Source organism: Epinephelus lanceolatus, chromosome 15 (genome assembly GCF_041903045.1).
Source record: "Epinephelus lanceolatus isolate andai-2023 chromosome 15, ASM4190304v1, whole genome shotgun sequence".
In the NCBI taxonomy this organism is placed as follows: domain Eukaryota; kingdom Metazoa; phylum Chordata; class Actinopteri; order Perciformes; family Serranidae; genus Epinephelus; species Epinephelus lanceolatus.
The window spans coordinates 26907905-26966604 of NC_135748.1; the positions used below are offsets into that span (position 1 = coordinate 26907905).

General features: G+C 40.7%; 3 protein-coding genes across 3 annotated transcripts; all 3 read left to right on the forward strand.

The window, feature by feature from the left end:
* Positions 1–3926: 3926 nt before the first annotated feature.
* LOC117267149 (G-protein coupled receptor 4-like) lies at positions 3927–4724 on the forward strand. The gene has a single exon (XM_078175414.1). The coding sequence runs from the start codon at positions 3927–3929 to the stop codon at positions 4722–4724; it is 798 nt and encodes a 265-aa protein (XP_078031540.1).
* A 3927-nt stretch (positions 4725–8651) lies between these two features.
* On the forward strand, positions 8652–14035 carry gpr65 (G protein-coupled receptor 65). The gene is made up of 2 exons (XM_078175098.1): positions 8652–8790; positions 11858–14035. Exon 2 carries the CDS (start codon positions 11868–11870, stop codon positions 12834–12836), a length of 969 nt encoding a protein of 322 aa, XP_078031224.1. The 5' UTR covers positions 8652–8790; positions 11858–11867; the 3' UTR covers positions 12837–14035.
* Positions 14036–24751: 10716 nt separating this feature from the next.
* LOC117267148 (B2 bradykinin receptor-like) lies at positions 24752–32438 on the forward strand. The gene is made up of 3 exons (XM_033642850.2): positions 24752–24809; positions 27676–27779; positions 31175–32438. Exons 2-3 carry the CDS (start codon positions 27760–27762, stop codon positions 32169–32171), a joined length of 1017 nt encoding a protein of 338 aa, XP_033498741.2. The 5' UTR covers positions 24752–24809; positions 27676–27759; the 3' UTR covers positions 32172–32438.
* Positions 32439–58700: the final 26262 nt, after the last annotated feature.

The following is a 58700-nucleotide window of genomic DNA, read 5'->3' on the forward strand; positions in this document are numbered from 1 at the left end:
CCAACAAAAATCCCGCCCCCCCTCTCAGAAAATAGTTCCGACGTCCATGATGCCGTTAGTTTTGGCAGTAACTAATACTCTACTGCGTTACAGTAACTCAGTTACCGTTACCAAACGGTGTGTTACTCCGTTATTTTTGGCCAGGTTTTAAAACGGTGTGCAGCATGCAGTATTCCTTCACAAACTGAAGATCCCTTTCACTAAAGCATTTTAGCCCTAAACAATAAAAGATAGTCGAGTCAGATAGAGGTATATGAACAATTCTTACCAGAGCATCTTAATGAAACACGTCTCTCGCCATCTCTGAAGTCACTGTCGACCTGCTGGCCTCACCACAGTGCTGCACATTAAGCGGTAGCGCTTCTGTAGATTTTTAGTCCCAGTATCATTAGCCTATATCCAGTGACATGATATCCATTGTTATCCCGAGAAAGCTTTTGTTGTGGACACACAATATCTGCGGTGGGCGACAGACTCAACATCATCATGTAACTCTTCAAATGTTGTCTTTAGCTCATTTTCCATATTTGTATCCAAGTACCGTAGTTGTAAAACGTTTAGCTGCCTGACAGTGAGTGACTCCAATGTAGAAGACGGTTGCATGTTTCCTATACCGTTCAATTGTTTTGTCAAGTTGTAGTCTAACAGTCCCTTGGTTAAACTGCATCCGCTGTCGCTTAGGCGGTGTAGCCACAAGTCAATACAGTTAGGAAATGTTTTGCGCTGCAGGGCTGAGTTTCCCAAAACATGATCCTTCTTAGCAACGTTGTCTTCTTTGTGGCTTAGAAAAACTACACTGCAAAAAAGAAAAGCACCTAGCGCCCTCTAGCTTCCCCACTCAGTCATCTACAGCCAGGACGTACTCAGAGTATAGTTGACACTGGTGCGCGTGCGTCAAGGTCATGGCGTGATGGCGAGCCAAGACGAGAGTCCTAAGTCCAGGGGGGGAGGTAACTAAAAAGTTACTTTTCTCAGTAACGCATTACTTTTTGGTTTAAGTAACTGAGTTACTAACTGAGTTACTTTTTAATGAAGTAACTAGTAACGGTAACTAGTTACTGTTTTTCAGTAACTAGCACAACACTGCTTCTGGCTCCGACAAAACCAAGATAGCAAAAGTGGTAATGCTGAACTCAAGGCTCAAAATCAGGAGTGCCAAACCAATGGGTGACGTCAGGGTAGCTACGTCCATTATTTTGACAGCCTGTAGTTGCATTGACAGGCCACCAGAAATTATTATTCACCTCCAGCCATGCAGTGCTTAAACATTCAAAATTTAGGCCGCACCAAGTTTGAGAGAGACTGAACAAGTAATGATACAAAAAAGAAGTAAGCAACGTAACAATTTCACAGGCTCCATGCTGCTTTCTGTTGTTTACTAACCTGTTTTCTGGCCCGTCCATGATGTCGAAGGTAACACACCAGAGAAAAACACAGAAAGCTATACTCATCTGAGTCCTGCACATAGTTCTGATTTTTTAGCAATGGGAAATAAGTCTATAGCCAATTTCTAGCAGGTTTTCCGGCGTGAAAAAAATGTATACATTTTTGGTGGTTAAATGGTATATGAGAAGCAGAGAGACATGACAAAGCCTGTACATATGATGGCCTGGGGATGAGAACAGGTTGAATTGTGGCTCCAGAGGGAGTTGTGTGAAGTCACTTGAGACAGTAGCCAAAACTATGACAAAAAGAAAAAAAGATTTGTTGATATAAGGGGAACTGTGCTTTTTTTGAACTCTTAGGAAGTACTGCGAAATTATGTGGGAAAAATACACAAAGCCTTTGGTGACTCCAGAGGAAGCTGCGTTAAGTCTGATAAATATCCACATGTGAAGTCACTTGAGACAGCAACTGTCACTTGAGACAGCTTTGGCCGGGGCTGAAAGACTACAAATTTGAACATTTTAAAAAAAAAAAGAAAAAGAAATTTAGAAAGTAATGAGTTTACCAGGCTGTAGCTGGCTCCTCATCTCAGCTGTAAGCTGAAGGCTCCAGGCTATGTTAGTCGTCACAAGAATTACACACCTGAATCTTTAACTGAACTTGAAGTAGCTGAAATGCATTGTGGGAAATGCTGGCACCAGGTTTTGACCAAGAGGCAGCCTCCAGGGTTGAAAAATGAAGCCAACACAGAAGTGCCCAAAACTACAGTTCCTTGAATGGCCACTTGAGGCTGGCTCCAGAAGCCAGTCAATCCCCATAGACCTCCATGTTAAAATGGCCATCTTCTGTTTTAGGCCTAATTGCGCATAGTTAAAAGGCAGGGCTGCTTTGAGTGACGGGCTGTCTGCCGACAGTGTCCACAGCTTGTCAGTCAGGTCCACCTGTCGCTCCACAGCACCAGCCTCTCGCCCAAATATGGTCACTTCTGGCTCCACAAAACCAAAATGACAACAGCCTAAATTTCGATCTCGAGGCTTCGAGATGGGAGTCTGCAAAATAATGGGTGACGTCACGGTAGCTACGTCCATTTTTTTCCCCCCTATCTATGGTTTTCATTTTCATTTTCTTACAGATACAATGTTATTAAAATGTGCAAAACTAGGTTTATGTCACTACTTTGTTTACATCTATAACATGAGCTCACCTTGTAACATCGTTTGTTGAAATGTCTGTATTACAGTGCACTGTATTTTAGTGCAGCCTAGTGAATATTAAGCTGTTGGAAACCACATAGAATGACTCGACTGTGGAAATACACTGTCTTCCCTTTTCCCAGAATATTTAGCTAATATTCACTGGTAGCAACAGTCAAAAGTGCAAAAATAAATGAATAGGAAAAACATCTACACTGCCTTGTCTGTGAATCACATTTATAAGGAGAGACTGGTTACGTTTCACTGGAACTCCAGAGGTTTCAGCAAGCCTTTATTTGGTGAGCTGTGATCTCAAGACACTGGACTAAAACATGACTTAAACCAAATACCATGCCTCCCTGTCCTCCCAGTGGATAGGCTTCTTGGTGTAAACAGTTTCTTGTTGCGGTATATAAACAACCAGATCCCTGTTTGTGTAGTCGTGCTGTCTGGCTGTCTTTCAAAGCCTGCCTTGCTTCAGGAGCACAGTGCTCGGCCAAATTTCAACTTAATGAAACACAACTGAACTGACAGAATCCTCCATTGCACCACATCTGCACTGATAACAGGGACTGATAGGATATGCAAATGCATGCTGTTCCTGGAAAGCCCAGCGCATAAAGTACCAATACCACAATGTAAAAAGTATTATATGGAAAATACATTAAAAGTAAAAGGAATCATCATGCAAGAAAATGCCCCCCATGACTGATGTTGTTATACATTATATATTAGATTGTTAATCAATGTCTGAGTAGAATTCGACAGCCGATCAGTCGGCCCCCTTTGAAAAGGTCAAGATAAATCTGATTTCTGCCACAAAAGTTTGTCATTATATATTGTCTTTTATAAGAAAAGTTGGATCATTTTCCCTCTTTATTATTCAAATTAAAACATCCGACAGGTTCAGAGCAGACATGTTGACAACACAGTATTTCCATTTAGTCACCTAAACATTCAGATGTAGTTTAATCTACAGTATGTACTGATCTTGTTTGAACTCTCAGTGCTGCGTACAGCCACAATGAAAGCATTGGATGCTATTTTGATTTGTAGCACGGCATAGCATGTTCTACTAGGAAACATTTGCATTGCGGGGCTTATCTCAGTTCAACAGAACAGGGCTCTCCATTTCCATTCCCATTCAGGTTTGGACACTGGCACACCAGGATGGACGCAGCTTCTCTAAACCAGACAAACATGAGTGCACCTGCTTCCTGCGGCGTAGAGTCCTTGGTGGAGAAACTCATGTATCCAACTGTCTATTCTCTTTTCTTTATCGTTGGCTTTCCGGCTAACTGCCTGTCTCTGTACGTAGCCTGGATTCTGATGAGGAAAGGGAACAATATGGCGGTCTACCTCGTCAACCTGTCCATCTCTGACCTGCTCTACACGATCACTCTGCCCGTGTGGATTGAGCTGGCTCTGAAGAGGCCCCTGGGTAGCCTCTGCAGTTTGGTGGCTGTGATCATGCACAACAGCTTCTACGTCGGCTCAGGCCTCCTTTGCTGCATCTCCGTTGATCGCTATCTTGCATTGGTCTACCCTCTCCGCTTTCACCGCATCCGAGAGGTGCGGACAGCAGCACTTGTGAGTATTGCTGTTTGGGCTTTGGAGATTGCCATCCACATCATCTTCCTTGACCACACGGGGGCGCTGCAAGCTTTCTCCTCAAGAAACCTGTGTGAGGAGCAGATCCCCATGACACAAGAAGTTGCAGACCTCACCCTCACACGAGTCACCCTGGGGTTTTTGGTCCCTACTTTCATCATGACCTTCTGTTTTCAGCAGATCATGCAGTCACTCCGACGGAGCACCTCCATCCTGACAGAGGAGCGCAGGAAAGTGGGACTGCTTTTGTTTTTCCTTCTGCTCACATACATTGTGGCGTTTTTGCCCTACCAGATTGTCATGCTGCTCAGGGCCATACTGGAGCCCAGGACCTGCGTCTGGGCCGCAAGGCTCAGAGATCCGTACCTGGTCACAGTTGCCACGACCACCATAAACAGTACCCTGGATCCTATAATATACTGTTTAATCAGTGAGAGTGCTCAGAGAGAGATCGGGAATGCTGTAGAGAAATGTCGGGGAGTTTTTGTTAAGAAGAAATGGGCAAAGAATAATGGAATTGAGTCAGTTTCCTAACAATAGAATTACCTATTTGTTTATATTTTCATCCTTAATTTGCTATGTGATTGTGTATTTTAAGAGGTAATATCAAATCTAAGCATTCATATACTGATGCCTTTTTACTGATAATGTTATGCGGATGCAATGTGATGTTATATTGATTATGCCCACACACTTCTGAACCAAACCTACACCACTGTGTTGATGGTTTATTGGTCAAACCATATCTTTTATTACACTAATGTACAATGGTTGACTCTGGAAAAGACTGATCTGATAGTTTATTATTTAATTTAAATAGCAGACGTTTAAAACAGCCTTCTCTGGGTTGTGGGTTTTTTTTTTGTTTGTTTAGTTTTTTTGCATTATTCCATTAATTAAAGATTAGGTTCAGAAGTCTTTCTGAACACAGTCCTTACATGCCCATAGGTACATGGATCTCATGCAAGAAATGATATACAAGCAGATTTTCTGTTTGTTCTTATTTTTGTTAGTGCCCATTGACTTCTGGAATTCACCTGCGTTTTCTTAATTTTCCTTTTCTCTTAGGTAAGAGAAAATTTTATGAGTGGTTGAGAGCACTCTTACCAAAATAAGAGATAAACATCTGCTTTTCACAGTCCACAAATTGTTGTCCAACACAAGGGAAAAATGCGTTTTATGTTTGAGGAACATTTAGAAAATGTATGAATATAATATAATCAATTTTAAATCATGAATTAAAGTAATCCAAGGCTAAAAAATTGACCATTGTACATTAGTATTTTAATTTCTTGCCACTACTTCTACTCCATTACACTTCAGAGGGAAAATATTGTTCCTTTATTCCATTACAAGTGTTTATTATTAAGTTACTAAATAGATTACAAATTAAGATTTTTGCAAACAAACCTCATGAAAACACACAAGTGCACCTGAAACTATAAGTTGATTATTAGGAAATTAATTGACAACTATTTTCATAATCATTTAAGTTAGTGGTTCCCAACTGGTCCAGCCATGGGGTCCAGATTTCTCCTTAGTCATTAGTTCAAAGTCCACACAGTCTAATTTATTCAGCGTCATACTTAGATTTGATCAGTGTTGGCTAAGGGTTACTTTAAAAGTAATCAAAGTATGTTACTGTGTTACTTTCTAAAAAGTAACCAGTTACTTTACTGCGTCACTCCCTGAGTAAAGTAACTCAATTACTTTAAAAGTACTTCCAACGTTACTCCCTGAGAAAAGTAACTCAAACACTTTTAAAGTACTTTTGAGTATTCTACATTTCCTATTGGGCAATGGACCACAGGGCGCTAAGCCTACATTTTTTGTCTCCAAAATTAAAGTTATGGACCACTTGCCCTTCACTGAGATCCAATTCTCCCATCACTGCCGTCACTTTGACCAGTAGAAACACAGAACAATCTGCTGCCGTAGACAACTGTATGACAACAACACCCCAGCATTTTTAATATTTCCTCTAGGGATGTTACCACACAGAGTAAAAGGGGGAAATGATGGTGTGAAACAGCAGAGGCACTTTGTCAATCCGCTGAGTTAATGTTACTGTCATTAGCATCAAGCTAGCAAACAATGGTACATCCTCACGGTCGGACATAAAGTAATAACATTAACAAATAGCGGCGGGGCTTTTACTCACCACAACTGCAGAGGCTCCCAGCTTCATTTGAAACAAACTACATTATAGACGGTCCGTTATTTATTAATCCCTCTGTGTGTTTATATATTTACTTTTTATCCGCTCTGTTGTCTTTGTAAAGTTAACATATCGCACCGTCATTTCAAACTCAACACTTGTTTCAAATTAAAAGCCCCTTGTAACCTCGGCTAGAGAATCCCTCCATTTTCTAAATAGGCTTTTATTCTGAAACATTTGTCAGAACTTCCTGTGGAAGATACAGTAGCTTGATAGTTTTCATATGGCGCTTCAAATGTAGCTCCTGCCATCTGCTGACGCTTTTAGGTGACTACAACAACATGTCGGCTGGCACATGAACAGACATAGTGAGGCATAATGCAAGTCCTGAGTCTGAAATATGTCTGTCAGCGAGTCCTGCTCCACCTACTACCTTAGACTCCACCATAGACAATGGCAGCATTTCTCTGACCACATAGCGAGCCACAAGCTCCGTGGCTTCTTTCAGACTGATAGGTTTAACGTTATCTCCGTTATTAGAACCAAACGACAGCTGTTGCTGTTTCGGAGCTGAAGGACCAGCGTTGTAAAAGTAACGGAAATAACTGATGTCTTGTTTGAAAATGTACTTAAGTATTTGATTACTCAAACAGCAAACTAACGCGTTACGTTACTTGTTACTGCAAAAAGTAATCAAAGTACTCTAACGCGTTACTTTGTAACGCATTATACCCAACTCTGGATTTGACAGCGTCGTCGAGCTAGTTTGCTGTCTCTGTTACGTAGCTTTCCGTTGGTCACTCACTCTACAGCAGGAAACAGCATTTCCAAATAAATTCTCTGTGCCTGAAATTCACTGTACTTAAAAATAAAGTGTGTTTTTACAAACTTGACATGTTTGGGAGTGACTTGTGGCCCATTCAGAATGGACCCGTGACCCATCCATTCAGAAAAAATCATGGTTCCAGCTTCTCAGATATGTTTGTGAGGACTTGTTGCTTTTCCTTTTAATTTCATTAGTTTTGATTTATTGGTTTAAACTTTTCTGCATTGAGTACTTTTACTTTTTATACTTCAGTATTGTACTCACATACTTTTACTTTAGTAAAATGTTAATGCAGAGCTTTTACTAGCAACAGAGTGTTTTTTACAGTGTGGTATTAATGCTTTTACTAGGATCTGAATACTTTCTCACTGATGCCGACACGGCAAATGTTTTGTTATTGTTGGGTTTTTGATTTTACTGTAACACAATTAAAAACACCGTAAAAGTCACGTTTATTTTATTTAAGTTTATGTACCTGTATTTCACTACCGCTGAAGTTCTTCTTCATACAGCTTTTTTATGGTGACACCAATCTTGGACATGTGCCAGAGTCTGCACACACAGCACAACACTAGCCCTTATACAGTGTTTAGGGGCCGTTAACTATACTAATAGGTGATTTATGATCAAGTGATTCACCATCCAGAACACCTGGGTAAGAGCATATGTGAATGGTTAAGATAATTTGGTGCATCTGGAGTTGACTTCTCTTCTATTTTCTCTTACCAGGAAATTAAGAGAAAATATAAGTGACATTTAAGAGAATGTTGCTACATAAGGTCCAGTGTCTTTTTAGCAGAAAATTCTCTCTTTGTGTTTCCACAGACCGACTGTTTCCTGAGCCACGTTAGAGGATCATGAACAGAATGAGCTATATTGGCCGTGTGTGTGTGCACATACAAGGAATTTGAATGCAGTCTTTGGTTGCCTTAATGTACACAAAATAGACATACAGCTAGTTAAACAGGTTGCATACATACAGAGGTAGGTGGATATGACAGTATACAGTGTCCACAGCACGCTCTCATTAGCGGTAGTAATACATAGGAGATTTTGGTGCTTATTTGAAAGAAAGATCTCCATTTAACTTCGCTGAAGCCTCCCATTGACTGAAATTGAAATTACTTTAAGATGGAATCTGTTTGTTGCCAGCATTGGCAATTACAGCAACCAATAATGCTTTTATGTATACAGTACATGGACATGTGAAAAATATATGTACTTATCTTTTAGAGCACATATAGGTTCAGCCATAACAACATAACTATGCTATGGAAACAATTCGTCAAACAGACACGTATTTATTTATCAGACTACCTGAGTCCATTTCGATATTGACACAACAAACACAAGATTACCCAAATTAAATCTCCTGTGCAGTCCTCTAACACCGGTAGTTTGTTCTGTCGTGGCCTGTCACCCAGTAAATGACATACGGTAGTCAGGGATGACAAGGATACATCTGCTGTCTCTTCCTGTTTCCTGAAGCTGGCTGATCAAGCAGTGAAAGACGAGACAACTGAATGTGTCCACTCTGCACCCGTTTTAGTGTTTTTATTTTCATAATAATGAAATGTATGGACAGAATTTGGAGCAGAAGCACAACTGAATAAAGGGTAAGTATGCCTTCATATGAGTTGGACTGAATTTAAGCTTTTCCTTATGAAGTACTTGCTGAGATTAAGTTTGTTTCTAATTGACATTTGAAGACTTAAAAGGATCATTTTACAGGTTTTTCATGTTTTTGCACATTAGGCAGCCTGTTACTGGTGTATAGGCCTGGTCTAAATTATTGTTAATTGAGCATAAATTTAACTTTTCTGTGGAAGGTGGTTTTGAATCATTTCAGCAAAACTAAAAGACAAAACTTATATTTAGACTTGAAATTTGCTCTAGAATACATCACAAATAACACATGATCAACAGTTGTTTTTGTAACACCACGTTTTTGTCATGTGCAGGATGTGTTGTGAAATGACCTCCTGCCAAAAAAGTGCAACATCGGAGATTTTAGAACCAGCTACATGACATGTTAATGATAATGGCAGACCACTTTTAGTAGTCTGACAATAGGAAATAGTGCAACTTAAACAAAAAATAAATAAATAATGATCAAAGTTACACCCTACAAGCTGATTTTCCAAATTTACTGAAATGTAACACCAAAAGTTTCCTGGGAGGTGGAAACAAATCTCTAAGACCGAACATTCAACAGTAAGGTGAAGCAATTTGTAATTAAAGTTGCTAAAGCCAGTAAAACTCCCCGAGTGGTACTTCAAAAAGTCACGTCAGCGATTCAGTACGTTGGGTCAAGCCTAAATCCAGTTCCCATGATGCAACTCAATAGCATCTTTCAATAGAAGTGCTAAATACCCTTAAAGGACCATTTCAGCCCCCAAATGATTTTTTTCACTCTGTATGGTGAATTCATGAAGAATAGTTTGTCTTGCATGCCTCTGAATGAAAAATCTAAATTTTTGACGAACTGAAGTCAGAGTGTTTAACTACAGCTAAACTATATCAAAACATTTTTTATGTTATTGTGTGACTTTGGTTTTTTAAAGGGTTAGCTCAGATTCACCAAAGTCACACAATAACACAAACAAACTCATAAAGGCAGTGGTAGACCAACAGCTCCGTTTTTCAGCGAGATAAAATGACTATTTTTGTCACTAGAGTCTGGTTTCAAAGAGAGCAAAGATCAGGTTTCACTTTTAGTTCAGTTCCTTGTTGGACAAGGCTGTCTGTTTAAGAAGTACTGAGCATAAACTGAAAAAAATGAGACTTGGATTACCCTGCACAAGTTGTGGAAGAGTTTTTTAACTGATACTTTAATATAGTTTGGCTGTTGATACTTATTACTTCAATTCATCAAGAATTTTCTCTGTTTTGGAACTCTGTGTGCAAGAAAAACAAAGGGGATTAAATGTTCCCTTAATTTCCAGACTTTAAAAAGCTGCCAACAACGCCACAGAAGACATTATTCAACTGTTCTCACAGTAAATGAAACTTAAAGGGGAAATACACCCATTGTAAAAATCCATACATGTTATTCCTGTGGTCTAAGATAGTCCAAAAATATTAGTAAAAAAAACTCTCAAATCCAAAAAAGTGTGATGTCATGAAATAAAAAATAACTAAAGTCTGAAGCTACTCCATAGCCTCCGGTTTTGTATGCGTTTTTAATTCATCCTAGCTATTTGGGATCAAAAGGACCCAATAAGTAATAAAAACTAAACACTATCAGTGATAATTAAGCCCCAATGTCCTCAAACGAGACGATAATAACATCTCAATGTCTTTAAACAAGTACTTCCTAATTAACAGTGTCGCTAAACTTGGCCAGATGTGTTGCCATATCAAACTGCAAGCATTATTAATCATAATAAACAAGTTTCAACCTTAAAAGAATGCTGCTGCTCGCCTTTTGACTGGCACCAAAAAACGTGAACACATCACCCCTGTTCTGGCCTCCCTCCACTGGCTTCCCATCCGTTTTAGAATTGATTTTAAAGTGTTATTAATTGTTTTTAAGATTTGAACTGGTCTGGCTCCCCTATATCTTGCAGAACTTATTCAGGTCCGAAATCCTGCCAGAGCTCTACGTTCGTCCAGACAACTGTTGCTGGATATACCAAGATCTAAATTAAAGACTAAAAGCGACCGTGCCTTCTCTGTAGCTGCTCCCAAGCTCTGGAATAGCCTGCCACTACATATTAGACATGCAGGATCCGTGGTGAGGTTTAAGTCTGCCTTAAAGACCCATCTATTCTCCCTTGCCTTCGGATCCACAGGACCCTCTACCTTAGCCTAGTTTTTTCTTTTTTGTGTATGCGCATATGTATGTATATGTCTATATACATTATGTGTGTACATGTATATGGGTGTATGTGTGTGTGCGTATTGACTCTGCGTATATGCATGTATGTATTTTTTATATTTGTATATATTTTTTACTTCTGCACTGTAAAGCACTTTGGCTGACCGTGACAGGTCTTTTAAACATGCTATATAGATAAAAGTGAACTTGAACTAAAATGTTTTGGACCTTGTCCACTTTTGTGTCGGGATCGGCTGCAGACTGACTTGGCAGAGACAGCTGCCATTTTGTTTTTACATGGATTAGTGTACTGTGCTCTTACTACCACTAGATGGCACAAAAAGTGTCTACAATCGAGGACAATGGGTCTGAGTTACGTAGAATAAAATATAGGGTCAAGTCCAAAATGTGATGTCCGGCAAATATGAGGACACAGGGTCTCAGGAGGATAGACCATGAATTGGGGAAGATGTTAGATGACACAGAGCACCCAGGGGAATGCTCTGAGTTATGGGTACATTTTCTGTTTCAGAACTGAGAACACTACAATAAAATAAAGCTCATTTGGGTACAAAGACAAAGAAATCAAACATTTTGTGGGTCCACAAAATCAATCTCCTTTTCATTGTCTATGGAGCAGCTTCAGACTTTATACCCTATGACATCACAGTTTGAGACTTCTCTGGTTTCTGGCCTTGAGAGAGAGTAGCTCAGAAATAATTTAAGTTTCCTTGGCCATGGAAAAAACAGATTGGAATTCTTAATTTGGGTGGTGTTCACCTTTAAAGTGCAAAATCTCAACGTGTAGGTGTTCAGTGCATTTTTGTATTCCATCCTTATTTCCTTCCATGTCTCTCTACAAGGTGTGAACACATGAACGCCACATCCACAATGGAAAACCTAACCCTGGCCTCCAACCATTCAGAATGCTATACGATTGACAGCGAATACAGGAGGAGGCCGTTTCTGTTTTTCTACCTGGCTATCATCGTCACTGCCATCCCATCCAACGCCTTCTCCCTCTACGTGTCCTGGCAGCACATCAGACAGAAGAACGAGCTCGGTGTGTATCTGTTCAACTTGGCCCTGAGTGACCTGACCTTCACTATCGGCCTTTCGCTGTGGCTGGACTTCCTGTGGAAAGGAGTTTGGGCTCACGGAGGCTACGTGTGTGTGCTGTCTGTCTACTTTCTCTTCACTAACTTCTACACCAGCGATGCTCTCCTCTGCTGCATTGCTATCGACCGCTACCTGGCAGTGGTTCACCCATTAAAGTATACTTTCTTGAGGAAAGTTAGCACTGCAGCAGCAGTCAGTGTTGCTATTTGGGTGTTGGTGGTCTGTTTCAACGTCTTCACTGTCACCTGGGAGGACTCATACTATGAGAACAACAAGTTTTCAGTGTGCTTCGATGTCTTCCTCCCACAGTCAGAGAGCCTGGCTCGGGCTAATGTAGCGCGCTTCATCCTGGGCTTCATTCTCCCCGTTCTCCTGGTGATGTTTACCACCTGGGGGATCTGTAAGGCGGTGAAATCCAATCAGGCCACAGAGGAACAGGAACGTAAGCGGATTTCAAAGCTGCTGACGGTAGTTCTGCTCTGCCTTGTGCTCTGCTTTGGACCTATCCATGTTATGATGCTACTCCGCACACTAGTGGAAGACTGCAGGAAAGTTGCATGGCTCCATTATCCGTTCAAGTTCAGCATAGCTGTCTCAACCCTCAACTGCCTTGCAGACCCTCTCCTCTACTGCTTCATTACTAGAACAGGGAAAGCAAATGTCAATCAGGTTGTTCTCTTCTTCCAGGTAAAGAAGAAGAGCAAAGATGAAGATGTGGTGTAGGTAAAATAAAGTATAGGACTTAATATAACTCCCTTGTGGTTAACTTAACAGTTAGACATTAAACAGTAGGATATGACCCAGAAGATAACAACTCAGTTATAGATACTGCTTCAACAACCCAATCTCACTCCGAAGTTGTCAAAATCCAGGGCTTGGACAGTGACTTGCGGCGTCATTGACAAAAAAGCCATCCTTTAACGTCAGCATGATGACACTTTAATGGTGCTTGGCAGCATCAGGGGGAAACGTAACGGGACAACAACGAAAGTTAAGGAAACAAAAGTCTAAGTGGGGTGGGCGGATGGGTCCAACAAACACAGACTTTCACCCGGGAGAGTGGTGTTTGTGTCTCATAGGATTACAAAGCCAAGCCCTGTTCTTTTTTCCTGAACCCAACCATGTATGTTCGTTGTTGAAGGGAAAAAATAATAATTTGCGGTGTTTTATCGCCGTCGTGCCTTTATTTTGAAAGAGACTGTGCGTAAATGGTTCATTTCCTGTGTAAACGGAAGTGTATTTTGAAAGAAGACAATGCATGTAACACCATACCTTGACATGGCATCCCAGAACGTCAACCTCCAACGCACCCAGGGTACTTTTTATTTTGTATCTGGAGGTGGAAAGTCCATGACAAAATGTCAATATGAGACAAGGTCGCAGTGAGAATGTGTTGGCTTCAAATGTGAGGTAATTCTCATTGAGCAAAAGTTTTTGTTATTGTCATCAAATGTCATTAAAGGTCCAAAACCAGCAATCTGTTAGTCTGTCTAAAAACTTTCTGATACCTTGTCTCTAAAACTTTGACTCAACCCCACCAGTGTTGGAGGAAGTGTTCAGATATTAGTTAGGTAAAAGTACTGATACCACGCTACGAAAATGCACCACAACAAGTATGTGTAAAATTTACCTTAAATATCAAACGTTGTATCACTCAGTGGGCCTCATTCACCAATCTGTGCACAGAAATGTTCCTACTCTCCGTATAAAACAAGTGTGCACACAAAACTACTGTTGGATTAATGACGCAAATGTGCTGGCCAATTTGTTCCTACCATCATGGCATGTTTGTAAATCAGAGTCACTGTAATTGACAGGCGCGTGCCCACTATTTGCACACTGCCACCTATTTCTCAACAGGAAGTACAGTATGTGTGCCTGGAGGTGTATCATGGAGAAAGCAATAAAGTTGTGTACACGCACATATTAAGGCCCTGACACCTTAGTGTGGGGCCGTTGGTGAGCATCTGTGAATATCTTTGCGGTCAGAAACAGCTGAGAGGCTGTTAAATATTTTTCTTTATTAAGACATTTTTTGATTAATGCAGTTTTAATATGCTATGGATTTAATTAAAAGGTGTGTTTTTACATTTTCCAAGACAGCAGGGCCTTCACAACTGTGCATACAAAAAGCCTGAGGCAGTTTTAAATTTGTTTGCAATGTATGAACAAATTCAGGTACACACCTATGGGCAAATTAGAGTCACCAATTAACCTGACTTGCATGTAGTACCAGAGTACCCAGAAAGGACCCACACTGACATGGAGAGAACATGCAAGCTCTGCACAGAACAGAGGGGCTCCCCAGTCCAGGAGATCGAACTGCCCACCTTGGGTTTGAACCAGGAATCTTCTTGCTGCACCACTGTGCCACCCCCATGGTCACTGTTCAGTGTTTCACTATTATAAAGGATGTTTCTGGGTTGAATTAACTACTTAAAATACTACTGGGTAGTTCACTCTACAGCAATGCATCATATTCTACAGTATAAATCATCATATGTTTATAGTGTGGCTGTCGTGTGAGATCCACATATGTCCTACAGTCAACTTTTCATGAGCTCAGAAAAAGCAGCCCTGTTTCACCTTTGTGAGGACGCATTTTCCAGCTGATCCAAGAGGGTTTTTAAAGAGTTTATTTATCTTAGAAAGTAGAAGAATTTCCTTAACAGCCCACAAAGGAATACTTAATCCTTTAGTTAATCTGAAAAATTCCAACCAGATTTAGAGATACATGGTTTTTACTGCACATGAAGGCTGTGAAACACCAAAACCTCAAAGGAGACCAGCTGTCACACAAAAATGAGTGGAGTAAATAGCTAGGGCAAAGCCAGATCTTGCAAACAGTCGGGGCTTAGCCCAAACCTAAGGGGGGTCAAAGGCATGCGATTTCCTTTTATGGCAGGAACATGCACTTTGAGATGATAGAATGTCTAAAAATCTGTACATTCTTTAGGAAGCTGCTAGCTGCTGAAGAAGAAAAGTCATCCTGTTGATCCTGCATGGTATTTTGAATGTAATTGTTCCCCAACTGTCTTCATCATTCTGAAACCATAACACAGCAAATATTGAGGATGACTAATTTTCACTGTTGACAAAGAAAAAGAGGCAAAAATTGTCTGACGTTACCATTTTTGAGTTACATAACAATTGTTAAGTAGGAGTTTGGTGTAAACAGCTAGCCTGTTCTTATTCCAAAGTCATCAATTACTGTTGCTTTGTCAGTTCTTTCGGTGTCATACACCTAAAGCCACCTTTCACAGCAGTGTGATACTGGACCAAACCTTTCGCAGTGTTATGATAAGCCACCAGTTGGCCAGACAGCACCTGTCACAGCAGTACAATACATGGACAGGAAGCATCAGTTCATAACATGGTCACACAGCACCTGCTGCAGTGGTATGATACACCACTGGACACTGTCAGGTCATTCTCAGAACCCAAAGGCTGTATTCAGCGTCTGACTTCCGGCAGACGGCGATACAGCCTCTGGGGGCAGACCCCCGATTTTTTGGCATTCCGGTTTGATTTGGGCGGAGGAGGCGAATTTCCGTTTCTAACATTTATATATAAGTAAATAAGCTGAACCATTGCGATGGATTCAGAGTTTGCAGTGACACCAATTATGTTCCGCCTTGTTAGTTCACCGCACGGACCGCTTAACCTGGCAACAACTGCAGCCGGCTCAAACGTCATTGGTCAATATCACGCGGACTACAAACAGCCTAGCACCAGAAACCAGGGCTCTTCCGCTCTTCTTCCGGAGGCAAGATCTGCAGGGTTTGCCTACAGACTCTACATTCACTGAATGTAGAGTCTGTATATAGAGACTACTGTCAGGTTGAAACACTGCCAGCAGCAATGTCATATAAGCAGCTGGAAAATCACAACAGGTTGGGTGGGAGGGATGGTGGATGGGTCAAACAAGCCCCTGACTTTCACCTGGGAGGCTGGTGTTCACTTCCTGTATGAATATACAGCCAAACCATGATGTTTTTATCTAAACCTAAGCACATGCCTTAACTTCACCATGTGCTTTTGTTGACGCCCTGACACTGGTTACAGTGCTCGTAACATGACACAAGAGGAGAAAGTTGGGATATGTGATGACTTGGGATGAGAACGTGCTGAAATAACATTACTAATAGAGAAGCAGTTGAATTGCCAGACTAGTCAGAGAGACTCTCTCCCCTACTGGCAAAAAGTACAATATTCGTCCCTGAGATGTAGAGCAGATGTATAATGTTGCATAAAATGGAAATACACACATAAAGTACAATTATGCTGAATTTGTACTTAAGTACAGTACTAGATTAAATATACTACTTTCTACCAGTGAACCTTAAACATTACCCATGAAAACATCTTTAAAGACATGCAAATATTTTTCAGTTTAATGTATAAATACTGGACACAAGATCCCTCCTAGTTTTAAAGTGGTTGAAAGTCCATTCTCAGTACAGTACGTCTGCCATGTCACACTTGTGCAAGTTTCTATCGGAGCCTTATTGACTGCCAAAATAATTGTGAGGCCACAAAATCATGGTTGCACACTAACATCTTAAACTTTAGTTCACTAGCAAGGACCACGCCAACAATATGTCGTTTGAATGTTTAATTGTAACTCAGGAGGTGTTAGATGTTGAGGACTCTGCACATCATTTTGTCTACCCCCGGCATGTTTAAACTAACTGTTTGTTTTGCTTGTATTCTACATCACTGCTGTCGAGGTACACTGCATGCTGTGTGCCTTTTTTTTTTTGTTATCAGCAGTGAGTCATGGGAAACACCTGTTCCACAGTGGAGCATTTGTCTGATATGACAGTTGATCCGTTCTGTGAAACCTTGTTGAAACAGGTCAAAAGAAAAACACGTTTAAATGCAAATTTGTCCCTATTCATCATTTGAATTCAGTCTCAGTGTGAAAAGATCAGCAGATCAGGGGAAAAAAAGTGGTGTGACTTGTCATTGGACTACATGACGACACATTTGACTGCGTGTTTCACTTCAGTTTTTGTGTATTTTTGTGGAAGTGTGGATCAGATGTCATGGGAAGAAAACAAGATTTTCTCTTTTCCATAAGTGCCATCATCCCATTACAAAACACTGGAAGGACATATCAGGAGATTTATATAAAAGTTAATCACTTACTTATAACAAATTATGACTCAAAAATGCTGTGAATTCACAAATAAAGGGGTCAAGAAGCTTTTCAGTAATATACAATATCCAATCTGTGAATGTCTTTACTTAAAATGAAACTGTATATATTTGAGTTCAATGTTTTTTTGTGAGGAAAATGTTATTTTAAATTCTTGACATGGTTGCAAACTGCTCATGCAATCAACATTTGGCGTTTTGTGCATTCCTCAGAAAAAATAAAAGTCATAAGAAGAGAGTGTGCTTTGATTCTGATAATCATTCCACAATACTGTCATTTTAAAATGAGTAGAGTAAAATATGAAAATATTTTATACAATTCTTCTACTTTATCTGTAGGTCTGTGTGTCTTGTGTCTTCACATACTGCAAGTGCTTCTGAATTCTGGTCTAAGGTGTGGCAGACTGAATGTGGGTTTCTGAAGCCCTCTAGTGGACAAATATGGAAGTGCAACAAATTGTGAATACTGTCAACACTTGGAATAGTTGATCATTTCTGATATGAATCTCTTTTCTGTTGCCTTTCCACAAATTGTTATATTACATAACTTGTGGTGTTTTATTACAGAAATCAAACCTAGCACAGAATACATACATGCTATAAACACTGTCCTCTGATATCTTTGCTTTAACAATGTGATATCTCCCCCTTTTCCCACACATACTCACAATTACCGGTACATACACACACACACACACACACACACACACACAGATTTTAAAAGACTGAGGCAACGCTATCCTACACTCATCACTTTGACGTGAGGAAACACCAGAGAGAAGATAATCAATAGAGAGATAAAGATAGGTGTATAAATTAAAATTCAGTAAATATCTTACAGATGAAAATAATAAAATAAATTATGGCTGTTGCGCAGCGATGGGTCGGGTCCGGGCATTATTAGGCAATTCTGAGCAACAAGCAGAAGAATTGAAAGACATTTAGGAATTTAGCAACACAATCTGCCTTTTGCATCATCGTGCAGGTTTAGCAGCTGTCTATGCATGGAAAAGCAGATTTCAAACCACTGTAAAAAATTCAGTTATCGAAACAAAAATCTGAAAATACACATATTGCATCTAGACAGCATGGAGATGTTGTTAATTTATTTTAACAATGCTTGATTTGCTTCATAAATGAAAAACTGATGTTTAACTAGTTGAGCTATGTGCAAAGTGAGAAGCCTCAGATGGTTACACACTGAAGTATTGACACCGGATCTTTGTGCAAAGTTTGGTTTATTTTCAAGCATGAGAAGGCAGATTTTCTAGCAGAAAAAAAGACTTGAAAATGCTGCACAGTGATCAGTCACGCTCAGGCAATTTTAAGCAATAAGCTGGAGCACAAGAAGATGACTACATTACAATGTGGACTCTGCACCAGTTGAGGCTTGAACCCACAATCTCTGGAACCCAGGACAGTCATCTACCACTCTGAGCTAACTGGCAAGTAGTGGCTGAAAAACTCAACAGTGGCTTCACAAATTGAGTAAGCCACTCACTGTTGTGTAGGAAAGCAGCCATCTGTGCATGGAAAGGCAGATTTGAAACCACTGTAAAAAAATTCAGTTATTAAGACAAAAATCTGAAAATACACATATTGCATCTAGACAGCATGGAGATGTTGGTAATTTGTTTGTAACAATGATAGATTTGCTCCATAAGTGAAAAACTGATGTTTAAAATTGCCATTTTTGCATTGACTCCAATTGCTCACATTAGAGCAAAATTCAAAATGCTGTCAAAAATTAGGTTTTTGAGATAAAATTCTGAAATTTGCCACACATCATCTACCATGACTCTAGAATTTTGTCTTTTTTTCATGAACATTTGAATCATTTCATGATTTATTTAGCAAGAATTTGCATGTATATGTTTACAGTACCGTTTACAGTCAAACATTTTGAAGCACTGTAGGCTCAATTTTTGATAAATCAAAAATCTGAGAAACGTAGTTTTGTAGGACAGTCTGAAGATGCTCTGTAGCAAGTTTGGTGTCAGTTGAGTAAAAATTGTGGGAGGAGATAGGTTTAAGAAGTTTTACAGTTTTTGAAAAAAACAGAGTGATGAACTTCATAATTTTTAATAGGTTTAAATGTATCTTCAGTATTGGGGCTACAGTTTGGTGACAGTTGTGAAGTTGTAGCACATATGGTTGATTTGTTATGAATTTTCAAAGTTTTGAACTTTAGACACTTGCTGTAGCGCCACCATCAGGACTATTGGCTTGAGTTTACAGCTGAGGATATATTGGCATGAGACTGGACCTTTGTGCAAAGTTTGGTGAGTTTTCACCCATGGGAAGTATGATTTCCTTGGAAGAAGAAAGAAGAAAGAAGAAGAATACCTAGAATTACAATAGTGTCCTGGCAGCTTAGCTGCACAGTGCACAGATGAACATTTGGCTTCTGGCGCAGGTCTGGCGGCTGGTGGCACAGGGCGAAGCCAAACACTGTTCATCTGCGCACACTGCGATGCCACACAGCTGGTTCAATATCAGCAAAGTTTCCCTTTATATTCATTGTCTTCTGTGGCAATCAGCAGTGATGTGGTGGTTCACTTTTACGCTGTGATCTGTAGCCTATAGCTCGGCTTTAGCTTCTAACTATCTTTGTCTTTTTAACCTGTTGTTGCTGCTGAGTCAGTTTGACATCCTGGATATATCCTTCAAACACAGACTGTAGACCCCTCTGTCTGCTTCTCTCTGGAATCACTCTTTCATTTTTCCAAAAATATGATAATATTTCTTCAGGGAGTGCAGTTAGTTACAGTGTGGGCTCCATGCTAGCTCCAGCAGCTTGGCAGGCCATCACAAGAAATCGGGGCTTAGCAAAAGGTCAATTGCTGGTCCCGCCACTGCCCACCTGGTGAAAATGATTAGAGGTCAACATTACTGTCTTTTAAGAGACTGTAGATGCTCATTTTTAAGCTAGTGTAAAGAAAGGGGTATCTTATGAAACCATCCAACCTAAGGCATCCATTGGTGCCAACCATGTTGACATATCTTGTTGGCAAAGGAGGCTAAGTAATGTTCCAAATTAAGCCCAAATTTTTTTGAAGGAAAAACTGTCATTGCGGTTTTCAAAGGGGTCCCTTAAACTCACCTCAGGATTCTGAATGAATTAATGAAAACTGGGTCTATGGGTGGGATCTCCCTTAAACTTGAGAAGGCTTGTTACCAATAAATGTTTGGTTCCTTACAACCAATGAATTGCCTAAAGTATATACTGTAGATAGCACAATAGAACAGAACTGTTGTAGAACTCAAAATGATAAATGTACCTGTATTAGTCTAAACAAATCAGATAATTAGTCATATTACAACCTGGTCTCACTCCGAAGTAGATGAATACCAGTACTTGGTCATTGACTTCCGGCATCAGACACTGACGAAAAAAGCTCTTCTTTTACGTTGGCTTAGTACGCAGACAAGTCACCATTATTCTGTAATGGTGGTGGTGGACAACAACGTTAGTTAAGGGGGGAAAAGTCTGACAAGGCTGGGTGGGACAGCCATCGACTTTCATCATTGTATTGGTAAAACATTACCACTTGCGTTCGTTGTTGAAGGGTTACCAACGTAGTAGTCTCGCTCACCAGACCTTTCTCAAGAAAAGAAAGGTCTGGCTGGGCCGACTCTCACTTTGAGATTGGAGAAAAAAACACCCTGGCTGCTTGTACTTCTTTCAGCCAATCACAATCGCTCTGGGCGGTGCCACAGCAACGGTGCGCTTGCAAAAATATTGCCGGGGGGAAACAGGTTTTGGTGTAACACGCCCACAAAAATATCGCCTACAGGACGCGAACCATGGCAGAAAAATGCCTACATCCCCACAAGATCAAACACCGCAAAAGTTAGTAAAGGACGTGTTGAAAACGGTTGAAAACTGCTACACAACCGGAGGTGGTAGGGCGGGACTTCAGCAGGTGGATCGTTCCGCCCAATGAGAGGCTGATCTCTGCAGCGAACTTCCGCCCACTCAGACTACCGACGTAGTGCCCTTATTTTGAAAGAGACTGTATACATTACCTGTGTATTTTGAAAACAGACAACGCATGTAACCGGCAGAAGGTGACACAGCATCCCAGAGCGTCAACAACCAACACACCAAGGGTACCTTGCATGTCATATCTCAACATGGATAGACCGTGACCAAACGCTCATATGTGACGAGATCAGAGTGAGAATGTGCTGCATATCAACACAAATGAGAAATCAAAGTATTTCAGCGTGCAATCCCTTCTTTACTATTCCTGTGTAGCTCATCCACATATAGACCTCATGAAATTCAGTTATGGTTTTTGGTTCTGAAGTGCCACCCCAGATTTTCCAGTGGCCTCATCTGGCCAACCCATTGAAAAACGTCTGGGGGTGTCACCGTTCCTGGTGTGGCTAAAATGTTTTATCTTTGTTCTGACAATTTGCATGAATAAAAACTAAACCAAAATTCAGACAGCAGATGTTTGGACTGTGGGCGCCCACCAGTAGCTTGCTCAACATATTGCATAATGTCTTGTGATGACTGGTTTGTTGATATGAAAAAGGGGATGTGAAATTCGAGCCTATTTTTACCCATGTTTGATTGGCTCATTTTGCAACGCCTGTAGTCCAGAGCAATATAACAGGCACTTGAAACTACAGAGACAAATATGAGGGAGGACACATGGATCACTTTCCAGAACGGCCTCTGTTTCAATAACAGTAAATATTGGGTGGTCTGTGTTTTATCTGCCAGGAACATTTCTACAGCAGTAGGAGCAGAGTTTGAATTCTACTTTGATTTTATTATCATTATTTTCTTTAAACGTGCAATATGTAATTTTCTGCTGCTAGGGGTCTCAAACCAAAACAATAACAGAAGACGGAGTTGGATGGCGTCACAAAGTAGCGTGGGAGTTGTAGTCATATAACAGATACAGATCTGACATTCCTCACTCCGTGAATTTACCGGCATCAGCTCAGCAGTGCTTGCAATACACTGGTGGAAATGATTAATATTTCGATAACATCAGCCAGATGTTTGCTTACCTGTCTAGTAGAACACACGCGAGGTCGGTGTCGAATTGTAGTCCTAGATTTTCACAAAGCTCTCTTCATCTCAGAAAGGCCACACCAATATTTATCCTTGATTTAGCTCTCTTCTTATCCCAAATTCTTCTGTGATCGCTTGGTTGACCCGTATGTTTCCGTTTTACCGGCTTGTTTACCGGGACAGCTTCGGTGTCAGAAGGTGCAGCAACTGTCAATGCATAATCATGATCCATGACGAGTTAGCTTAGCCTAGCAACAGTAACGTTCATTCTCTGACGTCTCATCCGGTCTGCTTCTTCTTCTTCTCCTTCATTTAATGGCTATGGTAACTGGAGTTACGTCGCCATTGCAACCTAATGACACGGTCCATAAATATTTCATATTTATCTGGGTTTGAAAAATTGTTGGAAACATTTCTAATAATCAAAGTACACAACTAAACAAAATATATAATATTGGTTTAGTCATTTTTAGACATTTTTATGTGGAAAAACTACATATTATACCTTTAAGAGATGGTTTATTGTTCCATGGCTGCATTAGTGGTATCACACAGCAGTAAAACCACCAGCGTGCATGTTTTCACTGGCTGTGTTGTAGTAATGTTACTTAGTCATTGTTATAACAGTTCAAAAAAATGGCCTAAAAACAGCAGTCATTTCGGGGAAGCAGCAGTGCCGATAACTCTATAAAAACAGCACAATAAATAAAGGACGTTTCTTCTTCCTCTTGTTTTTGGGAGTAGTTTTCCTTTTTGATTTCTCTTTTGCTCTTTTTGCCTCATGTAATTGGTTTATATTTGTTAGAATATAGCTTTCACTGAACTAATGACACTTCAGTCACAGAGATTTGGAGCGAAAATGATAAGCAAACCGAACCTTACAAGTAAATAAGATAACCTGAGAGGCATGCAGGTCTGTGGGCATGAGAATGTTGGCAGGAGGTCAAATAATCTTTCAAATGGTGTGAACAAACCAGAGACAACAGCCACCACTCATTTTAGATTCAGCATCAGTGGTATGGTGCAAAATTCTAAAGAAAAGAAAACAAAAGAACATATTTGATTGCATAAGACGCCACAAAGACAGCTTTCTGTGTTCATTTTGTGGATGTCACTGATTTGGTTCATTTAAAGATGGGGGAAGTAGGGTGTGGATCAGTTGTTTGTGAAATAAGACAGAAAGGGCCCATTCATGTTCCCAAAGCAACTTATCTTTATATGTCTAACAAATCAAAATAGCTTCATTGTGTAATGCTATTTGTTGTTCAGGTTAGCTTGTCAAAATACATGCACACAGAAACAGATGTAGAATAAGATTTAGAGAGAAAACGATAAGCATACCGAACCTTACAAGTAAATAAGATAACCTGAGAGGCATGCAGGTCTGTGGGCATGTGGATGTTGGCAGGAGGTCAAATAATCTTTCAAATGGTGTGAACAAACCAGAGACAGCAAGAGAAGTGCAGTCTGAAGTCAACATCTCGGGCCCTAGGCCTTTTTGGGGTATTTTTACTGCCTTTACTTTTAAGCTCATATCACAGTCATTATAAAGGCTACATACACATGCTATATCTTGTTTTTTTTTTCAGGACAATCTGGGCTATCCAGATTTGCCATCATTATATGTCCTTCTATGTGCCTGTATTTTATATTCATTTTTATATCAATGAAAAAAACAAATCTGTGTTACTAAATTCTTACATTTTTACATGTATCTCACCATAGCAAGTTGGAAGTTGACATATTCTGCCATATATGAAGAGGGGAGACTCTCTGGAATCTGGCAATATAAGAACCATTTGTGTGAATGTGTGCATTTGTTTTGCCAGCGCGAGTAATTGCAGCTGGATTTTGCCAAATGCCACACCTCAACACTTCTTAGGCACCTAGGAGCGCCCAACCACTTCCTAATATAGGAGCTAACCAAACTTTCAATTCTCTCCACAACTGATATTGGAATTTCATAAATTGACAATGACCACATCAACCTAGAATATAGCCCAAATTGCAAACAACTTCAACTTTCCTGGAAGTTCTGATTTATCTATTCTATCCAATCTTTCTGCCACATCTTTTCTAAATTTCACCACCTGTTCCTCATCATTCAACTCCACATTGTACCACCTACCTAAGCTCTTTACTGACTTTTCCCTAATTGTTGGGATTTCCTCATCATCTATGACAAACTTCCTATCACTTAACTTCCCTCTATATCCCTCTATACCAGATTGTGTGCCTTCATCACAAAATGAACGATTGTTGTGATATATTGAGCTAAGCCGCCCCACTATATACAACTCTGATACTGAAGAAAGCTTGAAACATGATACCAGTAATAATACATTCTACATGTAATGGGTGGGACTTTTTAAGACCCAGGAGATCTAGTGGATTATGGAATGATACATAAGAAAGTGTTGTATCAGTGGGAGGTTCCAAGGTGAAATAAGGGTATGAGAGGCGTCTGTACCTTCACCTCTTGTTGAGACACACTGAGATCCCAGGTAAGACACGCAGCGCCTTTTAAGTGTAATATGTGAAGACAGATAAGAAATTTATAGGAAAGCTGCATATTTGCACTTGCATATAACAGCTGTGGTAGTTCAAGTGGCTTAGGTATGTCATGGTTTAATGTCTGTGTGCCAAGTTGTGATAATATTTACTGTGACTAACAGGAGTTAAGACGATAATCTGCCCTGATTAAATAAGATTGCACAACTCAACACAACAGCTGAGAATCTGGGGTTGCAAATGTATTTTCTGCAGATGTGCTCCATGAAATGGATGTTAAACTTTGGCTCACACGTTAAAGAACACTGTAGGGTTGTTTTTGCTGTGTTTGCTTTTTTGTTTGTTTTTTAGATGACATTCTGTCGAGATGCTTTTTGGCAAGACACACGCAAGCTTGTGAAGACGTAGCTACATTAACAAGCTGCTGGGCAACACTTCAACAGCTGTGATAATGTAGCTGGTCACGCTGGTTTGTTGGCACACTTAAAGGGATAGTTCAGGTTTTTGGACATGAAGTTGTGTGAAACACTGACCATCTGTAGCTCTGATGTGATGGTGTCACTACTGTCAACGAGCCTCCTGCTCTGAGAAATGGCCCGTAGCTTATCGGAGAAGTAGTTCTGAAGATATAAAGGGGATACGTTACCAAAAGGTTTTAAGCTACAAAAAAGTATGCATGTGTTTTGTATTTCAATAATTTTAAAACATCCCCGCATTACGTCAGACCTTGCTATCAATTGGGACTATTTTCTGGCCAGTGTCACTCCACCGTGCAGGCCAGCAAGACAGCACGCGAACAGAAATAAACTAGACAGTTCATCACCACGCCGTGCAGGTGCGCAGGATAGCAACGGCTAATGAAAACTTCATCGGCTGTTTCCAACAGAGAACCAGTAGGCTATTATTAGTGAGGAAAAAGATGTACTAGCCCTATATATACCTACTACTACAGCGTGAACACCGGCTCAGGCTCACGACACACCCTCGTCAGCTGCTGTAGGTAAATATAATAAACTAAATGCCGACGGTAAAACGAGGCCGCGTATAATGTTCTCTCCACAACACAACAGGCTATTAGTTCAATCAAACATTTTGTTTTACAGACAATCAGTTACAAACATCATTATATAGACTGGTATTAGGTAATATATCTCTCTTTGGGCACAGCAGTGCGGAAATTGTGTTTTCTCTATCCGTCGGGATCTGTGGGCAGCTGAAGTGAGCTTGACATACGCGCAGTTGCTTCACCCTCGCCGGCTTGGTAGCGAGGTTCATCCCAATTGACACAAGCCAAAGTTGCCTACGGGTTACATCTGTAACAGGAAACCGATGGAAATGGAATAGCCTACTGGTTCTCTGTTGGAAAACGCCGATGAAGTTTTCGTTAGCTGTTGCTATCCTGCGCACCTGCATGGCGTGGTGATGAACTGTCTAATTGATTTCTGTTCGCTTGCTGTCTTGCTGGCCTGCACGGTGGAGTGATACTGGCCAGAAAATAGTCCCAATTGATAGCAAGGTCTGACGTAATGCGGGGATGTTTTAAAATTATTGAAATGGTCTAACAAAACACATGCATACTTTTCTGTAGCTTAAAACCTTTTGGTTAAGTGTCCCCCTTATATCTTAAGAACTACTTTTTCTCCGGTAAGCTACGGGCCATTTCTCAGAGCAGGAGGCTCGTTGACAGTAGTGACACCATCACATCAGAGCTACAGATGGTCAGCGTTTCACACAACTTCATGTCCAAAAACCTGAACTATCACTTTAAGCCCTGTATGCTTTTTTTCCATTTCCACTGTGAAAATTTTAGGTCCCCCCTCTGTTGGGGTACCTAGCACACAGATCTGGTGCCAGAAGGTGATGCTGGGAAAACTGCAGTCTGTTGATTGGTCAGTAGCAGATGGTCACTCTTGCTGGTGATAAAGAAATAAAGCAGGTGTTTGACGAAGCAGCGAGTGTAAACAACTCTGCCCACATTTAAGAGTACTGTTTGCAGTGGAAATGCTAAGCGGACCTAATGTCTAGGTACCATGTCTGACTTTTGGTTACAAAGGTACTTTACTAAAAGTGTTTGATGGAAATGGCTTAAGTGTGAGCACAGCATAACAGTAAAAGATGTATTTGTTTCTCCTTTCTGTGCTCTGTCTTCCAGGTCTGTTATTATTGCTGCGCGTTCATATAGCGTTCTGACCACTGATAATTTGTGTGTTGTGGGGTGTTCTGATGTCAACACCAGTCAACACTGGGTTTTCCTATCCAGCCACCAGCGCACTCATGTGGAAGAGGGGGTGGGTGTTAATGAATGAATGAAATAGGCTGCTTCATATGATATGAAATGGTACTGAAACTATCTGCAACTACATGACAGTAAGATGTGGCTGGTGTGGATGTAAACGACACTATTATACATGTTATACACTATAACAGAAAATGTAGAAATGTTGAAAATGCGACCCAAACAGTTACCATTGGCCGAGACTTAAATTACATGTTGGTATCACAAGGCTATATGTGACATTAGTACAGAGTATTTGTATTTGTTAAGTGTTGCCAGACTGTTTCTGCTACCCAAATAAATGGTGGAAAGGTAGCCTAGTTAATGACTGAGGTCTATCTGACCCAAATGTTGCATTTATGGTTACGGGAGCCATTTAACAGTGTGTGGATTATTCATAAACTATCATCTTTTTTGCTAGTCCTCCATGACATAGTGTAAAATAGCAACATCATCACTGAGGATGTTTTTCTCCTGACTGACTTAGTCAATCCATGTGAAATTTGGCACAGTGGTAGAGGGTCATGGGAGGATGCAAATGAAGCAATATTACGTCAATTGGCCAATTTCCTTTCTCCTTTAAGGGAGTGAGGCACAGAGCACAGACGAGGAAAGTACTGGAGCAGTGTATTGTGTCTGAATTTCACATCTGGACTTCTTCAGGAAGAATGGCTCTTCTGCCTACAAGGTATGCATGCATGTGTTTTACTAATCATTAATTGTAGTCAGGATATTAACTGTCAACAGCTGAACAGTGTTCAATGTCAATTTGTGCTTAATAACAGTGTCTGTGAATGGCAGTTTACGGACACTTAAAAATGTACTTACCTTTACAAAGAAATCTGGGCCCGTATTCACAAAGAATCCTAAGACTAAAAGTAGCTCTTAGTGATGTCATTCTAAGAAAAATCTTAGAATTCCTCGAATTCTAAGATACAAGGAAAAGTTCAACTGTAGTATATGCACACAGGCTGGGGGAAAAGAGAGACAAATAAAGAGTCTTTCCTACGACTGCTCTTACTGTTTTAAAATAACACTATAGAAACAGGGCTCTTTGTGACTGTGTTTTGCTGTACACGTATTACATTTAATGACATGCACTGTCATGAATGCAGCTTGTCATATGCAAATGTTGTCAGTTTTACCCACAAAACCATCAGGAAATCACAGTGGGTGTCATCTTTCATTGCTCATTGTCAAGGATGTATCTATATCGTTATATGAACATGAGTCATTTTTAACATGATTTTTTTTTTTGGCATGTTCAGCCCCTGACGTAGTGTGAATCTTATAAAAAACGATCCTACTAATTTCAGTTATTCACAATGGCAGTCTCAGTGTCTCATGTCAGCAAACATTGCGCCCTCTGCATGGTTTATTTTCCTGGTCTTCATCATTTTGTCAAGAGTGGTGCTGGCTCACAAAACAGGCCATTATTAATCCTTGACAAATGTTTGAAAAGGATTTGTAAGCACTTCACATGTCGTAAGGCACTTAAAAAAAGAATTATTTATTATTCGATGATCCTCTTGCTTGGGCTTACACAAATGTGAAATTGTATTCTGCAAAAACAGGATTACTTTGATTACAAAATATAGGTAACATAACCTTAAGCTTTATTTTAAAAGTTAGCTCTATTGGTCTTTATTATTTAAAAGAAAAACATAAAACTGAAGACAATCGTCTATAAAACACCATGCTAATGTCTCAGCTATACTTTGTTTTATAGTAACTCATCAAACCTGACTGTAGCTGTCTTATTTGAGGAGTTATCACAGCGGTGTGCCAGAAAGATTACTGTAAATCTGCCTCATATAGGGTCTAAATGCTCCCACCCTTATTTTATGCACAATCAATTTCTCTGGGAACTGTTTAAACATCCAATGTCACTCAGTGTTCAATATATAAAGCTGTAGCTGATAACTTTTCAAAATTAAACTTTATATATCCTGAAACTGTTCATATACACAGCCCTAAATGAGGCGGATAATCATATTCCTCTGTCAACTCTACTGACATGCAGCATGCACTTCTAATGGCCTTACCGCACCTGAACAAAAAAAACAACCAATCAGAGCCGACGCGTCTCTAATGAAGCTGTCAATCATGTCAGGCAGCGCTGATCAAATATGAATCAAGATTCTGTTGCTGCATTGCCTATTTCTAGCCTCAAATGATATCAGAAACAAATTTCAGCGTCCTTTTTAGCTGTAAAATGAGAATGTTTGTGACTGATGTCCGATACAATTAAACAAAATCCCAAGCACCGCCCACTAGCTGGACCAGCTTTCTCATTTCACAGCTAAACAGTGCACTAAAATATGTTTCTGAAAACACGTGAGTTGAGATTTAAGCAAAGCAGTAACAGAATATTCATTCATATTTGATCAGCTCTGCGTAGTTTGACACTGCATTGACAGCTGTGTTAAGGTGCGGACACACCAAACCGACATCAAAGAACTAGCGGCGACGAAAGCTAACTTTTCCGTTGTCTACATCGCATCACGTCGCCCTGTGTCAGCTGCATTTGAACACACTACACGGACTACATCCGATGGCCAAGTAGCACGTACGTTCTGCGCCTGTGTGAGAGAGAGCATAGTGAAAGAGTGGTACATCCTGTCAGCCGAGGGGTTTCCTATCTGTGCAGCCAAGCACCACAGCACCTCCACGGACTATTACATCCAGACGGTCACGGTGTTTCCTCCGCAGGCTCCACTTCACTCAGCTGCCCAATAAACCTGCTGCTTCTTCCCACTTTATCCTGATTAACAAACCAGGGCTCGGTGCTCCAGTTAGATCCAAGTGGAGAGCCGGGGCTAGCTCAGAGACTAGTGGAGGCTAACTGGCTGTGCTTCCCTCTGGTCATGCTGCAGCTAACGCTCCGCTAGCCGCTACCAGCTAGCTCCAGTTTGTTATTCAGGTTAAAGTGGGAAGAAGCAGCGGGTCTGTCAGGCAGCTGAGTGAAGTGGAGCCTGAGGAGGAAGCACCGGTTAGCCCCGGTTTCACGACAGGCAGATTCACTTGCTACAGTGGCGAGGAAATAAAACCTGAACAGCCAGTCAGAGTGATCTCTCTCACCGACAAGCTCCGCTGCCGATTCAACGTGCTCAATCGGCCGAAAAGCCGCCGACGGCAAAGTGTCTTTGTTTTAATCTAGGGTGACCATATTTTGATTTCCAAAAAAGAGGACACTCTGCCAGCCACGACATAGCCTACTTAAATGATACTCGCAGTTTACTCAAAGATGCCTTATCATTTTAATATATTAAAAATTTATATGTATGGATAGAAAATTCAGTTATATTACAAAATAATATCTCTCAAAGACAGAAATTCAGATAGACCCCAATAGGGGACACATACACACACTAGAGTGTGGCGAGTGTGGTACCCTACAGGTCGGGCCGGGTTTGGTCAAAAATGTAGCTATAAATTGTATTCGGGCTCGGGTCGGATTCGGTCAGCTTTCAGTGAAAATGTAGTGTCAAAATAAATAAAATCCTATTGTCTGTCCTGTTTACTGTTTGGGCACTGTGACAACACCTGAACATAACACACACAGACACACATTGGCTGTTTGTTTCTACCTCTCTCCTCGCTGGAAGTCTCGGACCTCCAGCCGCCCGCCTCCGCCTTGATTAAACGCTGAAGATAAAAAAAAAAGAAGGAGACAGGTTTTTCCTATTTTATCTTATTTTGTTTTATTTCTCCCTCTCCTCTCGCTGGAGGCGTCGGACCTCCCGCCTCCGGCTCCCGTCTCAAACACGGAGGTCTCCCTCTCCGCTGAGCACGCCCGGCCTGTTAAATAGCCTGTAACCGTAACAACTGTGTGACACAAACTCAGTGCTGTGGTCATTCAGTAATGTCGGGCTCGGTTCGGGTTCGGACAGAAATATGCGGCCCGTGCCACACTCTAACACACACACACAAACACACGGAAAACCGGACATTATCATCAGTTTATAAAAAAAAAAACCCAGACACCCCAGACGGGACGTGAAAAGTGGACATGTCCGGGCAAAAGAGGACATTTGGTCAGCCTATTTAATCTTCTGTCTTGTTTGCCTTCCTCCTCCACAGCATCCCTGCTAACTTCACCACTGTGGCTTTATCTGGAGATCTAAACAGCACACATGGCCCTCATTGTCCTGGTGCAAAATCCGCGGAATGGCACTACACTGTGCTGCCAGTGTACATCCTGCTCGTCAGTGTGCTGGGAATGGTGTTGAATGCGTTTGTCCTGATGGTTTTCTGCTTCCACAAGAAGGCCTGCACCGTGGCTGAGATCTACTTGAGCAACATGGCCATTGCTGACCTTGTCCTGATGACTTGTTTGCCCTTCTGGGCTGTGTATGCAGCCAAAAAATTCAACTGGCCATTTCATACTCCCCTGTGTACACTGATCACCTTTTCCATCAAAGTGAACATTCACTGCAGCATCTTCTTTCTTGTTCTGATTAGCATAGATCGTTTTTTAGCACTGGTGCACCCACTGTCCCATGGACGAATGCGTAGGCCAAAATGTGCCAAACTGGCCTGTGTGCTGGTGTGGGGTTTTGGCCTGCTCATGGGTGTCCCCACACTTGTCTACAGGAAGGTAGCACATTTCGAAGAGATAAATTCTAGTCCATGCTATCTTGATTACCCAAATACCCATGTACAGCTTGCGTTTGATGTGATGCAGATAATATTTGGCTTCATCATCCCTGTTTCAGTTATTTCGTTCTGCACTTTCATGATTATTAAAGCCCTGCAGAACCGGTCAATTGATGGGTTAAACATCAGGCAGACAGAACAGAAGGCCACTACTCTGGTGCTCGCAGTCCTCCTGGCGTTTATGATCTGCTGGGTGCCATTGTACCTGACGATGATATCAAGAACACTTGTGCAACTTCAGCTCCTGGAAGGGTGTGACGTCCTCGCCATCATAAACACCTGCGGCCAGGTCTTCAGTTACTTTGGCATCTTCAACAGTGTTCTCAACCCCATTCTCTACGTCATTGTAGGAAAAAACTTCCAGAAAAAAGTTAGGGAACTCTTCAAGAGATGGAGCTGTGGTGGCAAAACAATTATTTAATAAGCAGTTTAACCCTATGGGCCCTAGGCCAAAGGTGAAGTGCACTGGACTTGTCATACAAAGTCTGATTTTGTAGACATTTGATCTGTATTTATAGCATGATGGGATGACAGCACAATGATGTGTGTGGTATCACTGGAGAGCTCTGGTCCTGCGCTTTCATGTGATATGCGTGGCATTTCTGTGCAAGTAATCCATCCAAGAGTAATGTGTGTGCAAAGCTGTATGAAAGCTCTGTTATACATAATTGTAAATAATAATAAATAAATGTAACTTTATCATTTTTTTTTTTCGCTGTGAAATTATTGGACTACCGACAAGTGCTTGGTCTTGTCAGAAAGCTGTGGTTCCGCTGTTTCACGTGATATGCGTGGCGGACATCCCTAAGACACAACATCTCTTGAAGCTAGCAAGGACACTTGGTGTGGGAGCCTCCCTGGCTCGTAACCTTTAACCTATTCCCATTAGGCCTCTGCTGTATTTCTCACTGCTGTTACAGTAGGGGTTAAACTGAGCAATATACGTCATACATCATAGCAAGTACCCTTATATAAAAACATGCAGTACACGCTATAGGTGAAAAAAAGTAGTTTAGCATTCTCATGCTAAACCTTGAGCATGGAAAATTCCCTATTATCTAATGACCTTATGACCTACGAGTACTGCCCGTACCAGCCAAACAGCAGTACCACCAGCCTCCAACATGGGAGATGAAAGCCCAGGCAGAAGTCACAGGCCATAAGCACAGGCAAGCCAAATATCCCCCTCCCTATGTGGCGAAGGAGAGGGTAAAAGACTTGTCTGTCTGACTACACTACCTAATAAGGGAAAAAAACCTCTATATGATGAGGACAAAAAATCCCTTATACTAAACTCTAAACTAAAGCAAGATAAGCATAAATGAAAAAATGTCATCTTTAATGAGAATACCCAATAGTAAAAATCAATAAAGGGAACACTGACTGTCAAACAAGTAATAAAAATGGAAAATGAAAAATTGAGTAAATATGGTGTGTAAAAATGTAAAATTGAGTAAATATGGTGTTTACTAATCTAATGTTAAGTGTAATCAATGTGAAATAAGGTAAAATGTGATTAAAAAGTAAAATGAATGTGCAGATGATACCATTGATGTAGTCATGGATCTCACACAGGGAATGATACAACACATAACAATGCATAGCATCAGCAGAACCATCACGACAGGGGCAAACAGATGCATTAATGAAGCTTTCCATCCGCTCAGAGAAAACCAGGACCACAGGTCCACACCTGCTCCGAGCTCAGTGTCACGACTCTTGTCCAGATGTAACAGATCATTAAGATGAGCATCAAATTTTCCATATCGTTACATCCCTACATGTGATGTCAGGGGGGCACCCTTACCACAGCTCGTCTTGCTTTGTGCGGTGGGTAGTAGTGATCATAGTCTGTGTGACAATAGTCACAGCAGGCAGTAACTTAGCCAAGTAGCACCAGCCACACCATCCAGGCTAAAGTGCCTGGTAAACATGTCTGCCACACACCCAGACGTGATGTCTAAGTGATCCATACCCATCACTGGATGGCATACAGACAGCGGGGTTGGGATTCCTGGTCAGTTAAGACTAACAGTGTTTGAGATTTAAAGTTGCAACGTGTTGTGTCGCACCTTTGCAGTTGTCCATGTTGCGATCCCACATCACCCCACACGTAGCCACAACTGTCTGTGCACAGGCAGATGTGCCCAGAAAGTGATCCTCCGCCACTGCACAGTTTCTAGAGAAGCAAACAACTCCTCTCTGGCTCTTGGGGTTAGTGCTCATGACAGGTTGGTATATCTCTTGCTGTGACACCTTTGTCACATTCCAGAACCTCACGGTTGTTCCCTCATAGTTTACTGCACTGACATTAAGCTTCAGCAATGCATTACCCAGAGAGATGGGGTCAGTGCTGTTAGTGTGAGCTTCACATTTACACACAGCAATTTGTTTAGGCAACAACACAGCATCCAAAAGAGCAGACACCAACGCGTGATGAGCAATAGATTTCCCCATTGAAGTTAAGAAATCCCTGTTTTTCCAAATTTGTCCAAAATCATGAACCACCCCCCAAGGCCTGGGAGAGCAAGCAGAAGTTATCACAGCCACACAGTCATGCGGTTCTCCATCAACAGCTGTTGGGAGAAGAGTAGCAGGATTAATTACAGTACATCTCTTTACCTTAATGTTAGGCAATTCCAACAGAACAGCATTGTAACGCAACCACCTTGCAGCAGAAAGACCTTGACTTTATCAATCCCAGAGTGTCCCCCTCAGTACTACAAGATTTCCTAGATGGATTTATTGTATAATTAACTTTTACATGAGTGACCCGTTTGGTTTTTGTTTTCTTCTTTTGTTTGTACTTTGTTTTGTTTGTTTGTTGTTGATGATGTCTGTTTGGTTGTTTCATTGTCCTGCCTGTGTTTTTATTTGAAAATAAATTAAAAAAAAAAAAACTGCTTCACGTCTGAGAGGATATTGATTACGACAGGGTCTGTAGTCTGATTTAGGTGTTATTATCACAGGCTCACAGTTTTTGATCAGACCAACATCATGTTTACTTTTAGCCCAGAGATAAGCGGGAACCTGCTGTAGCTCTGGGATGTCTGCAACGGATTTAACCATGCACATGTCAGCATCAAAACCAGTTTTGTCTGCAAACACAACTGAACGGGAAGTCTCAATGTCACAATTTAGTTTTTCTGTACACCCCCATTTCCTCATTAAAATCAATATGAGGATCAGTTGTAGATTTCCAGCATGGAGTGGCGTTCAGCTCCCGCACCCACAGACCCAGGTCTGTTGGGATTTACCAGTGAGATGTGTGGATCAGAGCTTTGTGACAAAATCAACTCATGCAATCGATTAGGAAGTTTCACCGGGGGGGGAGTATCGGAGTGATGGATGGCTGAGTATCGCGAGACGCTGTGTGAGGAGGTGAGAATCATGATGGCGGCACCCTGCGAGTGATCAACAGACACTCTGCGACTTTTTCTTTTGGACTTTATTTCTTCACCAAACAACACAAAATCCATATCTGAGGCCGTAATCAACAACCGGAACATACTGTGTTCATACTGGCTGATCTGGAAGCGTTTATCGACCACCACTACAACAACTGCCAGATGGATAACGTTAACGCTCCGGAAGATCCAACTAATCCAAACAAACAGAAAAATACTTCCACAGACACCAGCGATCTTGAGACTACAGACATTGAGGTCAGTGTATTGCAATCCATTAACAAAAAACTTGACCTACTGGTAACACTCCATAATGAAATAAAAGATCTTCCCTTGAGCCTTGAATTTGCCCACAGCCATATCATAAAGCTAGAGCAGTCAAACAACTCCCTTCAAACCACCGTCAAATCGCTCCCCGTTAACATGGACTCGGTCATGAAGGAAAACAAAAAAATGAAAGAAACCATATTGGACATACAAACCAGAAGCATGCGTGATAACCTAATTTTCTCCGGCATACCCGAACATCCATCTGACAACCCAGAAACACTGATAAAGGACTTCATGAAAACCAGACTCAAAATCCCCCCAGATACTGTAAATCAGATCAGAATTAAATTAACGACGCAAAGTACAGCTGAGAGGCTGTTAAATATTTTTCTCTATTAAAACATTTTTGATTAATGCAGTTTTAATATGCTATGGATTTAATTAAAAGGTGTGTTGTTCCATTTTCTAAGACAGCAGGGCCTTCACAACTGTGCATACAGAAGGCCTGAGGCAGTTTTAAATTTGTTTGCAATGTATGAACAAATTCAGGTACACACCTATGGGCAAATTAGAGTCACCAATTAACCTGACTTGCATGTCTTTGAACTGAGGGAGGAAGCCGGAGTACCCAGAAGGGACCCACACTGACATGGAGAGAACATGCAAGCTCAGAACAGCTTGGGTTTGAACCAGGAATCTTCTTGCTGCACCACTGTGCCACCCCCATGGTCACTGTTCAATGTTTCACTATTATAAAGGATGTTTCTGGGTTGAATTAACTACTTAAAATACTATAGGGTAGTTCAGTCTACAGCAATGCATCATATTCTACAGTATAAATCATCATATGTTTGTAGTGTGGCTGTCGTGTGAGATCCACATATGTCCTACAGTCAACTTTTCATGAGCTCAGAAAAAGCAGCCCTGTTTCACCTTTGTGAGGACGCATTTTCCAGCTGATCCAAGAGGGTTTTTAAAGAGTTTATTTATCTTGGAAAGTAGAAGAATTTCCTTAACAGCCCACAAAGGAATACTTAATCCTTTAGTTAATCTGAAAAATTCCAACCAGATTTAGAGATACATGGTTTTTACTGCACATGAAGGCTGTGAAACACCGAAACCTCAAAGGAGACCAGCTGTCACACAAAAATGAGTGGAGTAAATAGCTAGGGCAAAGCCAGATCTTGCAAACAGTCGGGGCTTAGCCCAAACCTAAGAGGGGTCAAAGGCATGCGATTTCCTTTTATGGGAGGAACATGCACTTTGAGATGATAGAATGTCTAAAAATCTGTACATTCTTTAGGAAGCTGCTAGCTGCTGAAGAAGAAAAGTCATCCTGTTGATCCTGCATGGTATTTTGAATGTAATTGTTCCCCAACTGTCTTCATCATTCTGAAACCATAACACAGCAAATATTGAGGATGACTAATTTTCACTGTTGACAAAGAAAAAGAGGCAAAAATTGTCTGACGTTACCATTTTTGAGTTACATAACAATTGTTAAGTAGGAGTTTGGTGTAAACAGCTAGCCTGTTCTTATTCCAAAGTCATCAATTACTGTTGCTTTGTCAGTTCTTTCGGTGTCATACACCTAAAGCCATCTTTCACAGCAGTGTGATACTGGACCAAACCTTTCGCAGTGTTATGATAAGCCACCAGTTGGCCAGACAGCACCTGTCACAGCAGTACAATACATGGACAGGAAGCATCAGTTCATAACATGGTCACACAGCACCTGCTGCAGTGGTATGATACACCACTGGACACTGTCAGGTCATTCTCAGAACCCAGAAGCTGTATTCGGTGTCTGATTTCCGGCAGACAGCGATACAGCCTCTGGTGGCAGACCCCCGATTTTTTGGCATTCCGGTTTGATTTGGGCGGAGGAGGCGAATTTCCGTTTCCAACATTTATATATAAGTAAATAAGCTGAACCATTGCGATGGATTCAGAGTTTGCAGTGACGCCAATTATGTTCCGCCTCGTTAGTTCACCGCACGGACCGCTTAACCTGGCAACAACTGCAGCCGGCTCAAACGTCATTGGTCAATATCACGCGGACTACAAACAGCCTAGCACCGGAAACCAGGGCTCTTCCGCTCTTCTTCCGGAGGCAAGATCTGCAGGGTTTGCCTACAGACTCTACATTCACTGAATGTAGAGTCTGTATATAGAGACTACTGTCAGGTTGAAACACTGCCAGCAGCAATGTCATATAAGCAGCTGGAAAATCACGACAGGTTGGGTGGGAGGGATGGTGGATGGGTCAAACAAGCCCCTGACTTTCACCTGGGAGGCTGGTGTTCACTTCCTGTATGAATATACAGCCAAACCATGATGTTTTTATCTAAACCTAAGTACATGCCTTAACTTCACCATGTGCTTTTGTTGACGCCCTGACACTGGTTACAGTGCTCGTAACATGACACAAGAGGAGAAAGTTGGGATATGTGATGACTTGGGATGAGAACGTGCTGAAATAACATTACTAATAGAGAAGCAGTTGAATTGCCAGACTAGTCAGAGAGACTCTCTCCCCTACTGGCAAAAAGTACAATATTCGTCCCTGAGATGTAGAGCAGATGTATAATGTTGCATAAAATGGAAATACACACATAAAGTACAATTATGTTGAATTTGTACTTAAGTACAGTACTAGATTAAATATACTACTTTCTACCAGTGAACCTTAAACATTACCCATGAAAACATCTTTAAAGACATGCAAATATTTTTCAGTTTAATGTATAAATACTGGACACAAGATCCCTCCTAGTTTTAAAGTGGTTGAAAGTCCATTCTCAGTACAGTACGTCTGCCATGTCACACTTGTGCAAGTTTCTATCGGAGCCTTATTGACTGCCAAAATAATTGTGAGGCCACAAAATCATGGTTGCACACTAACATCTTAAACTTTAGTTCACTAGCAAGGACCACGCCAACAATATGTCGTTTGAATGTTTAATTGTAACTCAGGAGGTGTTAGATGTTGAGGACTCTGCACATCATTTTGTCTACCCCCGGCATGTTTAAACTAACTGTTTGTTTTGCTTGTATTCTACATCACTGCTGTCGAGGTACACTGCATGCTGTGTGCCTTTTTTTTTTATCAGCAGTGAGTCATGGGAAACACCTGTTCCACAGTGGAGCATTTGTCTGATATGACAGTTGTTCCGTTCTGTGAAACCTTGTTGAAACAGGTCAAAAGAAAAACATGTTTAAATGCAAATTTGTCCCTATTCATCATTTGAATTCAGTCTCAGTGTGAAAAGATCAGCAGATCAGGGGGAAAAAAGTGGTGTGACTTGTCATTGGACTACATGACGACACATTTGACTGCGTGTTTCACTTCAAGATTTTCTCTTTTCCATAAGTGCCATCATCCCATTACAAAACACTGGAAGGACATATCAGGAGATTTATATAAAAGTTAATCACTTACTTATAACAAATTATGACTCAAATGCTGTGAATTCACAAATAAAGGGGTCAAGAAGCTTTTCAGTAATATACAATATCCAATCTGTGAATGTCTTTACTTAAAATGAAACTGTATATGTTTGAGTTCAATGTTTTTTGTGAGGAAAATGTTATTTTAAATTCTTGACATGGTTGCAAACTGCTCATGCAATCAACATTTGGCATTTTGTGCATTCCTCAGAAAAAATAAAAGTCATAAGAAGAGAGTGTGCTTTGATTCTGATAATCATTCCACAATACTGTCATTTTAAAATGAGTAGAGTAAAATATGAAAATATTTTATACAATTCTTCTACTTTATCTGTAGGTCTGTGTGTCTAATGTCTACACATACTGCAAGTGCTTCTGAATTCTGGCCTAAGGTGTGGCAGACTGAATGTGGGTTTCTGAAGCCCTCTAGTGGACAAATATGGAAGTGCAACAAATTGTGAATACTGTCAACACTTGGACAGTTGGTCATTTCAGATCTGAATCTCTTCTCTGTTGCCTTTGCACAAATTGTTATATTACATAAATTGTGGTGTGTTATTAGAGAAATCAAACCTAACACAGAATACATACATGCTATAAACACTGTCCTCTGATATCTTAGCTTTTACATTGATCAAGATCTAAGACAGTGGTTCCCAACCTTTTTCCGTAAGGGACCACTTTTCTATCATTGATTAAACTGACAACAATAACAGTATAAAACAGCTGGTATAATGTACAGTTAACTCACATAATGAACACAATAACTTGAGGAAGTTTGTGTAAAACAAGCAAATTGGATGAATTTTGAGCAGATTATTTACATCAGATTAGTACTTTGGTCCACTCCACTCTTAAGGCCCAGGGGAAACTGATGATGTTGGCATGGCTATGCATCAGTGCGGGCTTAAAATGATGTTATTTCGGCAACAGCGTTGGTCTGCAGTGATGGTTAAGGAAAATCAAATCCCCTTTCCCAAAATAATTTGCGTAGAGTCGCCGCAGTGTCAGACTAAAAATGGAACGGAGTGTAGTGAGTTGACTGTTCTGTCTGATATAAGGCAGTCACAGCCAGGTGAGATTTTCGGATATCTTTTAGGAGTTTTTTTATTTGGTTTTCGCTCTGTATTGTGTTTTTTTTTTTTTTGTTGTTGTTTTTTTAATTTTTAGCAATCATACACACTTATCTTCCCTCTGACACTTAACCGTTGTTCTATTAGCTCCTTGGTTGTTTTAGCTGCATACTTTGTAGGTCTAGGACAAGGCTGTTTAGCAGAGACTGAAGGCTCTGTGAATGTACTGTAGCTTGTGCTCAGGTCTTCACAGTGCCCTTGTCCTGCAATAATTTTTTTTATTATTATTATATCTTGAATAACAATCTAAACTTCAAAAATAACAATGTCAGAGTTATTTTCACAAAAATATGAAATGTTGAGATACAGAATCAGTGGAAAGAAGCTCAGTTGTTTTCACTTTTGGTTCATTACTGCTGTCATATACTAACCAGCAAAAATACCTTGGGCTGACGTTGGATGAGCACATGTTATGAACCGTCAGTGTACTAGCTCAGTCAGCAGGTAGAGCACTGGGATCTGTACTGAACAAAGTTAAACAATGTGGCAATCTAGGATTCACTACTTATACACAACTCTATAATTCATGTGAGTGTCCTGTGTCTGACTATGCTTCTGGTGTTTGGGGTGTTCAAGAACACTCAAGTTGTAACACAGTGCATTATAGAGCGATTCAGTGTTTCCTGGGTGTCCATAAAGTAACTGTACTCTATGTTTCGCATGTTTAGAGAATAAATGGTCCACTGACATATGGTATAAACCGAGACTATGAACTTATTGTCTCATAGAGAATAGGTACAGTGTGGAACATTATGTGAAGTATAATCTAGACAAAACAAAGATCACTGTGTGCACAGTTGCGTTCAGGAATGTTACCATTAGCCGTAAAGACTGGAAGAAATTTGTTTGTTGTGGTATTTAGATGAAGTTTAGAATGAAGTTAATTTCTTGTTTTACTGTCCTGTATATGAAGACATAAGGAATGTACTTTTTTAGTAAGATGACCTCTATCTATGATTTTTTTTATAACACATATCTTTATTGATTTTTGAACTTGGTACATCATTCGTTCAGGATAATTTGTTATATCTTTCAAGTCTTTAAACAACTTCCCTCCCTCCCCCAAACCCTGAACACAGAGCCAACAGTATAAGAAAACAATAACAATAATGTGTTGTTATGTTGGCGGCTGCAAATAAAGAAAATAACTTAAATATGTACATATGTCCCTGTGGCTACAATATGTACAGCACGCCTACATGTCATCAAGTAGATATATAAATACTCGACTGACAAACAAAACACAAAAAGATACTTATGTATACATAAAAATAAGAAAAATAAAATATTATGTATGTAAAATAAAATAAAAAGAAACAAGAGAAACAAACTGAGAAACAATACTTAAATAAAATTTAAATGAAATAAAATAAAATAAAAATAAATTAAATTAAAAGGGTACAGTCTTACTTGGTAGATGTTAGGTTTAAGGAGTTAGGATATCAGGTCTTGATTTCAAAAATATGATAAATGAATCCCATATTTTATGAAAAATATGACTCTTTTGTTTGATTGTATATGTAAGTCTTTCAATCGACAAGCAAGAAGAAAGTTCATTAATCCACATGTTCAAAGAAGGACAATTAACACTTTTCCAATGTCTGGCAATAAGACGTTTCGCATGTATTAAACAGAGGTTAAGCAGCTTACTCTCATGTGCTCTCAGGACCAGTGTTTCTGGTAACAGTCCGAGGATGCAGATCTCTGGGCATACAGGGATTTAGTTTCTGGATTATGATGGAGATTGTGTTAGTTATATTTTTCCAGAATTCTTGTAAATATTTGCATTTCCATATACAGTGGTATAGGGTTCCCTTCTCCGTTCTGCATTTTATACAACTATCAGGGATATTAGGATTAAATTTATTGAGTTTTTCAGGAGTTATGTATGTTCTCATAAGCCAATTATATTGGATCAGTTTCAATCTGCTATTAATAGATAGTGTTTGTGCTTGATAGCAAGCTTTTTCCCAATCATTTTCAGTGATTTCTCTTTGAAGATCCTCTATCCATGCCATTCTTTTGTAATCCGAAGATTCCAAAGATGTCTCTACCAGATTCTTATATAATACTGAGATCTTACTTTTAGCATATGGGTCAGATGTTGCCAAGTTTTCAATAGTACTTAGGGGAGGGCATTGATATGATTGCATCCTATGATTGCATCCTTGAGTGGATGAAACTCCGTATTTGAAAGTATTTAAACATATGAGTTTGAGGGATCCCAAATTTTTCTTTAAGATTATCAAAGGACATGAGGGTGTTATCTGAATAAAGATTTGCAATCTTCTGTAGTCCCAACTAAGCCCAGAGTTTGAATCCACGATCCGATTTGCCTGGTGTAAATAAAGAATTGCCCCAGATAGGAGCAAACTGTGAAAGCCCAGTCAGCACTTTAAAAATTTCCTGTGAATCATGCCAGGCTATAATTGTGGTTTTAACAAATGGATTAGCTGTATTCTGCTTAAGTTTTTTGAGAGAGTCAGAGTATAGATATGTATCTAAAGTTAGCCCTCCGGCACATTTTTCCTCTATCTGGACCCATGGTAAATTGGGAGGGTTAGAAAACCAAAAAAAGGCCAACCTAAGCTGAGCTGCCCAAAAATACCATAAAAGGTTGGGTAGCTGGAGCCCCCCTCTTTCATATGGAAGATATAGCAATGTTAAGCGAAGTCTTGATCGTCTTTTGTTCCAAATAAATTTTGTGAACAGTTTCCTCATATTGGAGAAAAATGTTGGTGGGGGTATAAGAGGAATTGATTGAAATAAATCTAAAAATTTGGGGAGAATGTTCATTTTAATAATGTTGATTCTGACAATTATTGTAAGGGGGAGGGTCATCCATCTATCTAAACTATCATTTACCTGAGCGACAATGGGGTCATAATTACATGGGATCATGTTTTTAATTTGAGGTGTAATAATAATCCCTAAATATTTGATCCCATCTCTAGATACTGTGAACGGGTGTTGGATTGTTGGGTTAATCCTTTCTTGTTCATTAAGAAAAAGTATACATGATTTTGACTGATTGACCTTATAGCCTGAGAATGTTCCGAATTGATCGATCAGATTAAGCAAGGTAGGTATTGAGTTTTTTAGGTCTGAAAGATATAATAATATGTCGTCTGCAAATAAAGAAATCTGATGTTCTAGTTCTGAAATCTGAATTCCCTTTATGCCTGAGTGATCTCTGATTGCTATTGCTAGGGGTTCAAGAGCTATCACAAACAGTAAAGGGGACAGGGGGCAACCCTGACGAGTGCCTCTCGACAGACTAAAGGATTTTGAGGTTAAATTGTTTGTAATAACTTCGGCTGATGGTTCACGATAGAGTATTTTAATCCATTGACAAAATTTAGGACCACATCCAAATCAGCAGAGTACATCAAATAAATAAGGCCATTCGACTCTGTTGAATGCCTTCTCGGCATCTAGCGACAGAATACAGGTGTCTGTAGCATCTTTCTTTTCGTGGATAATATTTAGTACTCACCTTATGTTATGATTCACATTTAGTATGTGGTTTGCCTGGTTTAGGTATAAGTGTAATCAGTGCCTTTCTAAGTGATGGGGGGAGAATGCCAGTTTTCAGGGATTCCTCATACATATTCATAAGGGGATGTACTACTTTTTCTTTGAAGGCTTTAAATATGTCAATGGGGAGACCATCTGGTCCAGCTGTTTTACCGCTCTTCATTGCAGTTATGGCTTTCAAAAGCTCTTCTATAGAAAATGGGGAGTCTAGGTGCTGTTTACCTCTATCTATGTTGATTTCTTTTGGCTGGATGATCATGAAAAATTTGACTTTTGTTTCAGATAGGGGACGTTTCTTTGCCAGGCCTGAGATAGAAGGCAGAGTATTCTGTGTCTCAACTGAGTAGTTTAATAACATGTAAACAGACCTCCTGTTAATCAATTGTGTAGATAACAAAGCCTCCACAAAAATAGTATTTTTAAGTCCTGTGTGTGATTTATCCTTCAGGGTTTATACTTCATGATTTATCCTGGCTTCATATGAGCAGAGGAAATCTCTGCTTGTCACTAGGCTAATTTATACAATGTAAAATGCCACAGGCTTGTGCTAATAATGTTAGCATGTTATTTGTTTGGAAAACATGTTTAGTATAAGGCAGTTGTTTTGTCAGTGAACCTTGTGAGTTGTTATGGAGCCGAAATGTTGCTGTTGTCCCTGGCTTCATATGAGAAGAGGAAAAGTTCGCTAGCTGCTAGGCTCATTTATACAATGTAAAATGCCATAGGCTTGTGCTAAGAACATTAGCTTGTTGTATTTGTGGGGAAAATGTGTCCAGATAAAGACAAGTGTTTGTCTGTGAATGCTGCGAGTTATAGTGAAGCTGATTTGTGTGCTTGTGTTTGAAATCGTCTCTATTAAGTCATGTTCAGTGTGTGTTAAATGTGTGATTTGAATCAACTAAACTTTTCAGCACTTCACAGAAACCTCCGCCACTGACTAGTGTTTTGGAGGTGTAACTGCAGAGTGACACAGACACACCACTGCACAAGTATAAATGATCATAAGGGCGTAGGTGACGTGTGTAGGCTACGGCGTGGGGTCTGCCGTACAAGTTAAATTCTGCTTAAGTGTGTATGACACAAATAAAAGTTTTGTTACACCCCTTAAAGTCATGGAGGCCTTGTAAGCCCACATGAAACTTTGGCGACCCCTAGTGGGGTTGGGACCTCCAGGTTGGGAACGAGTGATCTTAGAAGTGGTCTCTTTTGGTGTTCAAACAAACAACACACACTTGCACACAGACTTTGACCATGGGTCTTAAAAAAAACAGGGACCAGCTTTGTCCCCATGTGGGAGGTGGGTCCCCACGATGTGCTGTAAACATGCACTTTATATTTCTTTATTTCAGTATATGACAACCTTGGAGGTGGGCAAACGTGCAAGAGTTTGCCTCTTACGTGTGTTTTTTCCTCAGGTGTTTAAAAGAACGTGTGACATTTCCCTGTCCTCCTTCGTAGCAACAACGGCTGGCAAGCTCATGTGCTCTACCATGTGAGACCTTGTCCTGCCTTTTTCCTTTCTTTTCTCCATCCATTCATCCATGTCTGATAATATGCTTCACCTAACTCTGAATACCCTGCATCAGCAGGAAGCCAGAGACTATAAAGCCCATCTGAGCACTCATCTTCTCACCCCTCACCTTCCTCTGTCCTTCACTCTGCAACAGACAGCAGCCATCTTTAAATGTAAAGTACAGGTGTATGTAGAGATGGAGATAACTGAGGATCAATATGTTCGTCAGCTTCACCTGGGTGTTGGCAGAGTTTCAGCGGCGGCACGTGTGTGAGAGTCTGCTCCCTCTCAGGCATGATAAATGAATCCACACTGGTGATCTGATTGCACGCATGCAATAAAAACATGGAATGAAAAGGTAGAGAGAGCAAAGTGAGCTGCGGTGCTGTGGTGGATTCTGTAGTCAAAGTCAAGGTGTCAGTTGAGGACTGAGCGTCGATGGTGAGTCTGTATGTATTGACCACATTATGCCTGGTATCTTGTCATTGGAAAGGTCAACCTCATGCGACAAGGAAATTTAGCTGAAAGAAGAAAAAAAACAGATCTCGAATCAGGATGCACAGCCACATTTTGGCCAATCCCAGCCCTGGCAGCTGTGACCGGTGCTGGGTGTTGGCAGGCAGGCTGTGGGAACAGTCGGGGTAATGTACACATGCACGTGTTGCAGAGCAAAACTTGAACTGGAGACACACATGTGCTAAAGAAGGAAACAGATGGACAAATATAGCAGTGTGTGCTCACAATATTACATAAGCCATTTGTCGTGCAAACTAAGAATAGAGTCAGAGTAGTTTTACTGTTGTTTATACGACTACAAATTAGATTTACTGCTGTAAAAATATCTCAACCGCAATATTCCCTCCCTCATTGACTCATTAGCCTGAAATCTTCCTTTCCTTAATGCCGCCACTCTCTTTGATATCCATTTAAATGATTCATTGCTCTAATCTAAAACCATTGTTAAATGTGCTTTTCTCAGACACATCTCTCCCCGGCTATCTCCCAATCTATAATCCAAACTTTCTCACTGTCCCTCACTTGTTTCTTTCCCCATTTGTCAGACGTGCGCAGTCTGACTCAGCCATAATAACGGTTATCTTTAGTCACTGGGAATCAGAGGAGTGGAGAGCTCTTTGTTTCACTATGACTCTTTTCCAACCATCTAAATTTATAATGGATTATTATAGTTACGTGTGACATAATGCTGGAAATGTGAGCATTTTGTTTTTGTACAAGGCCATCAATTCAGATTCAAGTTGAACCAGAAGGACTTGCAACAGTGGCGGCATTGATCTTTAATAAAATGATAAATTATTCCTCTTCACTGCAAACTGGATTACTTAATGATAACACTATTTTTCTATTCTCAAGGCCACAAAGCTCGACTATGTTGGATGTACTTATATTCAATACACATAAAATTAACCATGTAAGGACCAGCTGTATGTCCCTAAATGAGAGGCGAGTCCCCATTATATTACTGAGAGAACAGATTGGGCTTTAAAAGTAGACTTCTACCTTTATTTATTTATGACAACCTCAGAGAAGGGCAAACCTCTAAGAGTTTGCATCCATCTTTTTTTCCATTTTAAAACATGTGACACTTTTCATTTTATCATCATGCTTTCATAACAGCAACGGCTGGTATGGATGCGTGCACATTCATCTGGATCTTTGTCCTGCCTCATCATCAACATGATTCATCTTCATCAATTAAAAATGAATTGCTGACCCCTGGTTTAGACCATGACTCACTGTGCGATGCTCATCTAATACGTGGGTGGTCTGAGGTGGAAGAGCCTTCTGCCCTTCTTCATCCAGTCCCTGTTGAAAGACACTGGACTTAAATTTTGGTTGGAATGAAAATCGTGCTGACCATATTTTCAATGTCTAACGATCTTTTGTGTGAACATTGTGATATTTTGCAGACATTGGGTTTCTTCTCCATAGCTCACAGCTAAAGCAGTATTTATGGTTGTGCACAGGTCCTATGCATGTTACCTACGCCTTTGTGAGCATTTATACTTGTGCGGTGGTGTGTCTGTGTCACTCTGCAGTTACACCTCCAAAACACTAGTCAGCAGCGAAGGTTTCTGTGAAGTACTGTGAAATTAAGTTGATTGAAAACACACATTAAACACACATTAAACATGGCTTAATACAGACAATGTGAAAAACAAGGACACAAATTGGCTTCACTATAACTACCAGCATTCACAGACAAACACTTGTGTTAATACGGACACATTTTCCCCACAAATACAACATGCTAACGTTATTAGCACAAGCCTATGGCATTTTACATTGTATAAATTAGCCTAGCAACTAGCGATCTCTTTCTCTTCTCATGTAAAACCAGGGACAACAGCAACATTCAACAAAGGTAACGGCACACAATTTGGCTCCATAACAACTCACAAGGTTCACTGACAAAACAACTGTCCTGTACTAAACACATTTTTTAAACAAATATAACATGCTAACATTATTAGCACAAGCCTATGGCATTTTACATGGTATAAATTAGCCTAGCGACGAGCTGAGATTCTCATATGAAACCTGGATGAATCCTAAAGTATAAATCCCTGAAAGATAAATCACACACAAGAGTTAAAATGCTATTTTACTGGATATTTATTATTAGGCTGACCAAACGTCCTCTTTTGCCCGGACATGTCCACTTTTCACGTCCCGTCCGGGGCGTCCAGGTTTTTTTATTTATAAACTGATGATAATGTCCGTTTTCTGTGTGTGTGTTAGAGTGCGGCACGGGCCACATATATCTGTCCGAACCCAAACCGAGCCCGACATTATTTAATGACCAAAGCACTGAGTTTGTGTCACACAGTGGTTACAGGCTATTTAACAGGCCGGGCGTGCGCCGTGGGTGCTCAGCTGCGGAGAGGGAGACCTCCGTGTTTGAGATGGGAGCGGGAGGCGGGAGGTCCGACGCTTCCAGCGAGAGGAGAGGGAGAAATAAAACAAAATAAGATAAAATAGGAAAAACGTGTCTCCCTCTTTTATTTTATTTTCAGCGTTTAATCAAGGTGGAGGCGGGCGGCTGGAGGTCCGAGACTCCCAGCGAGGGGAGAGGTAGAAACAAACAGCCAATGTGTGTCTGTGTGTGTTATGTTCAGGTGTTGTCACGTAAATAACAGTGCCCAAGCAACAAACAGGACAGACAATAGGATTTTATGTATTTTTACACTACATTTTCACTGAAAGCTGACCGAATCTGCCCCGAGCCGGAATACAATTTATAGCTAAATTTTTGACAAACCCGGCCCGACCTGTCGGGTACCATCGGGCTCGGATCGCCACACTCTAGTGTGTGTATGTGTCCCCTATAGGGGCCTCTCTGAATTTCTGTCTTTGAGAGATATTATTTTGTAATATAACTGAATTTTCTATCCATACATATAAATTTTAAATATATTAAAATGATAAGGCATCTTTGAGTAAACTGCGAGTATCATTTAAGTAGGCTATGTTGTGGCCAGCCGAGTGTCCTCTTTTTTGGAAATCAAAATATGGTCACCCTATTTATTATTTACTGTCTTCACAATTTATTGTTTCTTATCTGTTAAAGTAAACAAAAGCTTCATTTCCGCTGAGGGAAATGGTTTCAGCTTATAGAAACAGACAGGAGGTCTGCTTCACTGCGACGTGTAGTTACATTTCTGGGGAGGTGCACGTCAGGCTACGCCATAGGTTACGGTGTTGGCTCTACGCCGACATGGAGCCTGCGCCGTAGCTCCATGTCATTATTTTTGATGATGTAGGCATGTGATGTTTGAAGATGGTTACTTAACAATATAACGTAAAACTAATACAGTATCATTGTCATCTGTCGTCAGTATTTTATGTCAAATTGCTGTTGGCATTAAATGATGTTGTCATTTACCTGACATTAAATGTTGATCCCTACAACTTTAATGGCACTGATGGCCAGCTGGACAGGGGCACCAGCACACAGCAATCCATATCTTTAACCAAACCATTTTGGTGTAATTGTCAACTCCCTTCAATCCAAATATCCGTCTTAAGTTCAAACACAGCTCAAATTCTTTTCAGTGTCACTGTCGCTGTACTCAATTTGTCACTTTCTCCTGACTGGTTTCGATGACTTCATATTGCACCTCTCTTCACTTCAGCTGCCAGACACATCAGGCACAGTTCACATCTCTTCCTCGGAGCATGCTGAGCTCCTCCAGGTGACTGTCTGACACTCCCTCCAATCTTCCCTCTTCATCATCCTCCCTGTCACCTTTGGCACTTTCACACTTCCTCTTCACAGCAGCTCCTTGTTCTGGCAACAGCCTCTCAGGAACTTTAATGTGGGGAAATTCTTATCACTTAAAGGAGGGTAGCAAATCCTGGTATTATACTTCAGTAATGTAAAGTGAAGTTATTAGATGATATCTAATTTGATACAGGTAACTTGCTAATCACGGTTTGTAATGCTTTATTTCTTTCTTTAGAGTTTCATTTGTGAAATTATTGTCACAAGACCAAATACAAAACAATACATCAAATTTTTGAAAGCTGGTGTGTTAAAAAGTTGCAAAATGTATAAACAAGTAAAAAATCAAACAGCAACACAGCTGAAGCAACCATACAGAGACAAACCTGAAGTGTGGGAAGAGGCAGGCTTTTGTAGACTCCAGTGGTGCAGAGCAGGTGTAATCAATTTGGCTGATTACGCATCAAATTAACCTGATTCCTGCTGATGTTAAAAATAGGAAGAGGATATTTTGCTGTCTCCTTGTACACCTTATAGTTTAGTTTTTTTAAATATCGACACCTTTGATACATTTTCCTTTGTGATTTTTTAAGACTGTAGTCAAACGGTGTCACTAACAATAAACACTTTAAAAATCATCTTACGAGATTTGATTGTTGAAAATGTCTTAAAATGAGTTGAAAAACGTCACCAACAGAAAGCTGAATGATCTTGAAACTGCCCTTTTTCAGTATATAGCAGGAATGTATGGCTTTCATATGAAATTGAAATAAAGGACATTGCTAATTCTGCTTTTTACATTAATGTCACGTGGCAGGATCACTGATTTATTCTCTTACATCTCATTCAGACCCAAAATCATGGTGGGGCTGACAGCGCTGTCTGAATTAGTTGCTACCATAAGTGTACTCGAGCTAAGTCTAGCTAGTAAAGGAGCTCTATATAATATTCAATGCATTAAAGGTGGAGTACATGATCCTGGAGACAGCTGATTGTTGAGACTCAGTTTGCATCTGCAAAAATAGCAACACTTTTGGTCAGTATTCGGAGCAAACCACCTATCCAAAGCGTCGTTATTTGACAACCTGGGAAGATATAGTACAGTTATGCCATCCTGAGCAGAGAATAAAATCATGCTCCCTCCGTGTGTGTTGTAATCCCAGCTTCTCTGTTCTCCATTGTGGTAGACAGTCCGGCTGCATGTGCATGTTAGTGTATGTATGTATGTATGTACCCCACTGGCTAGCAAATTGCTCTCCACTGCAGTCATACGGCAGTTATGACTGATATATGGACACTGTTGTCATGGAAGCGTAGTGCTCACTCTCTGGTTCCCCCACAGTCTACGGGTCTAATGCAGTGTTTGTATGCATACCTATGAAAAGTAATGCGCCACAATTCATATATAGCCCATGTAATCATGTACCAGGAATTTATGTACAACCCACATAATAGTAAAGGCTGCAATCACATCATGAATGCACTGGTGGGAGCAAAGAGCTGAAATCTGCATGAGGATGCAGGTTGGGGTGGTGGGTGGGTCAAACAAACACAGGACTTCCCCCCAGGAGACCGGTGTTTGTGTCCCGTGTAAACTTCAAGGTATTTTAAGGTACTTCATCATGTCATCTCATTATGTTAAAGGGATATTGCACCCAAAAATGAAAATGCAGCTATTATGTACTCACCCATATGCCGAGGGAGGCTCAGGTGAAGTTTTAGAGTCCCCACAACACTTGCGGAGATGCAAGGGGAGAGGGGGTAGCAATACAATGGAGGCTTACGGCGCCCCAGATTCAAACGTCCAAAAACACATAATTGAAACCACAAAATATCTGCACGTGTGCGCACTTGAACGCGAGACCAGCAAAAGCATGTGAACACACATGAACGCAGTGCCGCCTATGTCTCACGGTCACGCACACGTGAGCGCGGTGCACAGAGAGGCAGTTTGGACGTTTGAATCTGGGGCGCTGTAAGCCTCCATTAGGTGGAGTTGTGTTGCTACCTCCTCTCCCCTTGGATCTCCAGAAGTGATGTGAGGACTTCACCTCCCTTGGCATATGGGTGAGTAGATAATGGCTGAATTTTCATTTTTGGGTGCACTATCCCTTTAAGGACGTACCTTTACGTTACACACATAACATGACAAAACCCAACCATGTGTCTTTTACCAAATGTAAAGATATTTAGGGAGCTTTCACACCTGCCCTGTTTGGTTCCGTTCAATCGAACTCAAGTTCATTTGCCCCCTAAGTCATTTTGGCAGGTGTGAACACAACAATCGCACTCTGGTGCGCACCAAAATAACCGGACCGAGACCCTCTTGAAGAGGTGGTTCAACGAGAGAACGTGTTCCGACCTCGATCCAAACCAACTGCAGTCACATGACACATTGTTTGGTTTAAACATGAGCATGCGCTCTGAGAACGCAGGGTTACTCGTGGTCCCTAAAGTCTCTAAAAGTAGATCAGGAGCTAGAGCCTTCAGCTATGAGGCTCCTCTCCTGTGGAATCATCTTCCTGTTACGGTCCGGGAGGCAGACACCGTCTCCACATTTAAGACTAGACTTAAGACTTTCCTCTTTGATAAAGCTTATAGTTAGGGCTGGCTCAGGCTTGCCCTGTACCAGCCCCTAGTTAGGCTGACTTAGGCCTAGTCTGCCGGAGGACCCCCCTATAATACACCGGGCACCTTCTCTCCTTCTCTCTCTCTCTCTCTCTCTCTCTCTCTCTCTCTCTCTCTCTCTCTCTCTCTCTCGTTTCCTATTACTGCATGTCACTAACTCGGCCATTCTGGATGTCACTAACTCGGCTTCTTCTCCGGAGCCTTTGTGCTCCACTGTCTCTCAGATTAACTCATATCGCAGCGGTGCCTGGACAGCGTGACGTGTGTGGTTGTGCTGCTGCCGTGGTTCTGCCAGATGCCTCCTGCTGCTGCTGCCATCATTAGTCATTAGTCATACTTCTACTGTTATTATACACATATGACTATTGTCACACATGTATACTGCCAGATATTAATACATACTTTCAACATATTGTACCACAGTAGCCAGAACTATAACTATAATATTATTACTTTCATTAATGTTGTTGTAAGCTACTGTTATTACCTGCATCTCTCTCTCTGTCTCTCTCTCTGTCTCATTGTGTCATACTGATTACTGTTAATTTATTATGCTGATCTGTTCTGTACGACATCTATTGCACGTCTGTCCGTCCTGGAAGAGGGATCCCTCCTCAGTTGCTCTTCCTGAGGTTTCTACCGTTTTTTTTCCCCGTTAAAGGGGTTTTTTTGGGGAGTTTTTCTTTATCCGCTGCGAGGGTCATAAGGACAGAGGGATGTCGTATGCTGTAAAGCCCTGTGAGGCAAATTGTGATTTGTGATATTGGGCTTTATAAATAAAATTGATTGATTGATTGATGGTTACAGTCCTGGAGGATTATTAATGTGCACCTCCTCCTGTACTGCCTTAATATGCACATTCAGCACATCCAATACATCAAAACATTGTTTTCTAGTTGGAGCCACGCCTCGTTTTCAAACTGTGTGGTTTGACTAAAATGAACAATGACAGCAATATAGTCCACGATGAGCAGCGCTAAAATCAACCTGCGTAGTTGTCCCTCCATTGTGACATTAGAAAGTGTCACATTTATCTTGCAAGTATACTCTTCTTCAACATTTTGTTTACTTCCTGGATTTTTCCCGCATGGAAATTCTGACCAATCAAGAGCAACTGTCTTGCGCAAGGCATTTTATCTGGTCCACTTGTAAATGCTGCTGTGAGAACAAGAACCAACTCTAGGCAATTATGCAACTTTGGAACAAAACTGGTCCCTGATTCGGACCAAAGCAAGACAACTCTAGGTCTGAAAGCACTCTTAAACGTAACTTTACACGTTAAGTACGTTACGTGATGACACCCAACCGTGACTCTTTTCCCAAACCTCAACTAACTAGTAATGGCACTGGTTTGTTAGATATCATAAGATCTATTGTATAAGAATATGTTTCCCAATTAACAGTGTTAGCTCTGTTGCTTGTATTAGCACTGTACTGATTTAGCACCATTAGCTGCTAACAACCGGCTCAACCACCCCCATGTTGCAAGTCGTGTGCAGGCAATCTCTGAATCATAGATATGCTCTGAAAATCGTAGAGCTCCTTTAACTCAAGCCCCAGATAACTGAAAAACTATATCTTTCTATCTTGCAACTTCCATTCTACTCTTCCTCTTTTGTCCTTTCAGCCTTTTCAAAAGGCGTTTGTGATTTTTAGTGTTTCAAGGATTACCTAAAAAAGCAACAATACCTCTTCCATGTTGAATCTCGGAGAACACACAAGGTGAATCCCGCCCACAGCTTTGGTGAGTCACGCTACTTTCCTGGTCAAAGTGGAACTCTGTATTAGAGGAATGCTTTAATTCGAACAAGAGGGAGCCAAGTCTAATTTCTGTCTAAGAAAAGCAAGGTGCATAATTGCCTGTTACTTGAAAGCTTTATGCATGACTAAAGATGCACAAACACAGGAAAGGAATTAGCCCCCGCAGAGGCCTTGCTTGTGTGTGATTCATGGCCATTTTGAACACTTTTAAGTGGAAGTGAAAGTGGGCAGGATTCACCAATACAATCCCTCTACTTGATCTATTTCCATCAGGGTGCGATTTTGTTTTGTGTCCTTCCTCCCTCAAATGAAAATAAATGAATTTTCTCTTGTAGCTGCCGTGGCTGCCCTCGCTGAGATTGCCTTCATTTAAGAGCACTTGTAAACTTGGTAAGATTAAGATGTGTGCTCATGCATGCAGGGCCAGCCTCTCTGGGTGGGACACAAAAGCCTTTTTTCGCATTCATGCGCACTCTCAAACAATTCTCGATTGATGAACTTGTGATTCTGCAGCCACCTTCGGGGTGAATTGCACAGCTCTCTAATGGCAGACAGAGCTGTAAAGCTACCACACACTTATGGTTGACATCACTTAATTTCTTTAACTGTCAGCGTGCCAGAAAAGAGCTGGAGCCATAAAGATGCTTTCTGGCATTGGAGAAGTTTTAAGACCAACACCATTCAGTTTCTCTCACTCAAAGTGTCATGATTTATGAAGGCCACATACATCAAAATTCATAAATGTTCAGTCATAAAAGTGGGGCTTTGGGTGCAATCAGAGGTAAGTAGCCATCCGCCACAGTTTCTTACATGCTATAATGGAAGTAAAGTAACATGGTTAATAGATAAAGGCCTCACCACTAAGCACACATATTGAAAAGAAGTAAAGGGAGGATGCAGAGAGCTGTGTAGAGGGCTAACATTTTATGCAGGTTTCTAAAATAGTTTCAGTTTGTTTAAGATAAGGCAGGGATGTGAAGGGAGACATGTAAGTGCACAGGAAGTGGGGGACACAGATAAACAGTGATATACAACATGCAGTTTGATGCGCTTCTGCAGTGATGCGGGTGCTGCGCCAGACCCTTTTAATTTACTGGTCCATCTACATCCCAACCCTCACCTATGGTCATGAGCTCTGGGTAATGACTGAAAGAATGAGACTGCGGATACAAGCGGCTGAAATGAGTTTCCTCCGAGGGGTGGCTAGGCTCAGCCTTAGAGATAGGGTGAGGAGCTCAGACATCCAGAGGGAGCTCGGGGTATAAAGCTAGGGGTCAGTTGAGGTAGTTCGGGATCTGATCAGGATACCTCCTGGGCGCCTCCTGTTAGCAGTGTTCCTGGCAAACAAATCTTATCTGAATCGTCTTCAGATAATCCAGAACGCTGCTGCTCGGCTGTTAACCACGTCCACCAGGTCAACACACATCACTCCCATTTTAGTGTTTTTTACACTGGCTTCCCATCACGTTCAGGATTCACTTCAAGATACTTGTTCTCACGTATAGAGCCCTCCACGGTCAAGCACCTGAATACATTAGTGATCTCCTCCATCCATATATTGTCAGTAGGTCGCTTAGGTCTTCAGAATAGAGCCTACTGTCTGTAGCTATAAATATGCATGAGAACAGCCTGTATAGGTACTTAACAATTACTTTCACCTTGTTGCTTTTTGCAAATGCAGAATCACAGTTCATGAATATACACAATTAAAATATGTCTTTGAACCATCTTTAGAGATCCGTGCACATTCACATAACTTTTCTGGCAAGTTAGTATGATTTAAATGTGTTAAATAAGTAAAATTCACTTTCCTTTTTCTGGCACCGCACCACATAAGGCTCTGAAAGGGTGTGAGAGTCAGAAAAGACTCTGCTGCCTCAGAGCAGTGACATGCAGTTGATTGCAGTTAATTAGGAACACCTGTGCGATCCAGTGCAGCTGCTTTTTCAATTTCCACTGAATAAGCTGTGTGAGTGAGGTGATTTCGGAGTCTGTATTTAGAAACTGGGTGTTTCGTGTGATTGCCTTATAATAAATAAAAAAGTCATTTTATTTTGTATGTTCCCATTTACTGCCAACACTGCTCATATGCTGTTTTTGAAACCAAGAAAATGTTATTTTTCATCTAAGTTTAATTCCTCAGTTGTATTAGTGAACATTATTGTAATTTATGTGGTAGAATAAATCTTTAATGGCATTTTGTTTCACCGCTCGATGCTTGATAAACATGTTTGTCAAGAGATTTATGTTTTTCTGTTACCCGCTGTGCAGTAAGTACTCAGTCCTCGTCCTGCCTCTTCCATATCGATGTCTCTGATTGACTGTCTAAGGACATGAGTAAATAGACTAATTAACAACAGACACATCGGAAAAAAATGGTTAATTAAAAAACTGGGGTTGATTCACCGTGTGTGGGGGAGGGACAGAGATAAAGATAGAGGGACAGAAAGATAATGAGAGACAGACAAAAGCGAGTGGGAGAGAGGAGGAGGGGGCAGTGCTGGTTGAGGTCACTTCCACCTTGAAGGGAAAACCTCAACAAACACACACAAGCACACACACACACACACACATATACACACACACATACATGCGCACGCCCTTTCTATTACATGCAATTTATAGCTCTGCCTTTACTGACCTGTCTCCCTGATTAATTTCTTTTGTGGTGCTGTCAGCTGGGTCTTTTTTCCTGGGTGCCATACACACTTTGACACACGTGACTGTGGCTCCGAGCCATAGACATGCAGCACGGATGGAGACCTTGGGCTCCAGCGTCCTGCAACACGCTAGGAGTCAGTTACATAATAATGAATTCTGTCATTTAATTACCCAAAAGCTGCATCAAGGCAAATTCACATTGAGTCTGAGCGGAGTGAAAAGAGGAAAAGGATAAAAATTAATTAAAGTGTGCAGAGAAGCCATACTTTGGTAATATATCATTTAAATAAACTCAGTAAATTAAAAGCATTTGCAGGGTGTCTTTGTGTGTTTTGTCGTCGTAATTTCTCTGATTTTTTTAAATGGTAAAATGTCTAAATTGATAGAATACTTAACTATATAGTACTAATGAAGTAGCAGTTAGTATATTTTTAATAACTGCAGGGATGTTTGGATTATAAAATGCAACTACAAAAAATGCTAAAGAATATTTTCCCATTTGTCTACAGCGTCTTATAGGAAAGTACGCTGCTGGAGATTAATTACATTATGCTAGAGGTCAAATATAATTGAGTGGTGTTAAATGGACCATAATACCTTACAGCCACCTATCAGAGGAAATGCCATCTATCAGAAATTTCCACTTAAAGGAGGCACACTGTTAACAAGGACAGATTTTGTGTTTAGCGCAAAGAAAATTGAAACAAATAGTAGAAAATAAAAACTTCTCCACGTTCATCTCAACTGCCCATCTTATGTGTTGAAATCTTGAGAAGCTGACAGTCTGTAAGCTGTGTTCTCAACCCAATTGCTAGAAAAAAATGTTCGCATTGTACATTTCGGCAAAGCACAGACACATTTTTTGTTGTGGATATATTGAAACTTCACATACCTCAACAACACTGAAGCAAAGGTTTGGGTTTAGGCACAAAATTCACTTATTTTTAGGATATATTTCTTTGCTTAAAACACTCATCTTTGGTGGCACAAAAGCCGCTGGAAAAGCAGTGATGGGTTGGTAAAAAAAAACACCCAGGTTGTGTGGCTCAAATGCCTCTGGGAAATGCTGCGACGTGTCATTGAAAACCACTCAGGCTTCATGGCTCAAACACTACTGGGAAACGTCACGATATGTAGTTAAAAACACCCAGGCTCCATGGCTCTAACAACGCAATGTGTTGGTGAAAATCACTCAGGCTTCATGGCGCAAATGCTGCTGGGAAACGCCACAATGTGTTAGTAAAACAACCAGGTTTTTTGGCAGGTGTCTCACCCCTCCCAGTGCCATCATGTCATGTGTAAAATATTTGAACATTTATAACTAGGAGGGTGTCAGAATCAAAAAGGGACTTTCTGTTCCCTCAGAGCAGTTGTGTGCAGTAGATTCCAGTTATATAGGAACACCTGTGCGATCCAATGCAGCTGCCCAAATCAGCTCATACACTACCTCACTTGATGAACATTGATTTAGCTCATTTTAAACGTACTAATGTAAAGTGGTTTCCACAAACATACAACAGGCTGGCACCCTAAAGGAGCAGGTTTTATTCTGGCCATTTACACAACAGTGTCTCCATTTCTGTTACCATAAAACTTCAATTAGTAGCCCAGGCTATTATTTGTTTAAATCACTGAACTCAACAGGCCTTTATTTGGGACAGGCCTTCTTTTCATACAAAACTGTTGCTCAGCAAAGTCTGGGTAATACAATCAAATTGTTTATTTAAACCAGTATGAATATTACTTGTTTCAAAATCAAGCTTCAGATAATATATCAGTTATGAATCATTCATTTGATTAGCTCCGACAAACAGAGCATCAGACAGAGTGAGTTACAACACTCGAGGATTACCACTAAGACAATACTCACAACTTGGATTAATTTTCTGGAAAAACCCTTTTGATTCTTTTGATCTGAGGACCCTTATGGACGAAAGGAATATGAAAAGTTTAGAGGGAAATCGAGGAATGGACACATAATTTGAGGTAGCCAATAATCTGGTTTTATACGCCCACAGAACTTCTATTAAAAAACCGAACTGCTTGGCAACCAGACCAGGCGTCTAATTGAGACAGGTGTTTATTTGTCAAAATGTGTAGCCACACCAGGCTATTAAAAGGAACTGGGAATTTAACTGGGACCAGGCTTTTAATTGAAGTTTAACGGTATTTGGTCCACCTTGCCAGCAAAATAGAGATGTTGCTCTAAGTGTACAGCTATCGGCTAAGTTACCACTGCATGATTTTTTGCTAGCACTGGCTTTAATGAACAATAAAATGTGTGGCATCTTTGTCTACCACTCGAAAAATCCTTACAAATGCAGTTCATGAGTTTAGTAAGAACCCC

Excerpts from the sequence above, each read along its gene's own strand:
- LOC117267149 (XM_078175414.1), top strand. The coding sequence starts at position 3,927 with ATGGCGGTCTACCTCGTCAACCTGTCCATCTCTGACCTGCTCTACACG.
- gpr65 (XM_078175098.1), top strand. The coding sequence starts at position 11,868 with ATGAACGCCACATCCACAATGGAAAACCTAACCCTGGCCTCCAACCAT.
- LOC117267148 (XM_033642850.2), top strand. The coding sequence starts at position 27,760 with ATGGCTCTTCTGCCTACAAG. Across the intron at positions 27,780-31,174 it reads ATGGCTCTTCTGCCTACAAG|CATCCCTGCTAACTTCACCA; the intron begins GTATGCATGCAT and ends CCTCCTCCACAG.